The sequence below is a fragment of the Lactuca sativa genome, chromosome 4 (genome assembly GCF_002870075.4).
Source record: "Lactuca sativa cultivar Salinas chromosome 4, Lsat_Salinas_v11, whole genome shotgun sequence".
Lineage (NCBI taxonomy): Eukaryota > Viridiplantae > Streptophyta > Magnoliopsida > Asterales > Asteraceae > Lactuca > Lactuca sativa.
In genome coordinates, this window is record NC_056626.2 from 238,979,966 (window position 1) to 239,052,054 (window position 72,089).

The 72,089-nt window shown below is 37.8% G+C and overlaps 1 non-coding gene across 1 annotated transcript; it reads left to right on the plus strand.

Moving 5' to 3' along the window:
* The first annotated feature begins 22,423 nt into the window (after positions 1-22,423).
* Positions 22,424-22,529, plus strand: LOC111912943 (U6 spliceosomal RNA). Its single transcript, XR_002857383.1, has one exon. It is a non-coding gene; the product is annotated as a U6 spliceosomal RNA (small nuclear RNA).
* Positions 22,530-72,089: the final 49,560 nt, after the last annotated feature.

Sequence of the window (72,089 nt, forward strand, 5' to 3'; positions counted from 1 at the left end):
GAGAAGCCTCGCTGGAAGACCATTTCCTTCCGGTTTTCGACTACGACTTCATTTTAGCTTCGTTTTTAGTTGTTTTAACGCGGGATTTTCACCTAAAACTTTATTTTAACATATAAGACCCCATAATTATTAATTAATCATGTTTTTAAGGATAAAACCTTATCCAAGAAGAGTGAGTGAAGTACAAGAGGTGGAGTGTTGACTTCCCTTTATTCTATGACACAAGCAACCACTCCCATACCCACTCCATGTCACTATTCACCATCAACCCATACCTAGTTATTTCATGGTACTATTCCCACCATTTTTCAGCCACACACTTGGTCAAGGGTAAGAAAACCCCCCTCTCTCCTCACACTTCACTCATTTTCTCATTCTTTCACCAAGAAGACCAAACTCTTTTCCTCTCAAACTTCCTCCCTCAAAATCGAGATTCAAGACTGATTATCAAGCCTTCTCACACTCTTGGTAAGTATAATTCATCCTCTCTATGATTATTACACTTCCCTCTTTCTCAAATCAATGATTCCTTACACAAACATCATCACATTCTTGTTAGATCTTCGAATCTTCAAGTAATTCTTCAAGTGTTCTTGAGTTGAAAACTTCTCTTCTTCAACACTCATCTACTAAAATCACTCAAGGTGAGTTCATAACCCTACATTTTCATGTTTTCTCAAGTTTTTAGGGGGGGGGGGGTAATACAAGTCAAAACACCAAGAACATAACTAAAAATCTTCTAACAGCTTTCATCAGAAATGTTAGACTCCATTTGCGGACTGTTTTAGACAACTTAAACATTTTTGTTTACAAAACTGTTTCAGGTGTAATTAGTTCCAGTTCTTAGCTTTAAAATTACTACTTGCACATATCCATACTATTTTTGCTACAATTTATGGTGATTTTTACAAAACTGCCTATCATTTCAAACACCAATCCGGACCAGTCTGTGATTATGGACTTTTTCACCCACGTTGAAGGTCATTAAAAATCATGTTAAAAATTATGGGTAAACTAGACACATTTTGGGAACTCTCAGAATTTATGGATTTAGTTTTCGACTTCGTATGATTTTTCTATGACATTTATAAAACAGCACAGAAAGGCTAAATTTAGTTAACAGCATATAAATTTCATAACACTTTGTATTATGTTGAGCAAAGTGTATAACAATAAGTTCTAAATATTTAATGTGTTTCCTTGTTACTTTATCATCATAAACTGAAACTTAGTCATTCATGATAAGATTATTCATTCATTTAGAACACGTATATTAAACTATAATGAGCATAGTTTATGGATTCATAACATTAAGGCATTTTCATAAAAGAATTCTTATACATTACAAACGTTTTGGATAAACTATAATTGGTATAGTTTATGTATCATTTACTTCTCAAACTTATTTACTAAAGGTTTTCAGTTTAGTTCATGTAAATCTGTTAATGAATAAATTCGTGAGTCATTCCCTTCGGGTTACTTCCAAAGTAACCAATTCAAAAAGTCCTGTAAATTGTAACCAGAGTCTCTTGTAAGGAGAACGTGATAGTTGTGTATAGATCTATATTGGGTTTGACAAACCCACACCTGAGCTGCATGCAACAGCTAGACCGGCAGGTCTGTGGTGACAAGTGTCATTTCAGTTTCGCGACGCCTGAAGAACGTCGCTATTACAAGGCTGTCTAAGTCAAGTACGGTTATGATTAGCTCACATGTGGTATTAACAAATCATAAGATTTACGGGTTCTAACTTTAATTTAGTGAGTTATGTCGATTTAGCTCACTAAAGTTAATTTAAGTATGGAAAAATACTTGTACGTCTTCATATCAAAAAGGGTTTTATGTCGATTTAAAATCACTCTCTATATCAATAATGACATATATTGCTGTATATTTTCAGTCTTGGTATTTAAGACTACACACCATTCATTACGGGAGTTTTCTCAAATCAGAAAGGGTTTTTACGCCAATTTGAAACCACTTTTATATCTTTATGTATGACAAATACTTGTTCATTTTCGGTCCTGGTATTTAGGACCACATAACTTTTGTAAGGAAAATATTGGATTTTTCTTGGTAACATACATCTCTTTACAAAGATCGATTTTCAAACTCTTACCGTCAAAAGCTTATGAACTCACCAACCTTTGTGTTGACACTTTTCAAAACTACTTGTATTCTCAGGAATTCAGTGAAACAGGAAATCAACCACGTTTTGAGGATGGGATGATAAATCATCAAACAGTTAATTTTGTATCATAATGTAATTGATTCGAATCATGTAAACATATACTTTGGTGTAACTTTTTCAATTATATTTTTGATGGTTGTATTTACTTTGAGCACTATTATACTCGTTGTTGTGATACTCTACATGAAGTCCTCCATCCCCAGACATTTCCGCCATCCTTTGAGCACTATCCGAAGAAAACCAACGCCGGCCCCAGTCAAGGATATGAGGTAGACAGAAGTAGCCAGTACATTGAACCCGAGAAGTGTCTTTTCCTCGTTATTGTCGCGCTAATACACCCATAAAATAATACAATTTAGTGAGTTAGTGATTACACTACTCACACTATGTGTTAGGTAAATCGCCTTTTCCCGTCGCAAGTAATACGATTAGATCGGATCACAAAACCTTGATTGAGAATGTTTAGCCATAAGACTTCATGAGCCTTTTCTTCTGTGTTTTCGTTCCGAACTTCCCTCAAATCTTTCCAAAGCCGGAGAGTGAACCTTTCCAGCATAAAGATAACTTAGTAGGAACGATGCCCATCTTATGGCTTTCCGACACCCTTACCCCTACCTTGAATACCCGAACTACATCATAGGGATGTAGGTCGATGCTCAGACAACTAACATCTGAGGCGTGGGAAAAATTTATGCCTGATATAGTAAGGATAGATACGTCTAAGGGTTAAGCATCGTCTCTCATCAGCTTGTGTTCCTTTCCGTGTAGGAAAACCATGCCTCCGAAGAAGCATAACCAATCCACTGGCAAGAAACCTACTCTCCTATTCGATGATGCTACATTCCAAGCTGCAGTCTCGGCAACCGTAGCAGCTGTCATGGCTTATCTGAATGCTAACAACGCTAATGTTAGCAAGAACCCTATCAGGATTCCCAATCCAAATAACGGACAACAGCAACCAACCACTGTGTACCCCGCCACCCAAGAACCTTAACCAAATCCACTGAAGAGAAAGTTCAAGAACGAGGATGGAAGTACCTCGGCTCAAGGACCTTCCAAAGGTCAACGAGCTGAGGCAGTCAATACCCCTGCCAGCCCTTCCATCCCGACTTCAAGAAGACCATACCTAGGAATCCTTCCCCACAATAGCAAGTGTAGCTACCATTTTCATGGTGTATTCCGGTAACTTTGTTGTACTAGGTGCAACATGAAGGGGCATACCGCTCGCGTCTGCAGAACCCCGATTGAGTTCATCACATCAACCACTAATGTGGCGACCAATCCAGTTTGCCGTCTATGTGGTGAGATTGGACACTTGAAGAAGGACTGTCCAACTGAAGGAAACGACAAAGGCGCAAGAGGAGTCTAACTCTAAATGCCTAGGGAGAAGCATCAAGGAACCCGGTAGATTTTTGGTACGTCTCTCAATCCTTGATAACTAACCAAAAACATTAAAAGGCTAATTCTACATGTAATTACTTCCCCGTTAAGGCGAAAGTCGCAGCATTGTTATAAAATTTAAAATTTCATCAGGTAGAGTTATAATGGCTCGATATATACATTAAAGCCATGTATAATTAAGATGGATAGACCTAGGGTGAGTGATGTTGCCTTATTTCCTGTTCCTCGTTTGGTTGTGGATTTAAGGCGGAGTCGCTCAGTCAACAGTCCTCCCCACATTAATTATACATGACTAGTATATGTTAGGCGATTATAGAAAGGCCTCGTGAGAATCCATACAGGAAAAGTACATTATTCAGAAACACTCAGGACCCTCTATAGTTCCGCGTCGACTCTATCAGTCCAAGTATCCGCGATAGTGATACACGGGACGAAACCCGAGACGCTTAGAGCTTGTGTGCCCATTCAGCACATGGCCCTATCGACCCTCATTCTATGTCATGTCGATGTATGCCAACTTCGACACCTCTATCAATCATGGTTCGACTTAGTGCCACCATGTGTAAATTCCTAGTGATGTGTAAAAAGAACTTTCACCATAGCCATTCCGGCAAATAAAAGTTCTTCCGAACTTAATAATAAAACCTAATGTGATCCGTCAGTCGTCGCTCTTATCTAAAAACTTTCCAAAATACCCTGAGTAGGGTATCACGCGCTGTTAAGCAACCCCCTTCTTAGACAGATAGAAACCGAAGCGAAAGACACTGCATGTATTCCAAAAGACGATAACCACCCGAAACATACTCCGTAGATCCCCCAGAAAGACCCTTCGCACCTCACAATCAGGTTCGTGAATCAAGAGGATAGAACTCATGGGACTGAATACTATAAATGAGTATATGCGTCAGGGTGGTATATAATTGAGATAAAAAAGATTTAAGATGCGTGCTTCCTCCCTACTCCCTGTTCCTCATTGGGTTGTGGGTTTGGGGTGGAGTCGCACAACTGAACATCCTGTCGACCACAATTATATACGGCTTGCATACACCAAGTATAAGTGGTTAAGCCAAGTATGAGTCCTACCACGGAACTCATAGTAAAAACCTTCATCCTATTCCATAGAATAGGAACTAGAGTCAAGAGAACCACTGCGGGTTGAGCTACTATAATGACCACAAATCCAAAATTTGTTGTCATCCCGATTAAGCCAACATAGTAGCTAACACCCTCAGTTGGTAAAGTAATCTAAGTCGTAAGAGTCAAGGACATTGCCTACGACCATCCATTCACTCTTAATCCCACGAATTAAGCATCTGAGCGAATATCCCGAAACCCTGGAAGCTGCAATAAGTTAAACTCTTAGAAGGGTGGATGAGAAGATTAGAAGTTCCGAGTAACAAAACCCTATATTTCTAGACTTAACCTAAATCAAGAAAACTCAGTACCACCAAAAGAGTAGTTGCAGAAGATGCTTGCACTACTCAGGCATTTCGTCCTCCCCGTTACCGACGAGTAGTGCCTAGGACACTCCGCCCCCTCTCGTGGAAGAAGTCACCGTCGCCCTGTAGACAATAGACTGCATTCTCCGAAGTGAATACTAGAATGCTAGGAACCACAGGATAACCTCCGCAACCAATAATACTTGAATAAAGTACGAAAGTTGGTTTCGTAAAGCATTATAACCCAGATCCCGAAGAGATTATAGACTTGACATCAGTTCCGGTGTTAGTCAATGGGTTATACAAGAGCACGCGCTTTCTGCAACTGAAATAAACCGACACCTTAGAGATTAGGGCATGTTTTAGAGATTCATTGGACTACTAGGTGTTCCAAGAATACTATCTCATACATAAATAGTAGAACCACCTCCCGAGATAGTCCACCACTTCAGAAATATTATCTAAGGATTGAGTTAGCCCTGAGCAAAGCTTGATGTTTATGAAACAGCAAAGCAATTAAGAGCATGATTCTTTCCCGTTAGGAATCATATTGTGAAAGCGTCAACTAGATGATGATGAAAAGTTTAAAAACATTCTAAACAGCTGTCTGGTAAAACCCTATCTCCCCGACCCTGATAAATTCGTTAAAAACATCTCAAGAACTAGAAGTGTAGGTTCATTTCGCACTAGGTTGAGATAGAACCCTGCTGCAAACAGATACCCATAGACATCCAATTCATCTGATGATCCAGAAAACCTCCAAAAGCCAATCGACAGGAAACACAAATACAAGGACAACCCGAGCTTTCTAAGAATCAACCTGAAGGACTACCCTCCCAGTACGAGAGAACGTTTGGAACCTCAGAATGGCGATCACGCAAGTGATGATCTCGCCATAGAAGTACACTATGTTCTAAGTACTGAAAAGCTCTTCCTTTCCGAGAGCTTAGGATCATCCGAGATTCTTTACAAAATTGGCCCAACCCTTGTCAGACCACAACTACCTTCGAAAATTCCATCAGTTTCACCCCAAAACCAACCCACTTCTTGGACTTGAGGAGTGTTTGCCCGACGTCACTCTTTGTATCCCACTCATCTTGATAGAAACCATTGGGAACTCTAACTCCGTAGACGAACCTGTAGGAATCGCTAACTGCATGAAATGGAATCCACATCCTGTAATTGAAGGTTTGTTAGAATGACAAGCAAAGGCCAGAGTTCACTTGGGAGCACGAGGACCAACCGAATAGGAAGTACCTTCATACCTCTACCCAATTGTTCATGCCTACTTCTTTGTCTAAACCCTAATTTCAGGACGAAATTCCCTCTAACGGGGGGATGATGTGACAACCCGAAATTTATTCCATCATTTTAACCTCTTTTTCCGTTAATAAAACTCGCTTTATTTAAATTGTCCGTTAACCTTTTCGTTTAGGTTAATTAAATTGGGACTTTTATAATGACTTCGTAAGGGTTGAATCAAATTAGAATCACCCTCAATATTCCCTTGAAATTTTTTTAGTTTCAACCAAGTCAAATTGTGACCATTTAATCGGGTGCGACCAAAAGCCCCGTTTAACGTCAGTATCGGGTAGATTTCCTCCGAGCCACAGACTCAAACCCTATATAAGGGTGAGTGGACTCCATTTGATATTTTTCACTCTCTCTCTACACTCTCTCTCTACAAGTTGCTTTCGATCCAAAAACCGCCCATTTCGATTCCCAAACTAGTAAGTAATCTACCCTAACTTGTTGTACTTTGATTACTATACTGCATATGTTGTGATACTTGACATGATGTCATCCACCCCAGAACGTTTCCGCCGTTCCGGTTTTGGGGTGTGACACTTGAAAAGTTCCAGGTCACTCAATCCCTATTGGCAAGCCGAAAGAGTCGGGTGTCGAAGTCTCGAGGTAGTTGGCTGTTGACTTGGTTCTTTAGTCACTCCCTGATGACAGATCATGACATGACCCTTAGTGATCTTACCTATTTGCTTGATAATGCTAAATCAACAATGATTTGGGGCATTAATAAATCAAATTAGATTGGAAGATCTACTTCCTAAACCTATTTGGACATTGACAGTGGTAACATTGAAAATCCAGAAAAACTTTCTCTTCCCAATTGAAAGGGATCGGACATGGTCAAGTCGTCTGACCTAATGGTAAAGAGAAAGGCTAAGCCTGTGATAGTCTCGTGTACCATTTCCAAAGAGTCCATATGTTTCCTTTTGCCAATAGGAGGGGTATTGGTTGCAAAGCTACCAAATTTACCTGAAACCTCATAAGGATGGTAAAGTCAAAAGTTTGACTACTTTAAGTAAATTCCGTTATCTAACTCTATTAAGTCTCTTTTGGAGATTCTTAATACATGATGTAATGTAATTACATTTTGATGTTTGTGAAGAATCAAAGGAAGCTTAAAGAAAAGGTGTGCTGATTCTGATCGCATGGTTTGATGACCAGAATTTTGAGCCACTGCATAAGAGTTATGAGATATTGCTTAGGAATAGATAACAACAAAGCTTTCCTATGAATTTGCATTGTAAGGATAAGTTTTTCCGCAAGTTTTAAAAGAAAAGAAAAGTTTTGATTTTATTTATTTTAAGTATCCTTACAGAGGAATTTGTGAAAAATTGTTGTTTATATGTTTCCATTGATAAGAAATATTGGAAGATGGATTTGATTCTTTCATTTGTGGTAGAGTAATAATTTACCAAATAAGGAAAAAATTCTCATCACCCAAGTTCCAGTTGGATAGAAACTTGGAATCATGCTACTTGTATTGTATGATGAATGAGAATTTTCAGCTTTTGTAAATTAAGACTAATTCCTTGTTAACATGTACATGTGAGTCAAGTGAAGGACAAGGGGACCAGGTACACATGGTTGTGTGCTGGTCAAGTCCACCACAAGGAATGATAAGATTATTCGTCATGATTACTAAGGCTTACTAAATATGGTTATGTTTACAAGTTTAAGTGTAATTCTGAAACATTGGAAAAGTTTCAATGTATGGCAGGACGGATAAGAAGAATCAAATAAGGCAGAAAGATAAAAGTTTCTCCAATCTGAAGAGATGGGGGAGTACTTGAGTATCTTGTTTTATAATTATCTTAGTGATTATGGAATCATATGACAATTGATCCTCTAATAAATCCTTAGTACATTTGTTTGGCTAAGGAGAGGAATCGTGAAGTGTGGAAATGGTCAAATCAAAAGATAAATTATACTTCGTTCCAAAATAAGTCTTAGAGTCATACTCTAAGATTGTAACTTGAGTGACATAATTTTAAGAAAGTTTTATAGCACTTAGTAAATGTAGAGTAACATGTTTCTTACTCTTGTACATTTGAGATTGGTAAGTTGTGATGTTTTGGATAAGACAAAACCAACTAAGACCAATTGGAAGAAGTGTTTATCTTGATAAGAATCCACACTAACTCTTGAATATTTGTTTTGTTAGGGAATGGTTCTTGACAAGAGAATATTATATGTCAAGAGGTCAGTGGGAGCCTTAAAAGATCTTGAGATAGTTTCAAGGACTGATCAAGAGTATTGTTAATCACTAGCCCACGACTTGAGGTTTATAACCTATCATGTTGACTTGTTCTTATTATGTCCCCATTTGAGTTAAAGTTGGCTTTGCATATGAGTTATGAGAGTTCTCAATTGGTTGCATAAAAACATGGAAGCAATGGTAGACCCTTGTGCTGCTAGGTGGCAAGAAGTTAAGACTGCACAAGTTCAATCCATATGAGTTTGGATTTGTCACTAAACCTTGCGTTGTGCTTATGGTTTTGACAAATTCACATGGATAGGAACACATACACCATAAAATCTAAGTGTCATAAGGTTTCACTCCGATTCATTAAAATGATGGTGAGGAAACACTTTCACTAAGTAGATTTTAAGTAGATAGCAATTGTGACATTTGCATTCTCAAAGTCGTTAGTGGATCGTGTGTGGTTAACCGACACACTAACATAGACTTGTGAGAAATGGCAAAGGTCTAAACAATTGAGACTATGATTACGGCATCCCTTTTCATAGTTCTGATATTGTTTAGACACACATGTGTGCTATCTAAGGAAAGGTGTATGATTTTCTTAAAGTTTTATCAAAGCATATCGTCTCAGAAAACTAAACTTTGGTAAGAAAGTCAATAAATTATTGATTTCTAGAAGTCCAGCTGATTTATGGGAACATGTCAAAGCTAGTGGGAGCATAAAATGTTATGCTAGTTAAATTATTATGTTACATGTTCCAAGTTAGCAATGTTAATTATAGAAAACAAAAGTTTCAATTCGCTTTGAAAAGTTGTTTTGCTATAATTAAGGGAGATGATTTTGTACTTCATTCTAATTCTACAACCTTAGATTGAGATTTTAATCAACTTTAGTCAAGGATATATATGAATGTTATGTTGGAATGGTTCAACATAAGGAAATTCTATATATGTTGCATTCTCAAAATTCGATTATGATTATGACATACCTCTTCATAGTTCGAATTATGGGAACATGACAAATAAATTTTTATAGCATGAATTGTGTCCCATATGCTTCGGATATAGGTTCGATTATATGTTCTATAATCCATTCTAAATTTTCCAAATGCCTAAGGCATTAAAATCGAAAAGGAATAGAACTGGAAATGACTAAAATGATTAAGCAAATTGTTGAGGACAATATGAGGTTTACCAAAGATTGGTCGCTCGTGGACAATTGGAAGTATAGTGTTAAACTTTGGAAAGGGCCATATTAACATATTCTAAAAAAGAGGCAAATCTTGCTTGGAAGTGATAGTCACAATGGTAATATGGAATTGTTTCCATAGGTGGAAGTTATTCTCTGAATCTGTGTAAGATTAGAAAAATTTATGCAAAGAAGGATGTTCAAAGTAATGTACTTTGAATATGAGACTTCGCTTCCATGGAATTGATCTCCATTGGAATACTTTGTAATGTTTGTTCCCAAGTCTTTGTGACTTTTCTGCATAGTCATTACAAGAGAATCATTGCATATATGTTTAGAATCTAACAAATTACCGTAAATGGCATGAGTTTGGTATTCTTACGTCTCCATTGGAATACTTTGTAATGTTTGTTGCCAAGTCTTTGTGACTTTTCTGCATAGTCATTACAAGAGAATCACTGCATATAAGTTTAGAATCTAACGGATTACAGTAAATGGCAAGAGTTTGGTATTCTTACATTTACAAAAGGGATTGGGATTGTGAAATAAGCATCATTGGAGTCGTGTTCAATTGATCTATTTCACAAAGAAAGGACCATAGGTAAACAAAGTATGCATGCTTGGGGCATGGCATGACTATTGTTTCAATTCAAGTATTAAGTTGATTAATCGAAACATGAATAATAAGTAATGAATATGGTGCTTAGATAAAAGGGTTTTTTATTTACACTCAAAGTGTTGAGGCCATACAAGATTAGTATTATTTTTGTGTTTCACTTTGCATGTTTTGACTTCCAGAATAATTAGATCATTCTTCCCAAATGATTAAGTTATTCAAACCATCCACAGTCAGTCATATGTTGGAAGTATATATGAATCAAGATTGTCATGAATTCGGCTTATATGATTTGTCTAATGTGTATTAGACATAGCAAGAGTTGCTACAACATTCATGAGTGCTCATAAGTTCTAAGTATTGGATTCAACGCATGCTCATTTGAATCACTTCATGGATTTTATCACAAGTGAATCGTTAGACGATAATATCTTATATTCTTCAATCCTAGAGATATGAGTTGTTACTATTAGTTGGTTATGCATTGATTGCATGAAAACGCATTTGGTAACTCGATGTTATAAAACGTGCCTTTGTGTATGATTCAACAAGTAGTAGAACAAGCCATATGAGTCGATGTTTTTCCATTACTTTTACCTTCGGGATAAAAGCTATATCTGTGGGCCCCTCGAAGATTTAATTATGACACATGTGAGTGCTTGGCCAAGCCAGTACTGATATTATTCGTTCAATCGGTCAGTCGTTATAAATCAGAAATCGGTAAACAACAAATGGACAGAGAGAATGATTACAATCCATGTCTCAATTCATATGATATCTAGAATGGAGTAATATATGATCACTTATCTAATGGAAGTGTCATTTGATTTGTTTAGAGTTCGACAATGGCTTTAAGAGCTACGATTGCTAGTCAGGTGATGAAGTCGTACTTGCAATAATAGTTTTTGACTTATCTAAGTGGGAGACTGTTGGATTACATGTCTAAGCCCATAACTATTATTGGTAAGTACTTGACCCGAGAGTAGCATGGTCTATTTGGGTTGCATACCATTAGGGCAATTTGTTAGGATTGACTTTTGAGAGAAGATGTTGTATATGATTTATTAATATATTATAAATTATAATATATTAATATGAAATCATATGTTTTAATTAGTATTGATCAAGAATTAATTTGTAATTAATTTAGTGATCAAAAGAGACTAATTAAATGTATAGGGACTAATTATGTTAATTAGTTATCTTTATATGTGTTCGGCTTATGATCCATGTTGGACCAAGTTTATGTATGGATACATAAAGAGTTGGGCCACATGAACCATGGATCATTAAACCCATGGGTATGGATTTGGGTTATATCCAAGACCCTAGAAATCCCACATATAAATACATACTTCATTGCGCAAAATCGCAACTAGTGCATAATATAGAGGGCAAGCCAATTTCTATGAACTCATATCTTCTCTCATGGTTATTCCAAATGTTCATGGTGTTGTGTGAACCATTTGAGGTGTCACATTTAGGACACTAGGCTCTTGAGCTCCATGGAATCAAGCACCAACAAAGAGGTATGTAATTCTACAAGATTTTATATTACTTGTACTTCATAATATGCTAGTTAGGATAAATACCTTGTAAATTGATATTTGCATGTATAATAGAGAAAACATAGATCCAGGGTATTTAGGGTTGCATGTACGCCATATGAGTGTTAGAATGCTCAAAACCCAATAGACATATGGGTCATTGGTCAACATGGTAGTTGCTTATGATGCCCACAGATGACATATGGGTTATTGGTAAACATATGGTAGTTGCTTATGGTGACCATGGATAACATATGGCACATTGGTCAACATGGTAGTTGGTTATCGTGTCCATGGAGGCATGTGGGTCATTGGTCAACGTGGTAGTCGCTTATGGTGTCCATGGATGACATATGGGTCATTAGTCAACATATGGTAGTTGCTTATGGTGACGATGGATGATATATGGGTCATTAGTCAGCATGGTAGTTGCTTATGGTGTCCATGGAAGACATATAGTAGTTTCTTATGTTGTCCATGGATGACATATGGGTCATTGGTCAACATGGTAGTTGCTTATGGTGTCCATGGATGACATATGGGTCATTGGTCACCATGGTAGATGCTTATGTTGTCCATGGGTGACATATGGGTCATTGGTCAACATGGTAGTTGTTTATGGTGACCATGGATGACATATGGGTCATTGGACAACATATGGTAGTTACTTATGGTGACCATGGAAGACATATGGGTCATTGTTGTGATGGTAAAATGTGGTAGTTGCTAGATTAAAAAGGCATATATCATTTGTGCCGGTTGTGTATTTAAATAGAAATTGATTTTTCTTTTAATTATGACTTTTGACAAAACTACCGTTACTAATTAAATATTAGTCATTGTATGTATGAGGACAATTCGGTTATTTTATAATGGAACATCTTGTAGGCGCCATAATGTTTTCCGACGAAACACGTTGTTTCAGTTCTACAGTCTTATTTCATTCACTTGCAAACAACCGCAATTTCAAAATTCCAACAGTCAAAAAACCCTAAATTCATTTTCGCAGAATCGTTATCTTAGTTAAGGTTTATTATTATGGAATCCAATACTTCTTCGGAGATGCAATTAAAAAATCAAAGGAAATCGCTAATAGACACGCCATTGGAAATGATGGAGAAAATAATAGTCGACTTAGGAAAAATTTCAATAGTCGAGGCTTTAACGATGAAGAGTGTGTAAGTTTTGTCTTTGAACATTCTATTTCACAAGTGTATTTGAGTTGTCTTTACATTTTGGAGTGAATATTGTGTTGCATTTGCAGTTGCAGATTCGTCTAGGAAGCAGGGAAAACAGATGAAGTGTATAAACATATGGAGTTAGATAGATTATGATTTCGTGGCTGGTCTGACCAGAAACATGCAGATGTTAACAAATGCATAGAGATGAGAAACCCAAATATTCTGTTCACCAATGGATTGATACGTTGTTATATATATATATATATATATATATATATATATATATATATATATGTATATATATATGTATATATATATGCATAGTATTAATTAATTTGTTTCTTCTTTTGCATTACTTTAACTAGAATTTATGTGTTTAATGTTTTTTTTCAAATGAAGTTATTTTTTCATAGAAGTTGATCATGATGGGAAAACAATGCTTGAAGAAGCATCTGCATTGGGAGATTTGGATTCAACATATGTCCTGGGAATGATGTTGATGGATGAAGGGAAAGATAGGAAGCAGGAAGCTTTGGACATGTTGAATAATGCTTACTATAGAGAAAAAGGTAAGTGGAATCTTAAAGCAACTTGTTCTAAGGATCATCTCAACTTAAATAGGGAGGGGAGGAAACATGTACACTTGCATATCTTCCATAAGACTTGTGCAATGCGTAAGTCTGTGATTAGTGTGTCAGACGCTTTTGTTAATGGATACAAATGGGTGTTTAGGTGAGAAATTTGTTTGTGGGATGCTTGTTTCGTTAGCTTTTCTAGGGATTTTGGTATATTTTATGAGTAGTTTGTTGATATGTACTTTCATATTATGACATTTAATGCTATGCACATCCTTTTGGTTTAATATACGAATATATAGTAATTTACTTGATAAGTAATTACTTGATGTTGTTACATGATTAGTAAATATGTTGTGTTGTTAATAAGGGACTAAAAAAGTAAAAGTTTGGAATGATGTTTGAATAATTTATTTCTGACTTTCAATATTAGTGTTTATATAGTATTGTGATTATAGTTGTATGTAGCAAATGTTTGTTCTTTCTTAGTATTAAATACACATAAATACAATAAAACAAACAAAATATATTACCAATTCAAAAAAATATCATTCAAACCATTTCATACTAATTTTGTTTAACATCAATACATGAATACATACTTGTAATTTGATTAAATGCTAATATGTATTAATTTGTAATTTGGTTTAATATCAATACATAAATATATTTTATTTTGGCTTTGGTAATTTGGTTTAATATCAACTAGTAGAGAACTCATGCTTTGCATGGGGTAAAATTGTAAATGCATAAACGTAGGGACTAAAAGTGGCAACAAAGAAAAACTATTGTGGCTAAAATCAAAGTAAAAAAAGTTACTATAAACATAGGGACTAAAAGTGACAACAGAAGAAAACTATTGTGTCTAAAATCTAAAGTAAAAAAGTTTACTATTAAAATCTTGTTCCACTTTATATATATATATATATATATATATATATATATATATATATATATATATATATATATATATATATATATGTATATATATATATATATATATATATATATATATATATATATATATATATATATATATATAAGAATATATACTAGTAATTTGGTGAAATTTTAATATAAATGTATTACATTATGGATTATGATATATATGTTATTTTTGTCTTTTTCATTTTAACAATCAAAAGTCCACTGTTACGTAGCTATAAAAGGTTATAATATTTGAATAATATGTTTTGACACAAATACCCTGATTATTCACATATTTGGAGTGATTTTTAGGGCAATTTGGTCTTTTTGCACTCTAAATCGTTAAGGCGCCATCATACCTCTGATGGTTATACTGGCATTTCAACTCTTCAACCATTCTGAGCATCTCAACTTTTCTGGACGATAAATCTACATACAAACACTAAAACCCCCAAATCGTCGAAGGATAATCGTTCTTAAAATCGAATTTCTCCGATAATAGAGACTCCTGCACTCCTCACGACAAGATCATCATAAAGTAAATTTTTTTATACCCTGTTACACTGTCTTTCATAGTTACGCTTAATTTTTTAAAGAAAAATTGAAATAAACTAATCCAATGTGTCTTTTGTAAGTAGAATGTCGAATACTAAAAGTCATCGTTCATTAGATGATCTCCCTTTAAAGATTTTGAGTCGGATATTTGCAGTATTAGGGGCAAAACCTGCGAAAGACATCGTCTAATGAATGTATATTTAATGAACTAATTCTCAATAAACATCAACTAATGGATGTATACTTAATGAAATACAACTTTATTTATTTGTTATTTACTATGTATTTAAAATTTTGAAGTTCAAAGAAGATGTATGAAGCGGGGACAGAATAACATGCATTGACATGATTGAAGGAATGGGTCCCAAAAATCTGAAAGGTGATTTATTTATACGCACATCCGCATTGCATAATAACATTGAAGTCTTGTTTAGACAATGAATTGTATGTGTAGTTTCAGTAATTATATGTAATCTATACCATTTATTAATATTTAGTGACTTTGATGTTATATATTGATATTGTTATTCTGTCAAGAGGATGAGTGCTTTTATTATGGAAATTTTGATTTAGGATTGACTTTGTTGAGACAAGCAGCAGATGAATATCATCTTGAGGCAATCACTATTGCTCATTGCCCTATGGTAGACAAAGGTTAGCCGATTAGGGTTTAGGATGGGCTAAGTTTGCATGGATAGTCCATGGAGTTTTTAACCCATGGATACTATGGAAATGAAAGGTCATGGGTATTAGGGTTTACATGGATATAACCCTAATCCTCTATATTATATAAAGAGGTCTTTGTCACATGAAATGACACTAGTGTGTGTGAGAAGAAGGGTTGGCCAATATCTATAAGTGCTTCATATTCTCTCAAGCTTTCCAAGGTGTTTTGGTGATTTGTTATTCCACTTGAGGCATCCACATTATTGGTGCTAGGATCTCAAGACTCCAAGCAATCAACCACAAGAAAAGGTATGTACACCATAGGAGTGTAAGAATGCTCAAATCCCATTATTTCTAACATCAAAACATGTTGTACATGCATATTATTGGTACATGTCTTCAATTGCATGATCAGATGGGTATTTGTAATCTTTTGTTGGCTTAAGCTTATCAGGGAAATTTAGAATCCAATATGTTTTACCGGCTATTACCAAATTTTGATTAATGCAATCACTTGTTGTCTCTTTACATAATTCAATGTCTGTGACATCTCAGAAGACACAAGTTAATCATATTTGACAATTCAATAAATCAACTGAAATGAAATACGTCTTGTCAATGAGATCTATGAAATAAAATGCTTATAAGCAAACATAATGTGTCTGACAATTATAATATGTTTATATACTATATGATGAATATGCTAATATTGTATTTTGGATTGTGTTTTGCTGGTTAAGTCCATAATCAACTAAAATGTGTCTAATAAATTTTGTCTTCTATAAGTATAAAATAAAACTTACTAGGCATTTCCATGCTTTCAGAAATATAAATATCAAATGTAAACCCCTCTTCATGGTCTTGATCCATTATGTCGACATATTCGATTGATGCAATATCATCATCAGATGAAAATTTTCAACACCTCACGACAAGATTTCATCATCGATTGTGGTAGTTTCATCCTCAAACATATCGGTTATATGATCAAAATCGTTGGGGGAATAACTAATCCATAACTGCATTTTTATGGGCTACACAAAACTCTTTAAACTGGAGCACAAGCTTAAATGGAAAATACATTTAATATGATGAAAATGCAAGTAGAAGTTTGATACGTGGAAAATACATGATTGTTGATAGATCGTTTTCTATTTCAATTGTTTATTATTAGTGATATTCTAGAGTATTAAATGTACAATAACCGTAGGAGGTTATCATTGAATCAGTCGTTAAATATAATGTTTATATCTAAAAATGCCCTTATTAATGTAAAATCACTTAATTATTTTATTTAATAAATTATATATTGATTGGCTGGAATTTTTCCTCATGTTCTCACTTTAAAATGTGTTTTCACATAAACTTATGTAACTTCCCAAATTTTACACAAAATTTTAACTTTTATACTTATAAAAACCATTCACAATTGTTTCCACAAAATCCCATTACATAACCACACCGTTTCAAAAGATCGGAGTATCAAAAACTAGATGCGAAAATATTAGAGAATGCATCCCATGTCATCAAGCCGGGCCCTTGGCCTTAGAACCAGAAGTACCTGAAACATCCAACAAAACTGTAAGAGTATGTTTTGTGAGTTTCCCAAAACACGCAAAACATGAAATCACATAATGTGATATACACATAAATATAAGTCTGCCATGGACTCCCTCCATGGTCTTCATTGGAATGCCATGGGCTACCCTCATGGTCTTATAGCCCCGAGCCATGGGCTCCTCCCATGGTTTTGACAAATGCCATGGGCTCCTCCCATGGTCTACACATAAGTCGACATATAGATCCAATAGCAAACAATTACATACTTCATAACAAATAATCTCAAAATAGTTAATGGGCCAGCCTTGGTGCCTTCGACCCATGAGTGTAGTGAGAAGACTAACCTTGAATATTTGACGATAGCTGACTAGGTCCAGGCTCCGAATATCAGCTCCACTCAACCCCTAAACATAAACAATTCCTTAAATACAACTCAAACACTAAAGCCAAAGGTCAAAGTCAATGGCCTATGTTGACCCAACACGCCAAGTTGTCCTTCAACTCGTCTTATTTCTCCATTAACTACAAAGATCCGGAAAAAATCTTATCAACTCACTGAGTTCAATAATGAACTCGCCGAGTTAGCCAAAAATCCAACAGCTTAATGCATTAAGCTATTTCCATCGAGTCTAGGAACTCCAAACGGTAGATCTCATCCAAAATGATGTCTAGAAGGGTAAAGTTTCCAACTTTACCCTTAGGACCATCAAAATGGGTCAAACTCAAACCCTAGACACATTATAGTGAGGCTTGACGCATTAAGCCCTTAAACTCCTAAGATAGTCCCAAAATACAGATCTGGCATCCAAATACTAGACAATCACGTAAAGTTTCCAACTTTACGTTCATGCATGCTAAAAAGAAACCCTAGGGCTCAAGATGGGCTTAATAAATGACTTATAGCATGAATGGGACCAAGAACTTAGCTTGCAACTTTAAGCCAAAAGATGCCATTACATGGTCAGATCTAACATAACACCCCCTGGAACACTCTACTTCTTGGACAGCCCAACTATGAGCCCAAAATCAAGATAAAACCCCAAAACAAAGAGATCTAAACGATACCAAAGCAAGGTATAAACTTGATACCTCCAAGAGACTGCAACAAGTGGGGATATTCTAGATCTAAATCTTCCCTCCTAGCTAAACACCTTCAACTTCAAATGTTCTTCAAATGAGTACAGAAAGATCAACACTCAAGCCCCACTATAAGCTCACACACTCACAAAGGAAGATGATACACACTATTAGGGTTTATAGGCAGAGGAGGTTGGTAAGGAGGCCAACCAAGGAACTTAATTTCTTTAAATAGGGTGCAACACCCAGAAAATTAGGGTTTCATTCTTGACTGCTAACTCACCGGGTTGAGACACCTCAACTCCCCGAGTTGGTTTATTAATTTCCGCAGCCAAAGCCCCCTCGATATATATATATATATATATATATATATATATATATATATATATATATATATATATATATATATATATATATATATATATATATATATATATAACGTTACCATTACATTATCATAAAAAAACTATAATAATGTGTAAACATTTAAGTAATAACATGCATAAAAAAACAATCTAATCTTTATATTCAATTATAATAACTAAATAAAATAGAAAAAATATCATATAAACGTGATGTTAAAAATGTACTTAATCATATTGAAAACATATATACAAAAATTTTAATCACCATAATTTGGATAACCTATCTTTCAGGAAGTCTTCTTTATCCATTTTGCTATTTGTCTTGATTTTTTGGAAAAGAGAAGGTAAACAATTTTTTGTTCTTTGACAAACAGAAAGAAATAGTCTTCGGATGCGCTGCTCGAATTTGTTCATCCTCTTTAATGTTGTACAATGAAGAAAATCGTCACCCGTTTACTTATTTTTCACATATAAGACAATATTAATCGTAAAATAAAAATCAATATATACACCAAGATTAGTCAATTACCGTCATAAATACCATGAAGTATAATTAGTTATAAAACTTTAAAATAACAATTAAAAATCATTAATATAAAGAAATATGAAAAAATATAAGTTTCAAATCAATATATCTCTTAAAAGACGTGTTTATTATAAAATATAAATATAGATATGGATTTTATTTATTTTGAATTCCTCTGCATAAAATTAACCAATCAAATGAAATAATATGTACAAAACACGAATGATATTCTCTTGGGGATTTACATATACAAGGACAAAGATATTAGTAAAAAATCTATTAATAGAACTATTTAGCTTATTTACAATTTGAAATAAAGCTCAACTCCCTATGGCATTGGAGTTGGCTTTAGAGTTTTTTAATAGGGTATCAAGATTTATTAAGAATTAATAAGAAATACAATCAAATTATATTGTAATTATCTTTTGTTTAATATTAAACCAAAGCAATGGTCAGCGGCTGATGCGCTCTAGATTCTCCGGGAAATGGACTCTAATCTGGCTTCTTCTTCTATTCATCAATCTACTGATCGTGTGTGTAAAGTATAGTTTATTATATATATATATATATATATATATATATATATATATATATATATATATATATATATATATATATATATATATATATATATATATCTTTTTTTCATATATTTTTTTTCTTACTTGCTTAATGAATAGTATTTTATCATTAAAATAACTTCCATGATAAATATTGTAGCTTAAGCTGATAATTTAGGCCTGCGATGTCTTTAAACATTATATCATCCAAACATAAATCATTTTAGGTTTGCCATATATACGAACATGTTAAGTTTATATAATGGGTTCTTATACAAACATGTTCAGTTGAAATGTGCTAATAATTATTTTTTATGATAACACTATTACGTGGTTTAATTGGATGTATAATTTAATAACAAAACGCTTATTAGTTAATTATCACATATCAAAAATACATATTTACAGACATAAAATATAGAAACCTAATGATGAATCGAAATAATATTATAAATGTTTTGTAATAAACTATCATTAGAATCAAACGTACATTAAAATAAGAAAATTGCATTTAGCACATCTAAAAATATATATTACATTTACGTTGAAATTATAAATAAAGAATTATTTACACAATAAACAATGATTTGTTTGAATGTGGTAATCGGCTGATTATCCGTGTCTCTATGGCTTGCTTTCAATGTATTGTAGCTAATTCTAAATGCCTTGGGGATATATTCCCTGTATTTGTCGTATCATATATCCCCTACCCAAATTTGTACTCCTTCCTACCCCCACCACCTTTAATTCATTTGTTTACTCCTCTGTGTCCTTCCAACCATTATTAAACAAGAATAAATCTTAGAAGTCGACCAACAAGCTGTACCTTGAATGTTTCAAGGTCAAACGTAATTTTATTCGTCTAAAGTTTTTAAGTTTAGGTTTCCTCTGATCCATTACCAGATGCACATTCACAAGTACTTATATAATAAAAGGAGTCACTTTATTTGTGAAATATCTAAGCTTCACATGCATGACGCTTAACTCAAATTATATTGTCATTAACATGAGTGCGAAGTCTAAATTATGAGTTTTTTGATCATGGTGGTAGGTGATATACATATATGTCATAACTAGTTTTATATGATTTTTAACTAGTCCAGTTTTGTATAGAAGGTAAGAAATTTACTTTCCATTAGACTTCAAGAAATTAAAGAAGTATATTGAAACTAGCGACAAAAGGATTCATCTTTTAACACTTTTATCATAAAATATAAAATATAATTTGAAATATCTAGTATGTTTCACAATCATATTAAAATGATATTGTCAATTAATATGTGATACTAAAAGGTCACACTAACAACAACTTGATATAATTGATTATTTATTAGAAATTGATTTTAATAAATAGTCAAAAAAACTCTTATAATCAACACCACTCCTTATAAATTGAAAACATAATATACATATAAAACTTCAATACGTATCGATTGAAGGCAAACGGGCAACAATCTGTGCCGCTAGCCCTTTCTGGATGACAAAACCAATTCTTTTGAAAACAACATTTTTGGATCTAGGAGATATGACATTAGAATGCATGACCCGTTGGACTCTATTAAGGAACTCCACCGCATCTGGTGCGAGAAAACCAAATGTATCGAATGCAAAAGGAACAAACACATGTTGATTTTCTCTACATGCATTCTCGTGCATTACTACTTTGCACGCAACGGCTTTCAAAGCGGCATGCCGTTGTGAAAACCCCACTCCCCAAACCAACGAGAGGAGAGACCCCAGTAAGATCCACGCACGCATGTTTCCCTCCTGTCCATCCAAAGACCAAAATGTCAGCCGGCCTAAGTGTCGACCTGCCATCCTGCGGGTCCGTCAAAAAGTTCATTGACGCTTCTTTCTTCACAAAAATACCAGCACGACGACAAGCATCAAAGGGAACATCCTGAACCACATCATGTCTATACTTGAAACCAGGGAGCTCTCTACAATGAACCGCGGGTTCCCCAAAGGTATCCAAACATGCCTTGCGACAAACTGGGCATATATCGTCAATTGGGAATATGAGAATCGTGAGGCGGTAACGAAGGATAGTTCGGTACTCGACAGGAGACATATGCTGGCCAAGACCATCAATGGGGATAGATAGCAAGTAAATTGATAACTAAGGATAATGACTTAGGATGGTAATAAGGTTTCAAGTTTGTCCGTATCAGGTCACTAAGGTTTTTTTTGTGCGCATTAGACCAATATGGTTGTTATTACCGTTTAGAAATAGTCCTTTTTACCGGTTTGTGCGTATTAGACCAATATGGTTGTTATTACCGTTTAGAAATAGTCCTTTTACCGGTAAAAAGGACTATTTCTAAACGGTAATAACAACCATATTGGTCTAATATGCACAAAAAAAAACCTTAGTGACCTAATACGGACAAACTGGAAACCTTATTACCCTCCTAAGTCATTAACCCTAATTTTAAAGACATTGAGAATATATGACCATCAAAAATAAACTACTTCGTTTAGAACTCGCGTCGTCCCATATAACCTGCTACTCCTCTATATGGTGAAGCTCTTAATATATAGTCATCCTTTTGGGGACATCCGATAAAATTGGAATGATACAGAGAAGATTAGCGTGGCCCCTGCGCAAGGATGACACACACAAATCGAGAAATGGTCCAAATTTTTTTTTAACCCTTCGTCGTCTTCTCTGGAACCCTAATTCCCATTTCAAATGCTAATAGAGTTCAATTGTAATTCTTACGTTTCAGTAGTTCATCTACTGAAGTCATGATCAGACAACATGTGGATTCTATGGTCAGATTGATCTTCTTGTTGATGTCTTCAACCATTTGTGGCAAGTAAGGGTGATCTTTCTTTCTATAAAGTCTCCTTTAAGCTTTTTACTTTTCCTATCATTAAGTTTCATACTTTATAAACTTTCGTTTATGTTTTGTATATAGTCTGTATGTGTTTGTTTATGTGGTGCTTTTTTTATTCATTTTGCAACTTCAGTTTCTTAGTTCATGTTGTGGTTTTGGTTTTTATAAAATAATTGATAATAGACATCCTCTGCCAGTCCCTGTTGGTTTTACATTTCCATTCGTTATCAAATGTAGACATTGATGAGAGGTATCAAAGTGAGATTGTTTTTGTACATATGGATGTGTTCATGTAAAAATTTAAATGACAAAAAAGAAGTTATTGATAAAATGTTGCATATTTTTGTAATGAAGATCATCAATCATATGAGTTTTTGGACTTAGAAGTTCTGGAAGGGTTGGGAGATAAGTTTAAATGGAAGCAACTATTTTCAGTCAAACAAATCAGTCACATTGATTAGTAAGCATGTTTTCTAAATAATTAGGGTTAATGACTTAGGAGGGTAATAAGGTTTTCAGTTTGTCCGTATTAGGTCACTAAGGTTTTTTTTTTTTTTTTTTTTTTTTTGCGTATTAGACCAATAGAACATGTGTGTTTACTAATAACTAGTGGGAGAATGGTGACATTCCTAATCTTGTATGAATGAGACATACTTAATCATAAGAAATTACATTCTGACCATGCCAAACACATTCACCATAACTCGGAATGTGTTTCTAAAATGAAAGACTTAGGAAGAACAAGATACATTCTTGGAATATAAAATCTATAGAGATAGATTAAATGAATGTTAAAAGTTTTATATCCTTTTGCGATATATTGACAGTGTCTTGAAAGATATAAAGATAAAAGATTCATGTAGAGGAATCTTAATGTTATCACATGACCTTGAGTTTGAGCCAGCCTCAAGAGGAACCTAGCTCATAGGTTTAAACAAGCTGAAATGATTAATATTCGATTTGCTTGGCAAATCAATCCATAATTTATGCCATATTATACATAGGACCTGGTGTATGATCGTGCTATGAGCATATCATTGTATACCAACTGAATAAATAGTTAAGTCACCACATGACCATAGAAACATTCTAAGATTAATTTAGAAGAACTAAGATAATGTATATGTGACATATAGTTTAGAGAAAAATCTTCATGTAAAGAGCTATATAAGATTCTAATTCTAAACAAATGTATATAATTATGAATTATAATTGCATTATGACATCATTGAGCGATGAAGCGTAATTTTCGTTGGAATGAGGTCCAATCAAAACAAAACTGACACAATATACTACAAAATAAGAATACACTACTTTAGAAGTTGAAATCTAATATGATTGGATGAAGGAGTTCATTGAAAAACTATGTAAGAACAACTATTATATAATGTTTTCATATACTGGGATATGATCATAACATCAATACTTGTTGTGTTCTATGTCAACATGTTTAATCCATGAATAATCTTATTATTCTAAAACTTCATAGTCGGTTATAATTTTAGGAGTAATTATGAAATAAGACTAACATGAATTGGATTGGTTGAATTTCACTAGATGAAGGTAGGCAAAGGGTTATAACCAAGTTTGATAGGTACTTCTCAGGGAACTAGTAATGAATTGACCTGCATCAAGATCATCTCATTGATTGCTATCATGAATGATACTTGATTAAAAGTTACTATATTTGTATCCCTAACACCTGAGATACATATTGGGACTTAAGTGTAGGCAGTATTGTGCTTAGATATGGTTAAATGTTGGTCCTTAACAGGGCAGTTATAAAATCCATTTTCAGGTATGGTATGCACTATGAAAGAGGATTATGTAGTCAACATGGGATTTGTTCTTCTTATATGTTGAGAGTTGAACATCTAAGGTGCCTTTGCAAAATCTTAACACAATATGAGATTGATTGCGATTTATATGTCATGTTTAACATGATGTCTATGACAAAGGGATAACTAATAAACTTATCGTATACACCAATTATAGTATGAGCTTTTTGGGAATTGGGCATTGATAGAATGGCAGAAATTTGAATGTTAATGGGGGTAGTGAACATAAAGATACTCGTAACCATACTGAATGACAATCGAATACCTGACGACCTGCTGGCGTCAGAATGAATGTGACATTTGTCACCCCTTTGCTTGGTCGGCCAGGACTGTAGCTAGCAGTCAGGGTGTGGGAGTGTCTGTCCCGTATAGATCTATACACACAATGCCCGCTCTCCCTCACGGAGACTCTGGTTACCAACTTGAAAACGGTGGAATCCATGTCTTGAGTATGTATCTCTTATTTCGAATTCTATTATAAGTATTGGGATAATGATATAGACTCACGAATGAACTGACTCCTTTGGAATTCTCCGTACTGGAAAGAGTAAATAGAATCTCCTAACTATTCCTATAATAGTTACAAATGTTTCAGGTATATGATTGATGAATGGAAGGATGCCCTTGCTACCCAAGGGAAACGAACTAGTCGATGGAAACCTTTATGTCTATACATGTATACATGATATATAACTAATATTTAAAGAACCTTCGAACAGATAACCGATACCCACCAGACCACATCCCAACGAGGAAAAGGAAATAGGGCGAACTAGCCGTTCTAAGTCCTTTAAACATTATTTATATAACTATACAAACATAAGCATGCATTTAACGAAATAAAAGCATAGAAGAAAACTCTGGTAAAACCTTTGGAAAATCCTTACACATAGGTATTTATGACTCGATATCAGTTTATAAAACAAACTTTTGAAAACGAATTGATAAAATAGTTTAAGTGAAGAAAACCTTTGGAAAACCTTTAACAAGAAATTACGACTTGATGTCTCTTTAGTATACAAGCTTTTAAAAACTTTGGATAACCTTTTAATAATCTAAAAAGGGATATTCATACTTTAACAAGATTCGAAAACATGATTTGGAAATCTTAAGCTGGATAAAGCAGTTTAATATGCAAAAATCTATTTTGCTATATAGTCATTAATCACATATGATTGATCTAATAAATCTATAGTTCAACTTGTATTACCCCCCATAAAAAGCATTTAAAAACATTTAACAGGGTTGATTCAGGGGAATGAACTCACCTGACGTGGGTTATTCGGGTGGATCGACGGTATAGGATGCTATGTGTTAATTGAGGACTTGAACACACAGCGGATGCTATTTATCAAGTAGTGATACATTTAAGTATCTAATTAGTCGTTTAACAACCAATTATGTAAGTGAGGGTGTCCTAATACATGAAAACACTTTGCTACAAGTGCTAGGAGTACCAAGGGTTGCATATGAAGAGAGTATGGACTTATATTGGAGTTTAATCTTCAAATGATGGCCCTTAGGGGTGTTTACGGTTTCTGGACCATAACCCCCATGAGTTTATGGCCGTAAACTCATGGTTGTGGTGCCATTTTGTGTTTTGAAGGTCTTATATCACTCAAGGAATTATGCTAGACTCAAATCAAGGGCTAAGGAAGTGATTGGGGCTCAAAATGGACATAATAGGGAGTTTACGGTCCTTGGTCCACCCCCTTGGGTGTTTGCGGTCGTAAACACATGGGTTTATGGCCGTAACCCATGTTTGTCCATGTCTTTTGTGTTTTGGGTGGTTCTAACTCATGCATGCAACTTTCTAGACACTTAAACAAGCATAGGAAGGTGTTAAGGGCACTTAAACACCTTGGGAAGGTGTTTACAGTTTTGGGAGACCTTCCCAAACCGTAAACTCATCTTTTTCCCTTCATTTCATGTTCTTGGGGTCCCTAGTTCATGCAAGTAAGGTTCTACTCCATTACGCAACTATTAGAAGGCATTAGGGAATCTAATAACCTTTTGGAGGTGTTTACCGTTGTGGGATGAACTCCACAAACCGTAAACTCATATGAACACGTGGAAAAGATGATTTTCGAGTGCTAAACTCATCAAGGAAGGGATCTATGCTAGTTGTCAAGGCTTACAATGAACCAAGGCACACTTTGGCACCCATTTTAGGGTTTACGGTCCAAGAACAGCTTGGACCGTAAACACGTTGTTCTTGGTGTTCTTCAAGGTTTTGTCATGAATTCTAAGCAAACAACTAGCTAAGAGAAGTATACTTACATATAGGAAGCTTGAATGATTGATTTTTGTTGGATTTGATGGGATGAATTTATGATAGTTGAGAGAGAATTCTTGGGTGTTCTTGAGGTGGAAGTTGGAAAAATGAGAGAAAATGACTAAGTGTCATATTTATACTCTCGGTGTTTCGCAGTCAAAAACTCCGAGTTTTCGTCCGTTAATTCCAAAATTTGGAGTTTCGCGACTTACGCTAAACACGACAACTCTAAATTTATACTTCCTTATTTTTGGTTCGCTTGACGATTATTATTTAAAATATTCCAATTGGATTAAATCGGGCCAAAAATATTTTGAGATAAATTTGGCCTAATTTTGAAGTGCTTCATCACGGAGATAAAACAAATGGACATTTCGGGTTGTCACATCATCCCCCCGTTAGAGGAAATTTCGTCCCGAAATTAGAGTTTAGGCAAAGAAGTAGGTGTGAACGATTGAGTAACGAGATGAGGGTACTTCCTAATCGATTTTCCCTCGCACTCCCAAGTGAACTCCGGCCTTCGCTTGGCGTTCCTACGAACCTTCACTAACAGGATGCAGATTCGGTTCATTCGTTTGACCGCTCGGCTCATGAGTTCTACAGATTCCTCTACGAAGTTGGGGTTCTCAAAGATTCCTATCTCGATGAGTGGGATTTCAAGAGTCACGTCGGGCAAACACCTTGTCCATGCTGGAGACGTGAATAGACTACTGGGAAATTTATGGAATTCCTAAAGTAGTCGAGGTCTGACGAGGGTTAGACAAATTCTTATAAAGAATTTCGGACGGTTCTATGCTCTCGGAAAGATAGAGCTTTTTGAGTACTTATAACATAAAGTACTTCTATGGTGATATCATCACTGGCATTATCGCCATTATAAAGTTCCAAGAGTTCTCCTTTACTGAGGGTGTAGTTCCCAGGTTGGTTCTTAGAAGACTCAGGCCGTCTTCAGATTCGTATTCCCTACTAATTGGATTTAGGAGGTTTTCTGGATCATCGGATGTATTGTATATCTACTGGTATCTATCGGTTACGTGGTGTCTATCTCGACCTAGTGAAAAAATGGATCTGCACTTCTAACCCTTGAGGTGTTTCTAACGGAAACTCTCAAAGTCGGTGAGATAGGGTTTATACCAGACGGTGCTTAGAAATTTAAATTTTTATCATCGCCTAACAGATGCTTTCACAATATGATTCCTAACTGGAAAGAATCATGGTCTTAGTTGCTTCGCAGTTCCATGGATATCAGTCTCTGATCATGGCAAACTTAGCCTTTGGAGATTTTTTTTGAAGTGTAAGACTATTTCCGGAGGTGGTTCTACTATCCCTGTAGGGATAGTATTCATTGGAACACCTATTAGTCCAACGAATCTCTAAGACATGCCTCATTCACTAAGGAGTCGGCTCTTTCCAGTTCGTGGGAAGCACGTGTTTTTATATAACCCATCGACTAACACCTAGACGGGTGTCTAGTCTACAATCTGTTCATGAGCTAGGTTATAAGGCTTAATGCAACATACCATTTTACTTTATTCAAGTATTATCGGTTGCGGAGATGGTCATGTGGTTCCTAGCGTTCTAGTACTAACTTCGGAGAATGTAGTCTATCGTCTATAGGGGGTGACTTTTCTCGCATGAGGAGGTGGTGTATCCTAGGCACTACTCATCTGTAACTGGATAGCCGAAGTGCCTGAGTAGTGCGAGTATCCCTTTCAACTACTCTTCCGGTGTTTCGGAGTTTCCTCGATCTAGATTAAGTCTAGAGAGTATAGGGTTCCGACATTCGGAATTTTAAAATTCCTCATCCACTCTTCTCAGAGTTTAACCTCTCACAGCTTCTACGTTTCTAGGATCTCTTATTGAGATGCTTAATTCGTGGGATTAAGCGTGAGTGGATGGTCGTAGTCAATGTTATTGACTCTTACGACTCGAGTTACTTTCCTAACTGAGGGTGTTAGCTACTATGTTGGCTCCACCGGAATGACAACAAATTTCGAATTTGTGGTCATTTTTAGCAGCTCAACCCACGGTGGATCTCTTGACTCTAGCTCCTATTCTATAGGATAGGATGAAGAGTCTTATTACAAGGTTCGTGGTAGAGCTCCTACTCGTCTTAATCACTAATGTTTGGTGTATGCAAGCCGTATATAATTGAGATCGACGGGACGTTCAGTTGTGTGGCACCACCCCAAACCCACAACCCAACGAGGAATAGGGAGTAGGGAGGAAGCACACTTCATAAATCTTATTGATGTGAATTATATACCACTCTAATTCATAACCCATTAGTAGTATATTAATCCCATGAGTTCTTTCTCTTGGTTCACGAACCTGGTTGCTTGGTGCTAAGGGTCTTTCTGGGGGATCTTCGGTGTAGGTTTTGGGTGGTTATCGCCTTCTGGAATACCTGTATTGTCTTTCGCTTCGGGTTCCATCTTGCCTAAGGAGGGGTTGGTTAACAGCACGCGGTACTCTTCTCCTGGGTGCTTTGGAAGGTTTTAGATAAGAGAAACGACTGACGGTTCGCATTAGGTTTTCTTATTAGGTCCCGAAGAATCTTTATCTAACGCATAGGATATGGTGAAAGTTCTGTTTACACAGCACAAGGAATTTTCACATGGTCGTACTAAGTCGAGCCATGATCGACGAAAATGTCGAATTTAATCAAACATCGACATGATATGGAATGAAGATCGACAGGACCATGTGTTGAATAGGGCAAACAGGTTCTCAGCCTCTCGACTTTCGTCCATGGTATCACTATCGCGGATACTTGGACCGTTGGAATCGACGCGAAACTCTAGGGGGGGGGTCCTGATGTTTCGGAATAATGTACTTTTCATGAATGGATTTCTTACAAGGACTCTCTATAATCGCCTAGTATACACTAGTCGCCTAGTATACACTAGTCATGTATAGTTAAGGTTGAAAGCACTATTGACTAAGCGACTCCGCCCTAAATCCACAACCCAATGAGGAACAGGATATAAGGCAGCATCAGTCACTTGAGGTCTATCAATCTTAATTATACATGGCCTTAACGTATATATAGAGCCATTGTAGCTATACTTGATGGATTTTTGAATTTTAAAACAGCGCTGCGGCTTTCGCCTTAATGAGAGAGTAATTACAGTTAGAATTAATCATTTAATGTTTTCGGTTAACTACTCTGGATAGAGACATACGTACCAAAAATTCTACCGGGTTCTTTGATGCTTCTCCCTAGGCATTAGGGTTAGACTCCTCCTGTGCCCTTGTCACTTCTTTTAGTTGGGCACTCCCTCTTGAAGTGCCCAATCTCACCACATAGATGACATATTGGATTGGTCGCCACATTGGTGGTTGATGTAATGAACTCAACCGGGGTTCTACAGAAGCGAGCGGTATGCCCCTTCATGTTGCACCAAACGCAAGAGAGTTCTCGACAGATACCATGATGATGGCAGCTACACCTGCTGCAGCGGGGAAGGCTTCCTAGGTATGGCCTTCTAGGTGTCGGGATGGAAGGGTTGACATGGGTATTGACTGGCTCAGCTCGTTGCCCTTCGGAAGGTCCTTGAGAAGAGGTACTTTCCTCCTGTTCTTGAACTTTCTCTTCAGTGGAGTTGGTTGGGGTTCTTGGATGGCTGGGTACTTAGGTGTTGGTTGCTGTTGTCCATTGCTAGGATTGAGAATCTCGATAGGGATTCTGCTAACATTGGCGTTGTTAGCATTCAGGTGAGCCATGACAGCTACTACGGTTGTTAAGACTACAGCTTGAAACGTAGCTTCATCGAATAGGAGAGTCGGTTTCTTGCCAGCGGGTTGGTTACGTTTCTTTGGAGGCATGGTTTTTCCTACACGAAAAAGGAACACAAGATGACGAGAGACGATGGTTAACCATGGACGTATCTCGCTTTACTATGACAGGCATAAGTTTTTCCTGCGCTTCGAGTTATGGTTATCTAGGTGTCGACCTACATCCCTATGATGCAATCCGGGTAACAAGGTATGAGTAAGTGTATCGGAAAAGCCATAAGATGGGAGTCGTTCCTACTAAGTTATCTTTATAGTGGAGAGATTCGCTCTCCGGCTTTGGAAAGATTTGAGGACAGTTCGGAACGAAGATTATAGAATAAAAGGCTCATGAGGACTTATGGCTAAACACTCTCAATCGAGGTTTTGGGATCTGATCTATTCGTATTACATGCGACGGGAAAAGACGATTTACCTAACACATAGTGTGAGTAGTGTAATCACTAACTCACTAAATTGTATTATTTGAGGGATTTATTAACGTGACGATAAAGAGGAAAAGACTCCTCTCGGGTTCCATGTATTGGCTCCCTCTGTCTACCTTTTATCCTTGACTGGAATCGGCGTTGGTTTTCTGCGGGTATTCTTCTAGGGTTTTCTTCTCTTGCAGACTTATTGAATCTCTATTCCGCCTCACTTCCAATTCTGACACTGGGTGTCATCACTTCATGGCGGATGACTGTAATCTCGGAAGTTCAGGCAAATTTCCCACCGATGTCCGTAAAGGTATAGGCACGTGGTGATTTCGATAGCCTTATCCTGGTTCATTTACCTCCTGAACGGAAATTTTCTCAATGAACCTCTTATGGGTCCGAATCAACTCTTCTGCCGATCACTGAAGTGGATAGGGTTCTCTAAAGTTTTCGTGCGAGAATGGAAATGTCTAAAGAATCCTAAGAGATTATTAAAACATTTCACTGGGTGATCCATATTGAGTCCTGCTATTATTATAGAGCGTACACAAATCATATATAACCTAGATCTGATAGGCCTTCGAATATGTGATACTACTCTAGATCCACATCCCAACGAGGAAAAGGAAGTAGAGCGAAACCACACATTCTTAGCCTATGAGATCCTCGCCATATATAACCTTGGAAGTATACACTCTATAATCATAGGTCTATCAATAAGGATTCTCTTTTAGTTTTCACGCAAGGTTATCTATGGTTCCTAAAATACCCCTATGGTATTTTAAATACATGTTTGATTCTTTAACTTCTGAACATGTTTCTAGGATTATTGCGAGTCTTTTAGTATCCTAAAATACTCTTATAGTATTTTAAACTTTATGTTTGGCTCTAGCATTCCTATTTGGTAAGTTTCATATCCGTTGCAACACCACCATTAGTCCCGAGCACACGTTCATTGCATCTCGAATAAATATAGTTGATTAGGTTATATTTATTCTAGCTTACGATTACTTAACTGCTCAGGTTTGACGGTAATGGTCAACATCGAAAGAATTTTATTCTTGTTCTTCTTGTGATACTTTGTTCGGGTGTTTATGTTCTGGATGTTCTTATACGTTTGTAAAAATATGGTTATATTTTAAAGTATAATTATTGGTCGGAGTGTTTTATCCCTAATGTATTTATAGGTTGTATATCTTTTATGATTAGATATACTGAGCTCACTATAAACAATGCTCTGATACCAATCTGTCACACGCTAAAACCAGAACGGCGAAAACGTTCTGGGGTGGAGGACGTCATGTCAAGTATCACAATGTATGCAGTATAGTAATTAAAGTATAACAACCATTGCATTAGTAGTAGTAATTTTTACATAGGTTACATTTCATAGCAACATCAGAATAATACAGAGAATAATATAGATGCAGCTTGGTACTACGTTGACTTCACAAAAGCTCCCGGGATGTACCTGTCTATCGATGAACTGAGAATACACATTATTTTGAAAGTGAGTATCAGCATTTTTATAATGCTGGTGAGTTCATAAGTATTTAATGACGTTAGTATAAATACACATTGATATTCAAAAGAACCTCATGAAAATGGTAGTTTAGAATCTACAGAGTGCTAGAATTCTTTCCAGAAAATCCTATATTTTCTAAATAAAAGAAGTCTTCTACCAAGACCCAACAGAATTATGTTTTAAAGGAGTAATTTTCCCCAAAATACTATCATTACCAAAATACAGTTTTGACTTTGAAGGAACTATGAGGAAATCACAAGTAAAAATAGTAGGGGAAAATAACATGAACATCATCAATAATACTGATGACTAAAGGAAATGAAAACATAGACTCCAGGAGAGTATCGAATGAATGATACGCCTGGCTTAGTCTAACACAAGGAAGTACAGACTCCAGACAGTATCGAATGAACGATACAGCTAGCAAAGTCTAAAATATTCGGTAATCCTAAGTGGGTTGGTTTAAAGGTTTATAACGTGACCTAGTATATAACTAGGAAAATAGGTTAAGATGGTTTCAAGAATACTGTGATAATTCTTGTTACCTTAAAGCCATGAGTTATAAGGTGAACATAAAGATACTCGTAACCATACTGATTGACAATCGAATACTTGACGACCTGCTGGCGTCAGAATGAATGTGACATTTGTCACCCCTTGGCTTGGTCGGCCGAGACTGTAGCTAGCAGTCAGGGTGTGGGAGTGTCTGTCCTGTATAGATCTATACACACAATGCTCTGTCTCCCTCCAGGAGACTTTGGTTACCAACTTGACAACGGTGGAATCCGTGTCCTGAGGATGTATCTCTTATTTCGTATTCTATTATAAGTATTGGGATAATGATATAGACTCACGTGTGAACTGACTCCTTTGGAATTCTCCGTACTGGAGAGAGTAAATAGAATGTCCTAACTATTCCTATAATAGTTACTAATTTTTCAGGTATATGATTGATGAATGGAAGGATGCCCTTGCTACCCAAGGGAAACGATCTGGTCGATGGAAACCTTTATGTCTATACATGTATACATGATATATAACTAATATCTAAATGAACTTCGGACGGATAACCGATACCCACCAGACCACATCCCAATGAGGAAAAGGAAATAGGGCGAACTACCCGTTCTATGTCCTTTAAACATTATTTATATAACTATACAAACATAAGCATGCATTTAATGAAATAAAAGCATAGAAGATCTAAACGATCAAAGAGTTTCTTAACTCATCAATTGGTATCAGAGCAGGAGACTGTGTAATTCATACACATCTCTTCTGTGAAAGAAGTGATTAGGGTTTATTCCGCATTCATTGATATTTATTGAGCCGTCACTCCATAATTGACGTATCTCATTAATTATTCATCTTGCCCTAATATTACGTATTACAAAGTCTGTGACAACCCGATATTTCGAGTCAATGTAATGTAAAACCAATCAAATTTAGGTCAAAATGTAACCTTCCTAAAATCTTATTCGGATTAAATAAAGTAGTAGGAATCATATCAAGGTTTGCGTACATAAAAAGAACGTCCAAATCTGACTTCGAATGAGGAAGTTATGAATTTTTGAAGAAATTCCTTAATCACGTCATTTTAATAAATAAATAATAAAAATAATTTCGGAATTTGCCAACGGAATCTAAACGAAAGTTGTAGATCATGGTCTCACCTTCGCGTGGATATAAAGAACGTCAAAAACGAAGTTCGTATGAGGGAGATATGAATTTTTGAAATTTATTTATAATAAATATAAATTTAATTATAAATTCCCGGTAATATCCGAAGGGGAGTCATCGGATTGGACCGAAGTACGCCCAACGTACCTTCGTACGCCCCGCGTACTGAGATCGAGGGTCTCGGATCGTCCACGTCGCACTATCCGAAGAAATCTAACCCGTCCGACCCGTCCGAAGCTCCGAACCGTCCGACCCGCTGTCCCATCCGACCCGCGTACCCAGCAACCCGTCCCATCCGAACCGTACGCGTACGTGCTGCGTACGAGCGTACGCCCCGCGTTCGGAGGCGGTTCAGCCTTCCTATAAATAGGATGCAAGGCTTTCCGAAAATGTGGCTCATTTTTCTCCTCTCTCTCACAACCTTGCCTCGTGTTCCGTGCCCGTTATAACCCGAAGCTCTGGTCTTTTTGCTCAAGTCCCGATGGTCGATTTTACTCCCGAGATTCCCGAGAATCCCGAGGAAAATCCGTTTCCCAAGACGAAACTCTGCCCGGTTTTCCATCTCGCTATCTTCAAGCTTTCATGTGAGTTCATACCCCTTAAATAATGTTTTAAACTACTTTTAAATGCTTTATGGGGGGGATACAAGTAGAATCATGCTACTTGTTATGTCAATCGCATGTGATTAGTAAGTAGGAGTATATTACTTATTACATCAATCACATGTGATTAATATACAACATTCAAAAGATTTGGCTACTCATTAGCCGTTTTACCAAACAATTTCCTTCAAATGATTTTTATAAACATTTTATATGTTTTAAACTCCTTATTACACTGTACCTCTTACTCTGTTTATCATATTTCAAACTTATTTACAACTGTGTTTCAAACAAATGTTCCTTATACTTATATTGTTTTATCAAACTTATGCCTTCAAATTGTTTTATAGATTGACATCAAGTCGATCTTTCCTTAAACTAATATTTATGTTTCAAATGTTTTACCAAACTTATTTATGCTTTTATATTATAAATTGCATGCCTCTATATGTATAGTTATATAAGAAATGTTTAAAAGACTTAGGAAGGCTATCCACCCTATTTCCTTTTCGCGCCTTGAGATGTGGTCTGGTGGGATATTGGATACTCGTCCGAAGGTCGTTTAAATATTAGTTATATCTCATGTGTACATATAAAGTCATAAAAGGTCCTTCCAGTTCATCCTATGCCCTTGGGTAGCAAGGGTATACATCCATGTCCATACGTACCACTTAGATTACTAGTAAGCGACCATTTGGGTAGTTCAGGAAGATACTAGAACCATTACTAGAACGCGATATCATACAACGAGTCAGTTCATTCATGAGTCAATACTTTCTAGAACATTGCTGTACAATACATATACATCTATACTAGGACGAGAACATATACAATTATACTAGAACGCTTACGTGACAATACTTGCTAGATGGAGAGAACACACATTACAGCTAGCACACGTAGAACATTTCAGTACACCATAAGTACAATTACATGATCACACTTACATGAGTACGCTTTCATATACATAGGATAGACGTCTCTAGGGGCTATAGCTCAGAACCAGTTTAGGATCTAACTATACTGATAAAACACACTATGATTGTGATTGTTATATTGAGTATACATGATCGCAGGTAATGTGATGCTCACGACTTGCATTCATGTAGGGGTCGTGTGTAGGTCCTAAAATCCCTTTGATAGGGGAGCGAAACAGTCTGGGATCTAGACATCACATTATACCTTATCCATCAAATAAGGCAGGTTGAGTATCGGTGTATTGATATATATATTTATATATATCCAAATACTGTGGTACTTGGTAGTATTACCCTAGATTTAAGGTAATAGGTACGGTTGTAGTTCGACACTACACCATAGTACCATCTCTTTCCCATTACATTCACTTCGCGAATTTTTCATAGGAAGCGCGGTAATGTACATGCTATCTGTTGATAAATAGTAGCCCTTTTAGAGCTACGATTTAGTACTACGTTAATTTTTCCAGTACATATTTCAGTGATAACCTCACTTAAACATAAATATACAATCTATATTTTGAGTAATAATAGTTATACTTTGGAAAAATACATACTCTTACAAGAAACACACACACACAGAACAGTTAAGTCTTGGTAGAAGACTCCTTTTGTTACTAATAGGAATCATAGGGATTTCTAGGGATTTTCAAACATATACAGTTGAGCTACAAATATTTTCATACTTATACTCGTTTTCTTTCAAAGCAATGTCAAGTCTTAGAAATTATAAGTTTTCACAAATTAAGACACATTAATACTTACGATCTCACCAGCTTTAAAGCTGATACTCGCTTTCAAAATTACTTGTATCCTCAGGTCATCATGGACAGGTACCGATGCAAGGAAAATGGAAGATGGAGCTTATTCAAGACTTATCTTTCATTTTGATTTATGCTTTAGTGTTTATCAAAATTTGTCAGAATACAATTGTATAATAATTATTTTATTAATGCAATGGATGATGTTGTTGCTTGTTTACTACTTTACATTGTTGTTGATATTATACATGACGTCCTCCGCCCCAGAACGTTTCCGCCGTTCTCGGTTTTGGGGTGTGACAAAGTCGGATCTTATAACAGGTTAAACGATCAAGCATGGACGATTCTCAATCTAATCCTATTAACATCTCAAACAATATAGGATCAACAACCAAGATTCCAATTTTCTACACTCAAGACTACGAAGTGTGGACGCACCACTTTGAAGACTACGTTATTGGATCTGAAGATAATGGGTATCTGATATGGGAAGCTATTATATCTGGCCCTTTTGCTCATTTAGGAACATCTAGAATCATTAAAACTCAAAAGGAGTACAATGATTTGTTGAAAGATGTGAAAGACGTTGCTCAGGACGAAAAGGAGAAGTTTCAATGCAACATTAAGGCATTGAGAGTAATTCGATTTGCTCTTCAATCCGACACGTTTCGATTGGTTAGTTTTTGCAGTACAAAAAAGGAAATATGGGATCGGCTGCGAGAGTTGTATTCCACAGATGAAGATCTGGAGCACTCAATTCAGACTTTACTTCTCTCTAAATTTGGAGAGTTCAAGCAGAAGCCAGAGGAGGTTGTTACGCAGACATTTGATCGCTTCAATCATCTTCTCAGCAAGATGATCAAACATGATATTGAAAAGAAGCTCATCGAACAAAAGGTCACTTTCCTGAATGACCTAAGATCCGAATGGAGAGCTGTTGTGTCAACGGTTAACGCACACGAGCAGTTCAAATCGTACTTGCTGGCGAAACTGGTGGGGATTCTGAAATCCCAGGAAAAGACACTGCTGCAAGAGAAAAGCATGGTATCAAATTTGGGGTTTCTGGCGCTTCTGTCCAAAGGTAAGAGTGCAGCAGAAAACGAAGAGGATCTAAATCTAGGAGATCACGATTTGACAGCCGAAGACTATGCTATGATGGTGTCAGATCCCAGAAGGTTCATTAAGAAAAAGTTCCCTACCAACAAAAATTGTAATTGGCAGGGAAGCTACAACTCTGAAAAAGTGAAAGAGGAGCCGAAGGTTGAAGAATCGAAGAAGGAAGCGAAGGGTGAAGCTGACTCTGGTGCCAGTTGCTTTTACTGTGGTGGGAAGAATCACTACGCAAAAGATTGCGTGCTGAAAAAGATGGCAGAAAAAGATGAAGAGAAAGATGAATAAGCAAGTCTTATGAAAAGACTGGAAGATATAAAGAGGAAGAAAGCTGCTACTAATCCCTCTATGAATGCTCTTATTGTGCAGGGTTCGGTAGATGACGATGAGTTCGGTGGCGTGCAGGTGTGGTTGACTGACTTAGAAGATGATGAAGTGAGAAAGCCTTCTCATGGAAAGGCTTATGTAGCAAAGAGTGGTGAAACTGATGGAAGATGTCTTATGGTGACTGATGTATCTCAGATGAGGGGATACAACACTGATGGTGGAAACGAAGAGGCTAAGGAGCGAGAGGACTTGTGCTTTACAACGAAACCTCCCAGGGTGCAAATCAGTGAACTTGACGAACTGATCAAGAAGGTACAATCTATTTTTATTTCATTTAAAATTCCACAAAAATCATATGAAAAGGAATTAAATAACTTGAATTCAAGAATTTAAAATCTAGATAGTTGTTTAACGCTAACACGGGTCACGAATTCTAATCTAACTGACCAAATAACCAGGGTGTCATCCAAGAGTGAGGAGCGAAGGATGTGGATAGAGCAGAAAGAGTTGGAGCTGATTAAGTCTAGGGGTGAAAACATTTATTTGCAAAGAGACAATCTCAAATTATTAAAACAAAGGAATGTTTTTTGTTTGATTGCCAAAAGGCTTTATGGTAACATTACTCAACTGCATTTAAACTGTGAAATAGGACAGAAGATACATCGCATGATTTTACCCTTCCATGAGTTTAAGGAGGATGAAATTGATGCCGAAGCATACAACTGTGAAAGTGTTGTATCTTCTGATGTTGTGAATCCTACTTACATGTATGGTCTGGAGAAAATTGAATCCTTTATAAAGTCCAAAGACCATAAGGACATGCTTAAAAATATTTTGGATGAAAATGATAAGATGAAACTCAGGGCCGAAACCATACAAAAATTTGACTCATTGAATACTAATTTGAGTTCAGAGAATAAAATTGATGTTGAAAATGCATCTGAACTTAATGAGGGCGATGATATGAGTGAAATTTCTGTAGAGGACGAAGTTGACTGTTCCGAGTTCATTAGGAGCGAACCTGAAAACCACAAAAACCTGATTTCTGAAAATTCTGTGGAATTCACTCGTTTGTCCAAAACTAAGTCCCCAATCCTTAAAGAAAAGGCCATTGTGTTTCAAAAGGTTAGAACAACTCCCAATCAGGTTTATAAGGTCACAGGAGTAACCGAACATCAGATAGCCGAACTCACTGCCATAGTAAACGAAGATAATGCAGATGGCTGTGATGAGTTTTTCTGGTCTGCACCGATAGACAACGTAGACGAAACAGTCGGTCTGTCGGAGCGAACATCATTAAAGGGCAAATGTAGATATGTGCCCGAACCTCTGAATAAGCCTACCAACTTGGACGTACCAAGTTCTAGTGGCACAAAAGAGATTCCAGTGGAAGAAGTCACCTCAACAAGCGAAACCTCTTCCATGAAGAGTGAACCTGCTGCTAAGAAGCTGAAACAAATGGCAAATATCCACAGACAACTGAAACAGGTGAAAAATCCAAAGCAGCAGAGAAACATGAGATACCAGAAAAATCTCTCAGAGCGAAAGCAGTTTTGGCGCTCCTAAAATCCTCACTACACTCACTTTGACAAAAATTCTAAGTCAAAAGGAGAAGAAAACAAGAGTCAAAGGAACTTCGAATCTCCGATTCAAAAGAACCAGAGGAAGACTTTCGGGCCACAGGAAGAACAGAACCAAGAGGATAGGTTCGGTCCCGAAAGAATCAACAACCGAAAAGCTAGTTTCGGTCCGCCAAACAACAACATGCAAAGACCAGATTTCAGCCCATCAAGATTTTACAATAAAAGACCCAGTTTCGGGCCACCAACCTACAACACCCGAAAATCCAGCTTCGGTTCATCATCAAACGGCAACTGAATGTCCAGGTTCGGTCCCTCAAATGACCACAACCGAAAGGGTCATTTTGAACCTCAAGTCAGGAAAGATTCTCATTCTAATTTCTTTTCCTCTAATTCTTCTCATTCTCAATCTTCTTCTAAGCCTAATTCTGGTCCTACACCAAATTCAAGATCGTCAGAGGATTTGAAAGGAAAAAGGAAGATTTCCTCAGCTAATGAAGACCGAAAGCAAGCTAAAGTCCAAACATCAGAACCCGGATCCAAAACACCTGCATCTAATTCTAATAAAATCAAAGTGTTCACTATTAAAAGGAAAGATGAAACAACCTTAATAAAACGAACATATCTCGTTGATGTTTCTCTTACTATTCCTATTTATCTAAAAGGCTCACGTGGACCCAAGAAACTTTGGGTTCCTAAATCTGCCTAATGTTTGCAGGTTATCAGTGACGAGCAGTTTGACGACGAATGGTACATAGATAGTGGCTGCTCACGTCACATGACATGAAGGAAGGAAGAGCTAAGGGAGTTTCGGTCACTTCCAAATGGTGGCAATGTCAAGTTCGGGAACAACTCTTATGGGACGATAAAGGGTTATGGGATGATAACCAATGGAGACTTTACAATAAGGAAGGTGGCGTATGTAGAAGGGTTGCAACATAATCTCATCAGTGTATCTCAACTAGTGGGAGGTACCGGTGTCAAAGTCTCGTTCGACGACGAAGATTCATAAATTATAGAGAAGAAAACCAACAAAGTCATTCTCAAGTTAGATCGAGAAGGTGAAATGTTCCCTCTAAATCTCAGACCAATCAAAAGGAATCCAACCATATATCTTTTGTCTAAAGCTCATTCAGAAGAAAGTTGGTTGTGGCACCGAAGGCTTTCACATCTCAACTTCAAAGACATCAACAAGCTTGTCACCGGCGGTCATGTTCGGGGTCTTCCATTGCTTAAGTTTGATCGAGAACACTTATGTGCTACATGTGAAATGGGTAAACAGAGTCGTCAAAGTCACCCAACCATCATAAACACCAAAGTTGTTGAACCACTTGAGTTGCTTCACATCGACTTGTGTGGTCCACCATCAATCGAGAGCATTGGTGGTAACAAGTATATCCTTGTCATTGTTGATGACTTCTCACGTTTTACTTGGGTATTCTTTCTAAAGCACAAATCTGAGGCGAATCCCAAGCTGAAGATCTTTATCAAGCAAGTCGAAGTACAACTGATGAAAGTTGTTCGAAACGTCAGGAGCGATAATGGACTGGAATTCAAGAACAAAGAATTTGAAGATTTCTTGACAGAAAAAGGCACAAGTAACAATTTCTCAGCCCCCTATACACCTTAACAGAACGGAATTGTCGAAAGGCGAAACCGATCCCTGTGTGAGGCGGCCCAGACCATGACAAGTTTTGCTTCTCGTCCCTTATATTTCTGGGCTGACGCTATTGCTGCAGCATGTTTTACTCAGAATAGGTCTTATCTCAATAAGAGTTTCTCTCTCACTCCTTATGAGATTATTAACAACAGGAAGCCGAATGTCAAGTTCTTTCACGTGTTCGGTTCTAGGTGCTTCATCTTCAACTCCAAAGAACATCGCAACAAGTTTGACGTCAAAGCTGATGAAGGAATCTTTTTGGGATATTCTCTTACTTCAAAGTCATATAGGGTTTTGAATAAATGTTCTAAATGAATTGAAGAAACCTATTATGTGAAGTTCGATGAAAATTACGTCAAGATGCAAAAGTCTACCGAAGAAGCAACTGGGGAGATTTTCTCTCAAACAGGTCAAGTCACAGCGTCAATCGCTGATTTATTTGTCCAATTCGTAGACTTATTTGATGAACCTGAGAAAGCCACTCTTTCGGAAGCCATGGCAGCAGACAACAAAATCGATCATCCTAAGCAGATTATCGAAGATGCAGCCAAATGTATGGGAGAAGGAGAACCAGTTCGAAACGAACCTCCCCAGAGTAGTACTTCTGTTGAGAGGGAGAATCAATTCTCTTCAAAACTACAGTGGTCACATATTCAGGGGGAGAATCCCATCTTTGTACCACCCGAGAGTCCTGTAGCACCCTAAAAGTCCAGTGACAGCCAAAAGTTCGGTTGAAGAAATAATTTTTGGCTCAAATCCAAATATCTCATCTTCCGTCGAGGGGGAGAATTCTGACATGCTCTATGACGATGATACTCAATCAGAATAAGAAGAAATGGTGAATGTTGAACTGGATCCGTCTTACGATCCAACTTATCCTCCTCTCACCAAATGGAGCAGAGATCATCCTTTATCTCAAGTAGTGGGTGACGCATCAGAGAAGGTTCTAACTCATTCACAACTGAAGGTGAAACAAGCTGCTTTGTTCTCCAAAGTAGAGTTCTGCATGTTTAATTCTTTCGTGTCCAAAATTGAGCCGAAGACCGTCAATATTGCCCTTGATCATTCTGATTGGGTCCAGGCAATGCAAGACGAACTCAATGAGTTCGAAATAAATAAGGTCTGGCATCTCATTCCAACGCTGAAAGATGCCTCAGTCGTTGGTCTCAAATGGGTATTCAGAAACAAAATGGATAAGGAGGGTAATGTGATTCGAAATAAGGCTCAGCTAGTGGTAAAAGGATACTGCCAGGAAGAAGGAATTGATTACGAAGAGACATTTGCTCCGGTAGCAAGGCTGGAATCTGTTCGAATATTTCTTGCCTATGTTGCACACAAGAATTTCGAGGTCTACCAAATGGATGTGAAGTGCGCTTTTCTGAATGGGGAACTTAAAGAAACGGTATACGTGGAGCAACCTCCTGGTTTCGTGAATGAAAAGTATCCAAGTCACTGCTACATCTTAGATAAGGCAGTTTACGGTCTGAAATAAGCATCTAGGGCATGGTATGAAACACTAACTAAGTTTTTAAAGATGTCTAAATTCAAACAAGGTTCGGTTGACCCAACCTTCTTTCGTAAAAAGGAAGGTAACCACCTTATGAGAGTTCAGATTTTTGTCGATGATATCATCTTTGACCCAACGAATCCCAGCCTAACAGCTGAATTCAGAAAGTTGATGGAGACAAAATTTGAAATGAGCTCAATGGATCCGATTAACTTTTTCTTTGGTTTAAATATTAGACAGGGACTCGAAGGCATCTTTATAAACCAGGAAGCATATACCAAGATTCTTCTTGCTAAATTCGGCATGATGGGAGATTCAAAGGTCAAAGTCCCTATGGCGTTCGGTACCAAGCTCACACCATCTTTGGAAAAACCGGCGGTTGACATAACGCTATATCGCCAAATGATTGGTTCCCTGATGCACCTCACCGCTAGTAGGCCTGATATAATGTTTTCTGTATGCTATTGTGCCAGGTTTCAAGCAAATCCTCGTGAACCACACATGTTGGCAGTGAAGAATATGCTCCGGTATTTGAAGCGAACCACCTCTCTCGGTCTCTGGTATCCCTCAAACTCAGGTTTCTTTGTTCAAGCCTACTCAGATGCAGACCTTGGAGGATGTGGTTTAGACAGGAAAAGCACTACAGGAGGGTGTCAATTCCTCGACGGGAAGTTGGTGAGATGGCAATCTAAGAAACAAACATGTGTTTCTCTGTCTACACCCGAAGCAGAATACATTGCAGCCGCCTCCTGCACATCTCAAGTGATTTGGATCCAAAGCCAACTCCGGGATTTTGGACTCAATATGAAAAAGATCCCACTATATTGCGACTCAGAAAGTGCAATTAGGATCTGTCATAACCCAGTGCAACTTTCCAAGACCAAACATATTGCATTGAGGTATCACTTTATTAAGGATCATGTGGAAGACGGAAACGTAGAGATTCACTTTGTTCGAACCACTAATCAACTGCCTGACATCTTCACCAAAGCCCTTCCTGAAGCAAGTTTTAATAAAATTCTACAAGGACTAGGTATGATGGAATCGGAGTCAGTACCATAAACACCTTCTCAAAACTAAATGTTGGAAGCGAAATGAACCGAACATTCGGTCTATTTCGGATTCGGTTCACATGGGTACCGAAATGAACCGAACGCTAGGGTTCGGTCCCATTGCTCTTGTTTTCGCTTATCTCAAAAAGGTCCTTTCTTTGGCTGTAAACTATTATACAACTATTTTTTCCAAAAAATTTATTCCAAAATTTTTGTTAGGAACCGAAATGAACCGAGCGTTTGGTCTATTTCGGGTTCGGTTCCAATTTTTTTCCTGTTTGGTTTGTTTTTATTTATTTATCTCTTTTCCAAATTCTCAAAAACTCCAAAAATATGTTCTTTTTCTTTTTGTCTTTACTTCTGTTTGTATTCACCGTTTATGGATTATCGATGGGGGCAGGTATCATTCTCACACTTTTTTAATAGCTAAGTGTCCCTAGAAGCAACCTGCTTCATGTTGTCCAAAGCCTCAACTGATTCTAAATAAAGCCTTACTGACTTGGTATATACAAACCTTGTCTTCCCAATTAGGCTGATACATTTATTCTAATCATGAGCTACCTTACTCTTTTCTCATATGAGATAAGATTTTTCTGCTTGGTCACTATTGTTATAGCAGAGGTACTTTGGTTTCTTTACACCATATCAAATATTTTTCTCCATCATATTTGCTTCATACAAGTAACCCTTGAGACTCTCAGAAATTACCACTGAGGTTTATGGTTACACAATCTCTGTGTTTGTGATCTTAGATTCATGTCGCTACGTGCTAAGTGAAACCCAGAATTCAATGCCTACTATGCATTGACGGCAAACAATTAAATTTGCTCTAGTTTTTCACTCATGAATTAACGAATTCAGCCAAGTGGTTGTACCATGAGATCTCTAATTTTTCTTTTTGTGTGATTCTTATAAATTGTTACATACCATAACATTTCTTCCCTTAGAATCCAATTTTAATTTTTTTTTTGAGATTTCACCCCAAGTATTTTCAACATGTCACTTAAATATTATATAAACCTACTTGTTCAACAGACCACATTAGTCTCACAAGTTCTTCAGTTGATTTTTGTCTTATGTCAAGATCAGGAATTCTGAACTGAAGCGAAAGCCTCCCAAATAAGCCTTATTAAAAGATGCCTTTCAACACTTCTTAACTAGTGATTGATCATAATTCAACGGGAAACCACACAAACACTTTAAGGTCTCTCTTGACTTTAAGGTCTCTCGTGCCCGGGATCCACTGTTTTGTGTCTCTATTGACATCACAAATTCCCACATATATGTTGATTTATTTCCTTATCTTTGACACTCTATGCACGAAAATCCTTTTGATTTTCCAAAAATCTGGTTTCCTTCACTACAAGCAATTTTTTGGCTCCGGGATTTAATGCTATCTTCCAAACGGGATGCGGTGGTTAATGCTACACGTGTTCGTTTTTATTTAGTGACGACAACTAAGGATAATCTGCTGACTTAGCCGGAAGCTTATCGGTTCAGGAATTCAAAAGGTTATTTGATGGGAACGCATGCGAAACGGAAGAGTTTTTCTCTCTCATGTGTAATCATAGGGGTTACTAAACTGTCACGCGTCAATCACCTCAGGAAACACTTCGATTTTCAAGAAGATTTGGGAGCGGATTCTTCTCTCTCTTCTACCCACGGTATAAAGGGTAAACCCTGAAGTCTTTGACCTCTTTACTGCACCAAATATTCAGAGAGCAAGAGACGATTATTTTCTCCCACTGTTCATCATCTTCTCCAAAACCACTCTACAATGGTGGACTCTTCTTCAGTTCACGCTACCTCCCACATTCTGCCTATCCGACCTCAACAAAGCCTGATCATTGATCTCACCCCACATGTCTACGACGCTTTCATGTTCCCAATCATGGAGTGTCTTAAGCACTCTCCACTGGTTGAAGCATTAACCAAGTCTGAAATCGTTCCAATGGAGTGCTTGTCGCAAATCTTCTCGCCTGCCCACTATGACAAGTCTGTCGATCGCATCTTCTTCAACAACCTTGATACCAAAACCTCCATCTCCAAACAGCGATTCTGTTCGCTTCTAGGGTTCGAGCCTGATGAGTCAAGGGTTAACTCTGAGTGTATTCCTGTAGGACAGCTGTTCTCCATGTTTTACAACATGGGATATACCGAAATTCTAACCACTATTGCCAAGTTCAAGAAATCATGTCTTCCTCCTCAGTGGAATGGCTTCTTCACTGTGATGTTCAAAGGATTATTAGAACGAAGTGCAGGTTCTGATCGGGCTAGCAGACTATTTATGACAATTCTCTATGGGCTGTACCACGGCGTCAATCTCGACTATGGATCAGTTTTATGGTAGCAGATGATTCAAAGCCTTGCGTGTACTTCTCGCCATTCTGAGATTTCTTATGCCAGATTCTGGACACTGGTCACAAAGTGGGCAATGGACAAGTATCATGTCCCTGTCGTTGTTGATTCTCCACTCTCCTCAATCGTAGTTTTCCACACAACGAAGATTATTGTAACTGATGCTTCTAAATTTCAGTTCGTTGGCTCCATCCCTGAGTCAATATATGCGTGTGTTCCAAGGGATAGTCGCATTATCAAAACCTACAAGGAATTTCTTCGTTCAAGCCCCATAGAGCTCACTCCAGAAATGATTCAATCAATCCACGATGCTGACAGGCCTGCTCCCAGGGGAAAGAAACCAGAAAAGGGGAAAGACAAGAAAGTTGTCAAAGGAGCGAAAGGTCCTTCTCCAAAGAAGTGAAAACCTTCGAAGGCAGCTCAATCACCTCCACCTAAGAAGAGGAAAACTCGGCCCAGGCGCAAACTCATTCTTGCCTCTTCTTCCAGTGAATCAGAGGATGAGAGCTCAGACTCTGAGGAGTCGATTCGAGGTGACACTCCTCCTCGTTCGCGTTCACCTGAGGTACCTGTTACAACTACACCAGTATCTCCTCTCCAATCTCTATCTCTATTTCCATTCCCCCCATAACCTCCACTACTCAAATACCACCCACCTCTATCCCTGTACCACCTCCTGTTTTCACAGAAGCTACGACAACAACCACCACTGGAGTTCGAACAAATGTATCTGATACGGGGGCTCATACTTCAGCACCCAAACACACACCCGCTACTGAACATACTTCCACACCCGAACCTACTCCCACAGCTAAACCTTCACCTTCTCCTTCATCTCCCAACCACTCAGCAGATGATGAAACTTTTCTTAGAGGAGAAGACATGACGTTTGACTCGGTATACTATAGTACGTATCAGGTTCAAAGTGATGATGACGATGATGCTCCAGTCACCAAGAAGCATCTCAATGAACTTCATGAGAAAATCGACAGTCTCATCGCTTCCTCCTCTTCCTCTCAGTCCACTATCTCAGAGGCTGCCATTCAGGGGCTAGTTGATACGTTTACCAAGGCTCATGAAGCCTCCATCAACTCTGCCACTGCTGCTATCGACTCATCTACCAAGGCGTGTGCTGCTGCGACCGAAAAAGTTGAAAAACTATTTGTCGATGCTAATACTTTTTTAAAGTCTTTATAGGGAGCCGCTGATTCCAATGCAGCGAAGCTTGACTCTCTTGTCGAGAAGCTGGCTACTTCTTTCACATCCGAATTGCAATCCTTTGCTAGTCTTTGCCAGTCTCTGGACGATGACAATAAAACCTTCCAGGCGACTGTTGAGGAGCGCTTGACAAAGCTGCAAGAAGATCTCACTTCAGAGAACTCGGTGATGGATGCTCTTGCTCGCAAGACCACTGCTCTCAAGGTCAAGAGTCTTCAACTTTTCCAATCAGAAAAGGATGTTGCGACTCTCCGATCTGAGCGTGCGGTTATCTCCATGTGTGTTTCGGATGTCCACGCCGTCCTCTCCAACATTATCGAAGCACATGATCCCATTCTAAACTATTCCGTGAGGCGCACTCTTGCTGAGAAGCTTGCTCCCGCCCTTGCCCTACTCAGCAAACTTGAAGGGCTTCTTGCGTTCGTGGCCCATCCAAAACAAGGGGGAGAAGATGTGTCTCAACCACCTCCTACCTCTACATCAACTAAAGCAACCAAACCTCCTCCAATGGGTCAACCTTCAGGTTCGGGTGCTAAAGATAAAGGGAAGAAGATTGCTGAAGACATTGATGTTGATGATGATAAAGAGACCATCGTTGATCTCTTGAAGAAACAAGGACGGGAAAAGGATGCATACATGAGTGCTCGTGTTGCCAGAGAAGCTGAGGCGAACGAAAGAAAATTGAAGGAGGCTCATGATCTTCTTGAGAGTAGAAAAACTCTATTTCCTCCGTGGACTCTCGAGAAGCTTTTCAAAGAAGCAATTGATACTCCCAACATCTTGTGGCTCGAACCGGTGATTTCTTTGGACAGGGTCAATTATGTCGATTCTCAATTTGACATGCCCTTGACCCGAAAGGCCTTCATATTTCATGCTTTCCCTCATGTTGCTGATGTCCCTCATCCTCACCCAAAGGTTGATAGGAAACTTGTTGAATTCTCTCTGAGGTCTGCTCAGCCTCAGTTTCAGACATGGAGTGCTCAGAAGATTATAAACGTTTGGGTCCTCAAACTGTTTAAGGATGGTAACTTCACAAACGTTCGGTTCAAAGTGCTGAGGGGGTCTGCTAAAATAGAACATGCTATTTCGCTTGCTGATCTTCCCAACCTGAATCCACATGATTGGATCATTGTGCACAACATTCTCCTCACCAACGAAGATGAATACGGGCCAATCATTGATCACTTCAAAAGGATGTTGGTCTGCTACATCATGGAGGTCGCCAAGATGGATCAGGAGATTGCAAGTATTTTCAAGAAAAAGCCTACCATCTCTCTTGTTGGTTTTGCAAGTGATTTAAATATGATGCAGATGGGAAGAATCGAACCGAAGCGGAACTCTGTCATGTTCACAAGGAATGAAGGCCAAAAATGCCTGTTTGCCTTGGCGGATAAACATCTGTATATCACTGCATGCTTGGAACATGTTCTGGGAATGATCAATCGATGCAAGCAGAACTCTGCAGATGACAAGAAGTATTTTGATGACATGATCCAATGGTATATTCGGTTCAGACAGACCATCCTTGCCCTCATTCCACGTCTATTCGAAACCACCAAGAAAGTTCCTGCAGCTGGACCCAGCAAGCCAAAGTGATATCTCGCTCCAATTGACGCAAAGGGGGAGATTGTAGGGTCCATTATGTGTTGCGTCTTGGGCTCGTTATTTAGTCCATTTTTGTATCCGGATTGGGCCTGTCCATCCGTGAGTTATTTCTAGGGTTTAGTATTTATAGTTGCTTGCATGCATCTTAGTACGTAAGATTTAGATTCGATCATTCATAGAAATTTTTTTGTTTTATCGTTTGTAACCCTAGTAGCCTCTACAATGGAAGTTCTTTGTCGAGCTCTACTGAGGCTTGAATCTATTGAATCATTCGACATATTTTGATTCACTCTTGTGTTCTATATTTTTGTTTATGCCTTTGTGATTAACCTGTTTAAAGATCTAAACGATCAAAGAGTTTCTTAACTCATCAAAAGAGATATTCATACTTTAACAAGATTCGAAAACATGATTTGGAAATCTTAAGCTGGATAAAGCAGTTTAATATGCAAAAATCTATTTTGCTATACAGTTACTAATCACATATTATTGATCTAATAACTGTATAGTTCAACTTGTATTCCCCTCCCCTCATAAAAGCATTTAAAAACATTTAAAAGATTTCATTCAGGGGTATGAACTCACCTGACGTGGGTTATTCGGATGGATGGACGGTATAGGATGCTATGTGTCAATTGAGGACTTGAACACACACTCGGATCCTATTTATCAAGTAGTGATACATTTAAGTATATAATTAGTCATTTAACAACCAATTATGCAAGTAAGGGTCTTCTAATACATGAAAACACTTTGCTACAAGTGCTAGGAGTACCAAGGGTTACATATGAAGAGAGTATGGACTCACATTGGAGTTTACTCTTCAAATGATGGCCCTTAGGGGTGTCTACAGTTTCTGGACCATAACCCCCATGAGTTTATGGCCGTAAACTCATGGTTGTTGTGCCATTGGGTGTTTGAAGGTCTTATATCACTCAAGGAATTATGCTAGACTCGAATCAAGGGCTAAGGAAATGATCGAGGCTCAAAATGGACACAATAGGGAGTTTACGGTCCTTGGACCACCCCCTTGGGTGTTTACGGTCGTAAACACATGGGTTTACGGACGTAAACCAATGTTTGTCCATTTCTTTTGTGTTTTGGGTGGTTCTAACACATGCATGCAAGTTTCTAGACACTTAAACAAGCATATGAAGGTGTTAAGGGCACTTAAACACCTTGGGAAGGTGTTTACGGTTTTGGGAGACCTTCCCAAACCGTAAGCTCATCTTGGTCCCTTCATTTCATGTTCTTGGGGTCCCTAGTTCATGCAAGTAAGGTTCTACTCCATTACGCAACTATTAGAAGGCATTAGGGGCATCTAAACACCTTTTGGAGGTGTTCACGGTTTTGGGATGAACTCCCCAAACCGTAAACTCATATGAACATGGGGAAAAGATGATTTTCGAGTGCTAAACTCATCAAGGAAGGGATCTATGCTATTTGTCAAGGCCTAGAGTGAACCAAGACACACTTTGGCACCCATTTTAGGGTTTACGGTCCAAGAACACCATGGACCGTAAACACCTTGTTCTTGGTGTTGTTCAAAGTTTTGTCATGAATTCTAAGCAAACAACTAGCTAGGAGAAGTATACTTACATATAGGAAGCTTGAATGATCGATTTTTGGCGGATTTGACGGGATGAATTTATGATAGTTGAGAGAGAATCCTTGGGTGTTCTTGAGGTGGAAGTTGGAAAAATGAGAGAAAATGACTAAGTGTCATATTTATACTCCCGGGGTTTCGCAGTCAAAAACTCCGAGTTTTCGTCCGTTAATTCCTAATTTTGGAGATTCGCGACTTATGCTAAACACGACATCTCTAAATTTATACTTTCTTATTTTTGGTCCGCTTGACGAATATTATTTAAAATATTCCAACGGGATTAAATCCTGCCAAAAATATTTTGAGATAAATTTGGCTAAATTTTGAAGTGCTTAATCACGAAGATAAAACAAATGGAAATTTTGGGTGGTCACATTAAATATGTTAGTTTTTTGGTTTATTTTTGTAAATAATAGATTAGCTGTTAGAAACAATTTACTTGTACAAAAACATAAAAAAAATGAACTTGGAGCCATTTTCTAGAAGACAAGAAGACAATTTTCGAGGTTTAGAGGTGTGTAGGGACAAATGCAACCTTTTCAGCAATCTGCTGCAAAAGGAGTTGCTATTAACAACTTCCATTGACGCTGTTGGACCTAATGCAACCTTTTTTGTAGCTTCTACAACAACTTTACAAGAAGATTTTTGGTCCCTTAAAATGTCCCATTAGGTATGGATTTGGTATTTTTGTGTTGGCTGACAAAAATGTCATTAGTTAGTTATGTTTATGCAAGTATAATTTTATGCATGTTTATGTTGTTTATTTTATGATACTATTATGTGTGATTGAAAATTTTGTTTTTCACATGCTAAAATAATTTTAGAAAAAATAAACATCACATGGAGTTTGGTTTTTAAAATTTACAATGTGGATATAAGATGTAACAAGATATTAGTTTAAAATAAAATCAGGTTTTATAAAACGTTAATAACATCAAATTTTGAAATATTCAAATATATGTTTTCAAATGGTGATTTTTATAATTTATACAAACTCCAAATATATTAGTAATACAATGAAGTTTTATTAAAGATAGAAAAAGTTCAAATGCACTCAAACTTAATAACAATTATTAAAATTGAATCGCATCAAATTATATAAAAACTAACTTTTGTGTAGAACCTTTAAAAGGTGATTTTGTTTAAAAATTGGTACAATGGTTTATTATATGCATGTAATAACCATGATATCATATGTTTTTAAAACAAGAATTATAAAACATACAAAAGACACTTTTACAAATCTCAAATTTATGCAATCCTTTGTGAAGAGCACTTACACATCTCTTGTATGCACTAGTGGGATAAAGTATATCTAATAGCTTAGTGTTATCTTTTGAAGGTCGGGGTCTCTTCGCGATTTTTATAACCATGTTATAGGCCGATTACACATGTTTCTCAAATTGGATGATTTGATTTGAAATATTTTGTGATAAAATATACCTAAGCAAGAGAGTTCTAAGGCATAAATGGGATCAAACATGTTTAATTAAAATTGTTATTACTGATCCCATAAGTCGAGGAATTATATGGTAAGATATAATTGATAATCGATATCTACCAGGTTTAATTCGAATGGATGGGATAAAGGATACCCAACCGTTTTTTTTGTATTGTAATTTGGATCCCAGACTTTGATAATTAATGTTTTTGGAAACTAAAAGGATCTTCATTATTATAGTTAAATAATCCACTCTCATTACTATGAAATTTTTATTTTCTTTAATGACTTAACGAAACATCAACATTCACTAGATACAACTTCAATGAATGGGTTTATGTCTTAAGAGACAATCTCGTGAGAGATATGAAACTGTATACACTTAAAGGTCCAAGTCCTAAACTATTTTCTTTGAGAAATAAACGTGATACTTAGTAAAGGCATCAGTATTATGGTAAAGATGTTTCTACATCAAAGTAAGAATAGTTCAAGAATTAAAAGGGTCACTTTTTGTGATCTAAGAGGCCCATGTTTTATGGACTGAACGCCTCTAAGACTAAGAAATCAAATAAGGCCCACATCGATGTAATTTGGTTCTTTTATGCAGAAACTGGAAACTGGAAGAGGATCTGCTCCTCTTATCTGGAAAGAAAGTCTGGAAGTGACTAGTATTTCAGGTATTTACTAGATAGAACTCATACTTTTCATATAACACATATGTACTTGGTACTTAAATGTTAATCTACTATTTGTAATTGGCTTGTAGATATTTATTGAGGAGTAACCAACTGAGCAATCAATTCAGAACTACACTCTCGGAGTCTAGTTTATTATGCTCGGAACATAATGTACTTATAATATAGAACAATGTTTCTTTTGGAACAATGTATGTTTTAATTCAGCTTACCTAAATATATGTCTTAATTTAATTTATGAATGATTGATTATTTACTTAAATTGATTTTTATAACGAGCATCATCATATTCAGAAATGATTAATATTCTTTTATGAGACTAGATCTCTTAATTAGAATTACTAAGTAAATATCAATGTTTTATAAGTAACATGTTCTATATGGAAAATACTTTGACTTAAATTTGTTTTAAATCAAACTAATCTTTGCAATTGTTATCTTTATTATATAAGTTACATTCACATATTCCAACTTCAAAAAGGGATACTTGAAGGCAAATAATGTAGTTTATTTGACATATGTAAATCTTATTTATATATAGAAGATTCTTAATGATATTTTCACTAAGTAGTAAAGAAAATAATTATTAACGAACTATACACTATGGTGTATGCTTTCATTTCTAATGAATGTCTAAGATTTATCATAAGACCAAGCTAAATTTATTAATAACTACGTTAGTTTCAATTATTCTTTATATGGTAAAACATAATTGTGAAACCTTTGTTTATGTTTTCGAATATAAAGTTCAGATAAGAATTAATGATAATAAAGGATGAATTAAATCCTACTCGGTATGATTTTCTTTCTAATCGGTAGAAATGTCCTCCATTTATTTCCTTGGAATAACACCTAGAACACAATAATTTGTACTTTGAGTACAAACACCAACTAACTAGTAGATACAACATTTTCTTCATAAGATTTTGTATGGAAAACCGCCATCCGTATCTTACATAAATGTTTTATGGATTTAAAGCCTATATTGGACTAAAGCTTTTAAACCTAAAATTAACTAAATACATATTTGTATATAATAATCTAAATGTGGCTTAGATTATTATAAGCTAACCCACCAAGAATAAGTTTTTCTTATTCCTATGATAGTTGAGTTAGTAGAAAGAAAGCTTCTAATGACAAAGCAAGTGGGAGGTACATGGAACTTGAAGTAGCTCGAGAACCAATACCTGATGTAGTAATAGTTGGCAATGGTTTTAACAAGGGATTGTTATACTTGGATAATAGCTATTCACAAACACAAATAGTTCACATTAGTGGTAGAAATCATCTATGACTTGAGAAATGTGGAATTTCTTATTCATTATCTTTCATTGATGATTTATAGCAAATGCATTAAATAACAAGAAGCTATCTTAGATCTTGAATCTGATTAATGACTTAAAGTCATGAACATGAAATGTAATTCATGTACGATAATCACGTATGGTCTTGATTGAACTTTCTCTCTATAACAAGGTTAGAAGTGGTAAGTGATTCTTCTAGAAACAATACACTACATGGATAATTATACACATTTAAAACAAGACTAGTTATAAAAGGATTGTCTAAAAAACATGTCATTGACTATGGTCTTTATCATACTCATGACATTAACTAAGATCAAACCTATTTCACAAGTAGTCGTTATTAGATCAACAAGGATACTGTTTACTATAAATTCATATGGTCAATATGAAATATTGCAGATAGATTTCAAGAAGACTACTTTTATTAATAGACATGACCTAGAAGATATTAGTATATATTAGCTTGAAGGTTTTCTTAATCCATGTTATCCTAACAAAATGTGTAAAGCTTAAGATTAACTTGTCCATATAAAGAAAACATCTCAATGTTGCAACCATCATTTTAATATGAAATCACAATGTATGCTTTTATATCAAAATGAATAGAACATGTGTGTTTACTAATAACTAGTGGGAGAATAGTGACATTCCTAATCTTGTATGAATGAGACGTACTTCATCATAAGAAATTACATTCTGACCATGCCAAACACATTCACCATAACTCGGAATGTGTTTCTGAAATGAAAGACTTACGAAGAACAAGATACATTCTTGGAATATAAAATCTATAGAGATAGATTAAATGAATGTTAAAAGTTTTATATCCTTTTGCGATATATTGACAGTGTCTTGAAATATATAAAGATAAAAGATTCATCTAGAGGAATCTTAATGTTATCACATGACACTAAGTTTGAGCCAACCTCAAGAGGAACCTAGCTCATAGGTTTGAACAAGCTGAAATGATTAATACTTGATTTGATTGGCAAATGAATCCATAATTTATGCCATATTATACATAGGACCTGGTGTATGATCGTGCTATGAGCATATCATTGTATACCAACTGAATAAATATTTAAGTCACCACATGACCATAGAAACATTCTAAGAGTAATTTAGAAGAACTACGAGAATGTATATGTGACATATAGTTTAGAACAAAATCTTCATGTAAAGAGCTACATAAGATTCTAATTGTAAACAAATGTGTATAATTATGAATTATAATTGCATTATGACTTCATTGAGCAATGAAGCGTAGTTTTAGTTGGAATGAGGTCCAATCAAAACAAAACTGAGACAATATACTAGAAAATAAGAAAACACTACTTTAGAAGTTGAAATCTAATATGATTGGATGAAGGAGTTCATTGAAAAACTATGTTGATCTTTGCCATTCAAGGATCACATAGAAATCTTTATGACATCGAGAGTTTACTTAATCGAGCTAAGAAACTCTATGTCACGTAAGAACACTAATCATATAATCCAAGATATTTGACTATACCTAGAGTAAAGTCAAATATGGAGATGATAGTATGAATGGTCAAAATTTAGCCGTATGACTTTATTATTATAGAAATGAGATTTTGATTTGGATTTAGTATTTAGATATTGGAACATTGTAAGAACAACTATTATATAATGTTTTCATATACTGGGATATGATCATAACATCAATACTTGTTGTGTTCTATGTCAACATGTTTAATCCATGAATAATCTTATTATTCTAAAACTTCATAGTCGGTTATAATTGTGGGAGTAATTATGAAATAAGACTAACATGAATTGGATTGGTTGAATTTCACTAGATGAAGGTAGGCAACCGGTTATAACCAAGTTTCATAGGTACTTCTCAGGGAACTAGTATTGAATTGACCTGCATCAAGATCATCTCATTGATTGATATCATGAATGATACTTGATTAAAAGTTACTATATTTGTATCCCTAATACCTGAGATACATATTGGGACTTAAGCGTATGAAGTATTGTGCTTACATATGGTTAAATGTTGGTCCTTAACAGGGCAGATATAAAATCCATTTTCAGGTATGGTATGCACTATGCAAGAGGATTATGTAGTCAACATGGGATTTGTTCTTCTTAACACAATATGAGATTGATTGCGATTTGTATGTCATGTTTAACATGATGTCTTAAGAGATTAAAAACCTTTAATCAATGAAGATCGATTAGATCTTGAACAAGTATATGAATATAAAACAGTAAGAACACAATGATAAGAACAAGAAAAGATTGAATCAAACGTGTCGAATGATTAAACAAAATCCTCAAAAGAGCTCGATTAAGAACATCAACTGTAGAGGAATGGAAGATTACAAGAACGATTAAAGAAAACTGTTGTACTCTAGATAAATCGCTATATCGATAATCTCTATAATCGTTAACCTAATATGCATGCAAGCATTAACTTATATACAATACATAAAAGGCTCACGGTTGGACAGGCCCAAACCGGAGTGTACATGGCTAAACTATCGAGCCCAAAAGACGAAACATCAAAACAATCTTCAGCCCAACAATCCCCCCCTTTGCGTCAATTTGGAGCGAGACCTTCACTTTTTACTTGGGCCGGCAGCTGAAGCTGGTACCTTCTTCTTCACGGTGTTAAACAGACACTTGGTTATGGAGAGAATGGTCTGTCTAAACCGGATGTACCAATTGATCATATCATTGAAGTACTTGATGTCATCAGCCGAGTTCTCTTTACACCGCTTGGTAATTGATAAGACGTGCTCCAAGCAAGCTGTGGTGTAAAGGTGCTTGTCAGCTAAAGCGAAGAGACATTTCTGTCCTTCGGCTCTAGTGAACATTACAGAGTTTCGCCTCGAATCAATCTTGCCCATTTGCATTTGGTTTAGATCACTGGCTGATCCCACAGGTGCTATGTTTGGTTTCTTTTTGAAAACTGTGGCGACCTCCTGATCCATTAGGGCAACCTCCATGATGTAGCATGCCAACATCCTTTTGACATGGTCTATGATGGGACCATATTCGGCTTCATCTGTCAGAAGGATATTGTACAGGACAATCCAGTCATGAGGATTCAGATTCGGCAGATCCGCCAGGGAGATAATATGAGCAGTTCTTGCTGATCCACGAATGAGCTTGAACTTAACGTTTGTGAATCTCCCCACGGCATAAGGCTTCAGCACCCGAACGTTAACAATCTTCTGGGCGCTCCAGGTGAGGTATTGAGGGCGAGCAACCTCTAGATAGAAGTCAATGAGCTCCCTGTCAAGCTCATCATTCGGATGCGAGACTTCGAATATGTTAGAGAAGGCGTGGAAGATGAACGCCTTTCGAGTCAGCGGCATATCAAACTGCGAATCGATAGTGTTGTTGCAGTCGAATGATATAATCGGCTCGAACCATAATATTCTTGGAGTTTCTATGGCCTCTTTGATCATACGTTCCCTGGTCCAGGCAGGGAAAAGCGTCTTTCGGCTCTCAAGGAGATCGTGGGCTTCCTTTTGTTTACGTTCGGCTTCTTCAGCCTCTCACGCCACACGACTGGCATCATCGTCAGCATTGCGACTGTTCTTTCGCTTTAACATGCCAACAATGGTCTCCTTGTCTTCATTTTCATCTTCATCATCATCTCCTCCCTCAGCTATGTTTTTGCCCTTGTTCTTCACACCCGAACCCGAAGAATGGCCAGTTGGAGGTGGTTCGGTTGTGTGAGTAGATTTGGAGGAAGGTGGTTTCGATCCGGTTTGCTCATCCCCTCCTTGTTTCGGAATGGACACGAAACTCGGTAGGCCTTCAATTTTGCTTAGAAGATCCATGGCCGGAGAGAGCTTTTTAGCGAGGGTACGCCTCACCGAATGGTTTAGGATGGGGTCGTGTGCTTCCAGGATGTTTGATAATACTGCGTGGACATCCGAAACACACATTTTGATCACTTCCCGTTCGGATCGAAGAGCTTCCAGTTGTTCTTGAGAATTGGATAGTTGTGTGCTCTTGACCTTTAGGGCGGTTGTTTTACTCGCCAAGACGTCCATCAGAGAATTCTCAGCTGCAAGATCCTCTTGTAGCTTAGCTAGGCGGGCATCGATGGAGGCACGTAGTGCCGAGTTGTCGTCGCTGATATGTTGGCGTAGGGCAGCAAACGAAGTCAACTCCGTTGAGACGAACTTGGCCAGTTGCTGAACAATCGGTTCCAGAGTTGTCTTGGTGGCGTCGGCGCTTTCCTGCAAGGACTTCAGCAGGACAGAAGTGTCGGAGAATAGTTTATCGACTTTCTCGGTCGCAGCCTCACAGGCTCTGGTAGAGGCATCAATCCCAGCAGTTGCTGAGGCCACCGAATCATGTTGAGCCCTGGAGAAGGCGTCAACAATTTTCTGAAGGGCAGCTTCAGAAAGAGAGGACTGCTGGTTGGAGGAAGAGGCGAGAAGTAGGTCAACCTTCTCGTGAAGCTCTTTGAGATGCTTCTTTGTCACTGGAGCATCATCCTCCTCATCACTCTGAACTGGAAACGGACTATAGTAGACCCAATCGAAGCTCATGTGATCACCACCAAGGTATTGGTTTTCGCCATCGGAGGCGTCTTCTGGAGATGGAGGGGGTGGTGAAGCTGGGGGTGTTGTGGGTTTTGTAGGTTCAGGTTGAGTAGGTGTGGGATTAGTTTCGGGTGGTGGTTGAGTATGGGTAGGTTCGGTTGTATGGGTTTCAGTTTGTGGTGGTTCGGTTACTGGTGGTGTTTCGGTTGATTTGGTGAAAATGGGTGGTGGTATAGGGAAAGATGTTGGGGGAATAGTAGGGTTTATGGTGGGAATGGAAATAGGAATAGTTGGTGGAGGTGAAGGAACTGGGGATTGATGAAGTTCCATCTCTGGGGTTGGGGACCGAGGTGGTGTGTTGCCTCGTTGAGGAGATTCGTCTCCTTGAGATCCTTCAGAGTCCGAACTTCCACCCTCAGATTCGCTTGAAGAAGAGGGAATAGTAAGCTTTCGCTTCAGTTGTGTCTTCCTCCTCTTCGGCTGTGGGGACGGAGCACCCTTCGGTTGTTTCCTCTTTTTGGCAGAAGGTCCCTTTGGAGCTTTGGACACTTGCTTCCCTTTGTCACCCTTTTTGCCCCTGCCCACCAGTTTGTCGGCATCATGAATCAACCTTAGCATGTCCAGTGTCAGTTCCCATGGACCAGTTGGCCTAAACTCCTTGATCGTCCTGATCAGTCTGCTGTCGGAGGGCACATCTGCATACATTGTCTCCGGGATGGAGCCAATGAAGGAAAATTTCGATGCATCTGATACGATGATCTTCTTGGTATGGAACGTACAAATAGAGGACATCGATGCACCATCAGCAGTTGGAACATTAAACTTGTCCATGGCCCATCTTGTAATCAAGATCCAGAACCAGGCCAACGACACCTCCGAGTGTCGGGATAAGGAAGAGAGGCTCTGAATGAGCTGTTGCCATAGGACAAACCCATAGTCCAGATTTATCCCGTTGTACACCCCATACATTATCGATAGGAAAAGATGACTTGCACCGTCAGATCCTGAGCTCCTCTCTGACAGGCCTTTGAAAAGAACTGTAAATAGACCATTCCACTGGGGCGGTAGGCAAGACTTTTTGAACTTGGCGACAGAGCTGAGAACCTCTGTGTATCCCATGTTGTAAAACATGTTATACAGCATCCCAACCGGAATCGTCTCCGGGTTAACTCGCGATGGGTCAGCAGCAAACCCTAGCATATTGCAGAAACGGGGGCGAGAAATGGAAGTCTTGTGTTCTACAACTTCAAAGAATACCCGGTCGACTGCCTTGTCGTAGTAAGCAGTCGCATAGCCTTGTGATAAAGCCACCATAGGAACAGTTTCAATTCTGGACAGTGCAGGTGCAAGCTGGGAGTACTTTAGGCATTCTATGACCGACGACATGTAGGAATCGTACGCCAGTGGGTTGAGATCAATGACCAGACATTGATGAGGACGGATGGGGAGGATCTGAGAAGTAGCATGAACGGAAGAAGATTCAGCCATTGTTGCAGGTTGGAGAAGAGGATGAACAGTAGACGGTTTATGAGTTTTTGCTCTTGAGAAATTTCGGAGGCAGTAAAGAGGTAAAAGGTTTTGTGGACTGCCTTTTATAGTGAGGGATTGGAGAGAGAAAGATCGTTTCATATCTTCTATGCGATGATCACGTAGGAGAGAGATTGTCAGAATCCTAGGATCACGCTACCCAACAAGCGCCGTTTCAGAAGAAAATCGCTTCAAATCCGCACGCGCCATTAATTGCCAGAGAGATGACGCTTGGATTTCGCACACGCGGCCGTTTCAAATTCACACGCGCCTTCCTTTTTACTGTCGTTTGAATTTCTATCCCTTTAACTCCCGCCGAGTCAGCAACCTTTCGTCTTATCCTTTTAAACGGCATCTTTTTGAATTAAACGCCCACGTGGATGATTTCTGACCACAGCACCATAATTACACCATGTAAATAATTAGTAACGGATTTTTGGAAAATCAAGGATTTTCGTGCAAAGAGTGTAAAAGAAAAGGAAATAAAGCAACTCTTTTAAGGATAATCTGTGATGTCAATAATGACACGAAACTGATGATCCCGGGCACGAATCGCTTCCTTCAAGGTCAAGAGAGACCTCAAAGTGTTAGTGTGGAATCCCGTTGAATTACGATCAAGCATTTATTAATAAATGTTGAAAGGCTTCTTTTAATAAGGCTAAATAAGGGTGGTTTCGCTTTGATTCATCAATTCTATTCTTGAAATAAGAAAGAAAGTGAACAAAGTACTTGTGAGACCGGTGTAGTCTGTTGAACACGTAGGTAGGAATTTATTTTGTATTGGCTTGGAGTAATATAAAATCTGAAAAAAAAAAATTAAAAATTGGATCCCTTGGGAAGAAATGTTGTGGTGTGTAACAATTTCATAGGAATCACTCAAAAGAAAATGTGAGATTTTATAAGGGTACATTCGTTAATTCTTTGGTGAAAGCTTGAGCAAATTAATTGTTCATCGTCAATCCTTTGGTGTTGAATTTTGGGTTTCACTCAGCTTGTAGTGGCACGAAACTAAGATCATAAACACAGATGTTGTGTAACCATAAACCTCAGTGGTAGTTTATGAGAGTCTCAAGGGTTACGTTAATGAAACGAATGTAATGGAGAAGTGTGATGGGGATGGTGTAAGAAAACATGGTACCTCTGCTGCGAAAATAAGGATCAAGCAGGAAACTCTTAATTCATGTGAGAAGAGAGTGAGGTAGCTCGCGATTAGAATAAATGAGTTAGCCTAATTGGGAAGACAAGGTTTGTGTATACCAGGTCATGAAGGCTATTATTCAAAATCTTATGAGGCTTGGGACGCATACGGCAGCATGCTTCTAGGGACACTTAAGTAATTCATCAATGATATCCCCATAATCAAACAAGAAAAAGTAAAAAAAATATTTTTGGAGTTTTTGAAAATTAAAAAAAATAAAAGAAGTTAAAAAAAAATAAGACGTAAAAAAAAACTTTTTGGAAAAAATTGAAAAACCGAACCCGAACGTTCGGTTGATTTCGGTTGGGAAAAAGTTGCAAACCGAACCCGAGCGTTCGGTTGGTCTCGGTTTCAGAGAATTTTTGAAAAACCGAACCCGAGCGTTTGGTTGGTTTCGGTTTAGGAAAATTTTGAAAAACCGAACCTGAACCTTCGGTTGGTTTCGGTTCAACAAAATTTTGGAAAACCGAACCCGAACCTTCGGTAGGTTTCGGTTTTGGAAAATTTTAAGAAACCAAGGATTTTAGACATGCAATTTGGAAAAACTATTTACACAAAGAAATACCATTTTGTACAAGAAATATACAACAGAGAAAAACTACCTTTGAAGTAATGAGCGAGTCAGATGATTGAACCGAACCTGAACGTTCGGTTGGTTTCGCTTCTTATATTCGAGGTTGAGAGGTAGTGTGAGGTACTGACTCTGATTCCATCATACCTAGCCCTTGCAAGATTTTATTGAATGATGCTTCAGGAAGAACTTTGGTAAAGACGTCAGCCAGTTGATCAGTGGTTCTTACGAAGTGAACTTCGACATTACCATTTTCCACATGATCTTTGATGAAGTGATACCTCAGTGCTATGTGTTTGGTTTTAGAGTGTTGCACTGGGTTATGACAGATCCTAATTGCGCTTTCAGAGTCACAATATAGTGGGATCTTCTTCATATTGAGTCCATAGTCTCGAAGTTGATTCACGATCCAAATCACTTGTGATGTGCAGGATGCCGCGGCAATATATTCCGTTTCGGCAGTAGACAACGACACACATGTTTGTTTCTTGGATTGCCAGCTGACCAACTTCCCATCAAGGAATTGACAACCACCAGTTGTGCTTTTTCTGTCGATTCCACATCCTCCAAGGTCAGCATCAGAATAGGCTTGAACGAAGAAGCCTGAGTTGGATGGATACCATAGACCTAAGGAGGTGGTTCGCTTTAGGTAGCGTAAAATGTTCTTCACTGCCAACATGTGAGGTTCGCGTGGGTTAGCCTGAAATCGAGCACAATAATACACAGAAAACATGATATCAGGCCTGGTAGCAGTTAGATACATCAGTGAGCCTATCATTTGACGATAGAGCGTGATATCGACAGCCGGTTTGTCTAGTGAAGGGGTAAGCTTGGTGCCGAAGGCCATTGGGACTTTGACTTTTGAGTCTCCCATCATTCCAAACTTCGCTAGGAGAGTCTTCGTGTAAGCTTCCTGATTGATAAAGATGCCTTCGGGTCCCTGTCTTATATTTAAACCAAGGAAAAAGTTAATAGGACCCATTGAGCTCATTTCAAACTTAGTCTCCATCAACTTTCTGAATTCAGCTGTTAAGCTGGGATTCGTAGAGCCAAAGATGATGTCATCGACATAAATTTGAACTATCATAAGGTGGTTACCTTCCTTTTTGCGAAAGAAGGTTGGGTCAACCGAACCTTGTTTAAATTTGGACATCTTTATAAATTTTGTAAGCGTTTCATACCAGGCTCTCGGAGCTTGTTTGAGGCCGTACACAGCTTTATCCAGAATATCGCAATGATTTGGATACTTTTCGTTGACGAACCCAGTAGGCTGCTCCACATACACAGTTTCTTCGAGTTCTCCATTGAGAAATGCACACTTGACGTCCATTTGGAAAACCTCAAAGTTTTTGTGAGCAGCATAGGCCAGAAATATTCTAACAGATTCTAGCCTAGCTACTGGAGCGAACGTCTCTTCGTAATCTATCCCTTCCTCCTGACAGTATCCCTTTACAACCAGACGAGCCTTGTTCCTTATTACATTACCTTCCTTATCCATTTTGTTTCTGAAGACCCACTTGAGACCAACAACTGAAGCATCTGGTGGGGTTGGAATGAGGCGCCAGACTTTATTCCTTTCAAATTCGTTCAGTTCGTATTGCATTTCTTGAACCCAATCAGAGTGATCGAGGGCAGTGTTAACTGTCTTCGGTTCAACTTTCGATACGAATGAGTTAAACATACAAAACTCAACCTTTGAAAATAAGGATGTCTGTTTTGCCTTCAGTTGTGATCGGGTCAGAACCTTTTCAGATACATTACCAACTACTTGAGAGATAGGATGATCTCTGGTCCATTTGATAAGAGGAGGGTAATTCGGATCAAAGGTTGGGTCTAGTTCAACATTAATCATCTCTTCTGGCTCAGATTGGCTATCGTAATCAAGCGTCATATCATCATGCTCCCCCTTAATAGATGAGCATTGAGAAACATGAGGTTCAGGGGTTTCTTGTGGTGCGGAGCTTCTAGGCGATGAAGCACCTTCGGATGAAGAGGTATCTTCGGTTGGAGAAGCACCTTCGGTTGGAGAGGTGGAACTTGGCTTCCCTTGGACTTGTGAGCTTGGCTCCCCCTCGACATGAGAACTTGGCTCCCCCTCAACGGAAGCATTGTTGGATGGAGAGTCATCGGTGGGAGATTCTCCTTCATGCATTCTTCTTGCAGCATCTTCGACAATTCGCTTCATATGATCAACTTTGTTGTCAGCTGCACTTGCTTCTGAGAGAGAAGCTTTTTCCGGTTCATCAAAGAGGTCCAGAAATTTCTCATACAAATTGGCGATCGAGACTGTGACTTGACCAATTTGAGGAAAGATTTCCCCGGCAGTGTCTTCTTTGGCCTGTAGCTTCTTGACATAGTTATCGTCAAAGGTCACATAGTATGTCTCTTCAATCTTTCTCGAACGCTTGTTTAGGACCCTGTACGCCTTGGATGTGAGCGAGTAACCCAGAAAAATTCCCTCGTCGACTTTGACATCAAACTTGTTGCGGTGTTCTTTAGAGTTAAAGATGAAACACCTTGAGCCGAACACATGGAAAAATTTCACATTGGGCTTTCTGTTGTTTAGTATCTCATATGGTGTGAGCGTGAATCGCTTGTTGAGATAAGATCTGTTCTGTGTAAAACAAGCAGCAGAAATAGCGTCAGCCCAAAAATAAAGAGGTAAGGAAGCGAAACTTAGCATAGTTCGGGCATCTTCACACAAAGATCGGTTTCGTCTTTCGACTATTCCGTTCCGTTGTTGTGTGTAGGGAGCTGAGAAATTGTGACTAATTCCCTTTTCTGCAAGAAACTCTTCAAACTCCCTATTCTTGAATTCAAGACCATTGTCGCTCCTGATGTTGCGAACAACCTTCTTGAGCTGTACTTCAATTTGCTTGATAAACACTTTCAGCTTTTGAGTCGCTTCAGATTTGAGCTTTAGAAAGAACACCCATGTAAATCTTGAAAAGTCATCAACAATAACAAGAATATACTTGCTACCACCGATGCTTTCGATAGATGAAGGACCACACAAATCGATATGAAGTAATTCGAGTGGTTCAACAACTTTTGTGTTGATTACAGATGGGTGACTTTGACGACTCTGCTTCCCCATTTCGCATGCAACACACAAATGCTCTCTGTCGAACTTGAGCAATGGAAGACCCCTAACGTGACCTCCAGTGACAAGTCGGTTGATATCTTTAAAGTTGAGATGAGAGAGTCTTCGGTGCCACAACCAGCTTTCGTCGGATTGAGCTTTAGATAACAGGCATATGGCTGGGTTTCCTTTTATAGGTTTCATGTTTAGAGGAAACATTTCACCCTTTCGCTCTGACTTGAGAATCACTTTCTTTGTCTTTTTCTCTATGATTTCAGAACCTTCATCATCAAATGAGACTTTGAGACCTGTACCTCCAACAAGCTGAGATATACTGATGAGGTTGTGTTGTAGTCCTTCCACATAGGTAACCTTCCTTATTGTAAAGTCACCATTTGTTATCATCCCGTATCCCTTTATGGTGCCGAAAGAATTATTTCCAAACTTGACGTTGCCACCATTTGCAAGAGATCTGTATTCCCTGAGTTCCTCTTTCCTCCCTGTCATGTGACGTGAGCAGCCACTATCGATGTACCATTCTTCGTCGAACTGCTCGTCACTTATAACCTGCAAAAATTAAGCAGATTTAGGAACCCAAAGTTTCTTGGGTCCATGTGAGCTTTTCATGGGAATAGGAACAGTAAGAGTGTTGTCAACTAGATATGTTCGTTTTATAAGAGTTTTTTCATCTTTCTTTTTAATTGTAAATACTTTTATCTTATTAGGATGGGATGTGTTCGGTTTGGATTCTGGTTTAGATTCATCGACCTTCTGTTTGCACTTTTGTTCAACGGATGGATGAGATTTTTGAGAACGAACAGAATTAGCTTTAGAGCTAGATGGAGAAGAATTGGTGGAAGTAGAAGAATCAGAGGAATTAGAAGAAGATGGTTCAGTTGATGAATTGGAAGAGGTAGAAGAAGTGGGTTTAGATGAAGAAGACTTCTTGGCTGCAGACTCTAGGTGATCCTTTTGCTTTTGATCGTTGGAAGGACTGACCTTAGAGTTTTGATCATTTTTGACTTCAGAACTGAGCCTTTGCTTTCGGATGGAATCGTCTTGTGAACCGAGCCTTGGCTTTCGGTTGAAGTCTTTCTCAGAACCGAATGTTTGCTTTCGGTTGGTGTTTGCTTGTGAACCGAACCTTGGCTTTCGGTTGAAGTCTTTCTCAGAACCGAACGTTTGCTTTCGGTTGGTGTTTGCTTGTGAACCGAACCTTGGCTTTCGGTTATTGTGATTTTCAGGCTTTCCAACAGGATTGTTTTCATACTTCAGATTTTTATCTCGGTGTGAGAAGTATGCATTCTGGGATTGCCAGAATTGTTTCCTTTCAGAGAGGTTCTTCCTGTATCTTAGGTTCCTTTCTCTCTTCTTATTCCTCATCTGCTTGGGTTGATGATGAACGTTAGCCTTCGTTTTCGGTTTTTCCTTGGCTGGTTCCTTTTGAACTGAAGGAATTTTACTTTGAGCCGAATGAGCAGAGGGAGTGTCTGAAGGAGTGTCACTTTGAGACGAGGGAGTAGAGGGAGCGTCTTCTTTTGTCGAACTTTCATCCCCTTGAGGAATGTCTTTCGTACCACTGGTGCTAGGCTCATTGAAGTTATCCGGCTTATTCAAGGGTTCAGGTATGTATCTTCCTTTAATCATCCAGGTTGTTCTTTCAGATAAGCCAACAGTTTCATTTGCATTATCTATTGGAGCTTCCCAGAAGTACTCATCACAGCCATCAGCATTGTCTTCGTTCACAATAGCTGTGAGTTCGGCTGTTTGATGTTCGGTTACTCCAATCACCTTGTATACTTGATTCGGAGTGGTCCTGACCTTTTGATACACAACGGATTTCTCTACTAGTTTCGGGGACTTTTGCTGGGACAATCGAGCGAACTCCACATAATTTTTAGAAATGAGATTTTTTTGGTTTTCAGGTTCGCTTTTAACAAATTCTGAGCAGTCAACCGTGTCCTCTACAGAAATTTTACTCATGTTGTCGTCCTCGTTAAGCTCAGATGAATTTTCAACATCGATTTTGTTTTCTGAGCTAACGTTGGCGTTTAAAGAGTCAAATTTTTGCATGGTTTCGGTTCTCATTTTGAGTCTGTCATTTTCGTCCAAAAGATTTTTGAGCATGTCCTTGTGGTCCTTGGATTTAATGAAGGACTCAATTTTGTCCAGTCCATACATATAGGTCGGATTGACATCATCAGACGATATCACACTCTCACAATTGTAGGCTTCTGCATCGATTTCATCCTCCTTAAACTCTAGGAATGGTAAAATCATGCCATGGATCTTTTGGCCTATATCACAATCTAGGTGAAGCTGAGTAATATTAGAATACAGACGTTTAGCAATTAAACAAAAAACATTCCGTTGTTTCAACAATTTTAAATTGTATCTTTGCAAATAAATGTTTTCGTCTTTAACTTTAACTAATTCCGAATCTTTTAACTCGATCCACATTCTCCGCTCCTTACTCTTCGACGCCACCCTGCTTAATTGATCAGTTAGGTTAGAATTGGTGACTCGAGTTTGAGTTAAGCTACTATCTAAATGAGAAATTCTTGTATTAACGTTTTTTAGTTCTTTCTCATATGAGGATGGTGGCACTTTAGATGAAATAAAAACCGATTGTACCTTCTTTATCAGTTCGTCGAGCTCATTGAATTGCTGACTGAGGGGTTTGGCCGTAAAGCACATGTCTTCCTGCACCTTCGGTCCATCACTTCCACCATCGGTGTTGTATCCTCTCATTTGAGATACGTCAGTCACCATGAAGCATTTTCCTCCACTGCTTTCCTCCTTAGCCACATAAGCCTTTCCATGGGTAGGCTTCCTCACTTCATCGTCTTCTGAGTCAGTAGACCAAACTTCAGTGCTACCGAACTCGTCATCATTAACCGAACCCTGCACAATAAGAGCATTAATAGAAGGGTTAGCGGTAGACTTCTTCTTTATCAACTCATCCAGTCTCTTCTACAACACAGCTTCCTCATCATTTCCATCGTCCTTTTTAGCCATCTTCTTAAGAACACATTCCTTAGCATAGTGGTTCTTCCCACCACAATAGAAACAGCTTAATCCGGAATCGCCATCCACCTTCGGTTCCTTTTTGGGCTCCTCAGCCTTCGGTTCATTGTTCACCTTTTCAGAGTTGTAACTCCCCTGCCAGTTTCGGTTTTTGTTGCTGGGGAATCTCTTCTTTATGAATCTCTTAGGATTGGACACCATCATGGCATAATCCTCAGACGTGAGGTCATACTCATCCAGGTTGAGGTCTTCATCCTCCATCACAGCTTTACTTTTGGATAAGAGGGCCAACGAACCTAGACTAGAAACGACATCCTTCTCTTGTACCACAATCTTCTCTTGGGACTTTAGAATACCCACCAGTTTCGCCAAAGAGTATGATTTAAACTGCTCAAGGGCTTTGACTGTGGAAACCACTGCTCTCCATTCTGACCTCAGTCCATTCAAGAAGGTAACCTTCTGTTCGATAAGCTTCCTTTCAATATCGTGTTTGATCATCTTGCTGAGAAGATGATTGAAGCGATCAAACGTCTGGGTCACCGTTTCTTCGGTCCCTTGCCTAAATTCTCCAAACTCAGATAGAAGCAAAGTTTGGATAGAATGTTCAAGATCTTCGTCTGTAGAATACAGTTCGCGAAGTCTATCCCAAACTTCCTTCGCCGTCGTGCATGAGCTAACCAATCTGAATGTGTCGGATTGAAGGGCGAATCTGATCAAACTTAACGCCTTAATATTGCACTGGAATTTGTCTTTTTCATCTTGTGCAATGTCTTTCACGTCCTTTAATAGATCATTGTACTCCTTTTGTGTCTTAATGATTCTAGACGTAGCCGAATGAGAAAACGGTCCATTGATGATGGCTTCCCATATGAGGTACCCATTATCCTCCGATCCAATCACGTAGTCTTCAAAGTGATGTGCCCATACTTCATAGTCATGGGTGTATAAGATTGGAATCTTTGTTGTCGAACCGATGCTGTTGGAAATATTAATGGGGTTTGATTGCGTCGCGTCCATTATGATCGTAAAAACCTGTTCAAAGATCAGACTTGTAATAAAGCGGATTAGGGCAAAACAATAAATATCAAGATACGTCAATAAAGAGATGACGGCTCAATAAATATCGATAGTTGCGGAAAAACCCTAATGGAAATCTTTTTCACAGAAAAGATGTGTATCGATTACACAGCCTCCTGCTCTGATACCAATTTAAGAGATTAAAAACCTTTAATCAATGAAGATCGATTAGATCTTGAACAAGCATATGAATATAAAACAGTTTGAACACAATGATAAGAACAAGAAAAGATTGAATCAAACGTGTCGAATGATTAAACAAAATCCTCAGAAGAGCTCGATTAAGAACATCAACTGTAGAGGATTGGAAGATTACAAGAACGATTAAAGAAAACTATTGTACTCTAGATAAATCGCTATATCGTAATCTCTATAATCGTTAACCTAATATGCATGCAAGCATTAACTTATATACAATACATAAAAGGCTCACGGTTGGACAGCCCCAAACCGGAGTGTACATGGCTAAACTATCGAGCCCAAAAGACGCAACATCAAAACAATCTTCAGCCCAACAATGTCTGTGACAAAGGGATAACTAATAAACCTATTGTATACACCAATTATAGTATGAGCTTTTTGGGAATTGGGCATTGACAGAATGGCAGAATTTCGAATGTTAATGGGGGTAGTGAAATGTTTCTAGATTTTCACCACAGTCATTATAAATCGAATATGAGTTTTGCGCAAGTAGGAGATTGAAAGATCTAGTATGCTTAAAAATCATATTAAAGTGATATTGCTAATTATCATGTGATACTAAAGGTTCATACTAACAACTTGATATAATTGATTATTTATTAGAAATTGATTTTAATAATTATTCAATAAACATTTATAATTAAATTGTGAATTACTTATTTCTATAAAATAATTAATTCTCATTAGCAAGTAACATAATTTATCATATGGTATGATTTATTAAGTCTTGTACAACATTTTGGCCAAGAAAGACCTTTGTATTTTAGCCAAATGACAAAGTTTATAAATTATAAAAGAGATTACAAGTTTATAAACTTTGGCTTCTCTTTTCTTCTTACTTTTGGCGAAGATTAAAGAGGGAAAGAGTAGTGTTGTTTGTAGCTTGTTTTAATCTAGGGAACATACTTTAGAAGTATAGGATTAAAGTATTACAAAAGAGGCACGATTTGTCTTTAAATGTTAAGGACTTGTGCGTAAAGAACTTGCTTTTAAGTGAGGCTTGCATCCCTTTCTTTGATCCATGCTAAAATCGTAAGTGCATGTGTGTGTGTGCTTTCTCTGTAGTTTTGTTGAAAATATAAAGATCATAATGTTGCATTTTCTCTCATTATGTTCTTATTTGGATAAGAACATAAAGCTTCAGAGTCTTAAGATTTTTGGACTAGCATCTTCATCAAGTTGAGTCATTGTTGGTGTATCTAGTATTCAACATTCTTCATAATCTTCCGAGCCTCCCAAGAGTGTAACAGCCCGGAATCACAGGTATTATTAAATTATGTTTTTGGGGTGTTTTAAGAGGGGACTCGGCGAGTTGGAGCCTAGACTCGCCGAGTAGGATCGCAGACTTGGTCGCGGGTTCACGACTGGACTCGACGAGTCCAGTTATGGACTCGGCGAGTCTACGCTGTTTAGCGAAAACCCTAACCGTTCAGGTTTGGGACGTATAAAAGAGACTTATTGGCCGTCATTGTTCATTTTAGCCTTCTGAGAAGAACCCTAAATCGATTGTGTGCATCTGAGCAAGGATTATAGGCCATTGTTGATTATAGAAGAGTTGTTGTGCAAGGAAGAGAAGGGATTGGCTAAAGGAACAGCAAGGGGGTCGCATTCTGAGGATTGGGGACACAGGGAATACATCACCCAGGTAAGAATTCGAGTATACTCTGCTATGTTGATGTATTTATGGATTTAGGGTTTATGGAACCCTTTTGTGATTAGATTGAATGTTACCCTAGTCCCCTAAACGATTGTAACCCTGTATTGGGACCTTTGGAGGTCCAGAATGTCCCATGTCTGTGCATTTCGGGAATTGATGAAGGTTTTGGATTGGAATCCTTATGCCTTAAGTCAAAATGTAAATTATGAATCATAGGGTGTATCATGAGCACTGAAATGAGGACTTTACGTGATGGATCAGCCTAGAAAGGCCAGACCTAGGAATGGTCGGAGCAGTTCTGACCTTAGGATGCAGTTTGAGCGGTTGCATGGCATGGACTCGCCGAGTTCGATGAACAGACTCGGCGAGTAGCTTGAAGATTTACTGGGACTCGTTGAATTGTTCTTCAGACTCGGCGAGTTGAGTCGGGGTGGCCCCGCGATTCTTCCAGGAGTAACTCGTCGGGTCAAGGAGGATACTCGACGAGTAGAAAGGGAATCTCAGAAAATTTGAGGACGTCTAGACTCGCCGAGTCGCCATGGCACTCGCCGAGTCCGGTCGAGTTGACCGTTGACCGTTGACCGTTGACCAGAGTTGACCTAAGTCTGACTTCTTAGGGATAGTCAAACTTAGAAGATAAAAGTGTTAATAAGAGATATATGATGTTATAGGGAGATTGTAGCTCATCGGATTGTGCACGAGTGATTTCAAGATTTGCTAGCTTTCAGCATTCACGAGGTGAGTCTTCTCACTATACTGTACCCGGAAGGGTTTGACTGTGTGACCGGAAGATCAGATATGATATGTGATATGTATGCTATATGTGGTAAGTTATTTGTTATATGTGCTATGTATGTCATGGGCCGGAAGGCGATTATATTATGGGCCGGAAGGCAATATGTTATGGGCCGGAAGGCAACATGTTGTGTTATGGACCGGAACGTCGGCGTGGGTAGGACTGGAAGGTTTACCCAGCAGGGACGGAAGTCCCCTGAGACACATGGACCGGAAGGTCAGGGCCTGGAAAGGCGTATGTGCGTAAGTTGTATGTTGGGGTACTCACTAAGCATTATTGCTTACAGTCGTTATGTATGTGTTTCAGGTACTAGCGAGGACCGTGGGAAGGCGCCAGCGTGATCGGTACACACTGAAGGATGTT